The sequence below is a fragment of the Tachysurus vachellii genome, chromosome 12 (assembly GCF_030014155.1).
Source record: "Tachysurus vachellii isolate PV-2020 chromosome 12, HZAU_Pvac_v1, whole genome shotgun sequence".
Lineage (NCBI taxonomy): Eukaryota > Metazoa > Chordata > Actinopteri > Siluriformes > Bagridae > Tachysurus > Tachysurus vachellii.
In genome coordinates, this window is record NC_083471.1 from 1,049,788 (window position 1) to 1,111,529 (window position 61,742).

General features: G+C 39.9%; 10 protein-coding genes across 14 annotated transcripts in view; 1 reads left to right on the forward strand and 9 right to left on the reverse strand.

Annotated features, from left to right (window-relative positions):
* Positions 1-5,905: 5,905 nt before the first annotated feature.
* Positions 5,906-8,323, reverse strand: taar1b (trace amine associated receptor 1b). Its single transcript, XM_060883390.1, has 3 exons — positions 8,069-8,323; positions 7,782-7,987; positions 5,906-7,696 (listed from the first exon to the last, which is right to left on the reverse strand). Coding segments are annotated over exons 2-3 (1,047 nt in total). The 5' UTR covers positions 7,784-7,987; positions 8,069-8,323; the 3' UTR covers positions 5,906-6,651.
* Positions 8,324-10,683: 2,360 nt separating this feature from the next.
* Positions 10,684-11,274, forward strand: LOC132855122 (trace amine-associated receptor 8b-like). The gene is made up of 2 exons (XM_060883867.1): positions 10,684-11,008; positions 11,138-11,274. Coding segments are annotated over exons 1-2 (300 nt in total). The 5' UTR covers positions 10,684-10,709; the 3' UTR covers positions 11,139-11,274.
* Positions 11,275-13,292: 2,018 nt separating this feature from the next.
* Positions 13,293-14,324, reverse strand: LOC132854850 (trace amine-associated receptor 1-like). The gene has a single exon (XM_060883492.1). The coding sequence runs from the start codon at positions 14,322-14,324 to the stop codon at positions 13,293-13,295; it is 1,032 nt and encodes a 343-aa protein (XP_060739475.1).
* A 5,728-nt stretch (positions 14,325-20,052) lies between these two features.
* Positions 20,053-21,069, reverse strand: LOC132854961 (trace amine-associated receptor 1-like). Its single transcript, XM_060883645.1, has 2 exons — positions 20,751-21,069; positions 20,053-20,678 (listed from the first exon to the last, which is right to left on the reverse strand). The coding sequence occupies exons 1-2, from the start codon at positions 21,067-21,069 to the stop codon at positions 20,053-20,055; spliced, it is 945 nt and encodes a 314-aa protein (XP_060739628.1).
* Positions 21,070-27,353: 6,284 nt separating this feature from the next.
* On the reverse strand, positions 27,354-28,385 carry LOC132854858 (trace amine-associated receptor 1-like). Its single transcript, XM_060883501.1, has one exon. The coding sequence runs from the start codon at positions 28,383-28,385 to the stop codon at positions 27,354-27,356; it is 1,032 nt and encodes a 343-aa protein (XP_060739484.1).
* A 7,159-nt stretch (positions 28,386-35,544) lies between these two features.
* LOC132854881 (trace amine-associated receptor 1-like) lies at positions 35,545-36,576 on the reverse strand. Its single transcript, XM_060883529.1, has one exon. The coding sequence runs from the start codon at positions 36,574-36,576 to the stop codon at positions 35,545-35,547; it is 1,032 nt and encodes a 343-aa protein (XP_060739512.1).
* A 1,378-nt stretch (positions 36,577-37,954) lies between these two features.
* On the reverse strand, positions 37,955-39,199 carry LOC132854815 (trace amine-associated receptor 1-like). The gene has a single exon (XM_060883437.1). It carries the CDS (start codon positions 39,131-39,133, stop codon positions 38,102-38,104), a length of 1,032 nt encoding a protein of 343 aa, XP_060739420.1. The 5' UTR covers positions 39,134-39,199; the 3' UTR covers positions 37,955-38,101.
* Positions 39,200-41,564: 2,365 nt separating this feature from the next.
* On the reverse strand, positions 41,565-42,937 carry LOC132854912 (trace amine-associated receptor 1-like). The gene is made up of 2 exons (XM_060883578.1): positions 42,719-42,937; positions 41,565-42,604 (listed from the first exon to the last, which is right to left on the reverse strand). The coding sequence occupies exon 2, from the start codon at positions 42,582-42,584 to the stop codon at positions 41,565-41,567; it is 1,020 nt and encodes a 339-aa protein (XP_060739561.1). The 5' UTR covers positions 42,585-42,604; positions 42,719-42,937.
* A 5,683-nt stretch (positions 42,938-48,620) lies between these two features.
* Positions 48,621-59,614, reverse strand: themis (thymocyte selection associated). Its single transcript, XM_060883577.1, has 6 exons — positions 59,521-59,614; positions 58,213-58,350; positions 56,643-57,110; positions 54,359-55,398; positions 49,714-49,816; positions 48,621-49,186 (listed from the first exon to the last, which is right to left on the reverse strand). Exons 1-6 carry the CDS (start codon positions 59,612-59,614, stop codon positions 49,017-49,019), a joined length of 2,013 nt encoding a protein of 670 aa, XP_060739560.1. The 3' UTR covers positions 48,621-49,016.
* Positions 59,615-61,286: 1,672 nt separating this feature from the next.
* ptprk (protein tyrosine phosphatase receptor type K) overlaps positions 61,287-61,742 on the reverse strand; it is a 105,684-nt gene continuing 105,228 nt past the window's right edge. For all 5 annotated transcript variants that reach the window (XM_060884367.1, XM_060884368.1, XM_060884370.1 and 2 more), the window contains one exon: positions 61,287-61,742. This exon is cut by the window's right edge and continues 1,342 nt beyond it. The gene's annotated coding sequence lies outside the window, so the exon portion shown is untranslated.

The window sequence follows — 61,742 nt, forward strand, 5'->3', positions numbered from 1 at the left end:
ATTTGTAAGGTTAGGGTTAGGGTTTTGTTTGTAGGGTTAGGGTTAGGGTTATGTTTGTAGGGTTAGGGTTAGGGTTATGTTTGTAGGGTTAGGGTTAGGGTTTTGTTTGTAGGGTTAGGGTTTTGTTTGTAGGGTTAGGGTTTTATTTGTAGGGTTAGGGTTTTATTTGATTTTTTTTTTTTTTGTATTTTATGTTTTATTTTTATTTTAAATAACATTCTCTTGCTCTAGGACATTCAGGCACTTGTTGCATGAGTGAAGCTCTGTGATGGTTTGGCAGATCCATGGGTCTGAGCAGTCTGCTAGGATCAATAATCACGAGTCCACAGGCTGAATCTGGCCTACAATCAAATATCAACAAAGAAATAATAATAGTATTGTATGAAATCTGGTTAACTGTATTACATCATGACAGACACAGCAATAAGGTCATGTTTGTTGTCGGAGACACCTAAGAGCCCAGTTACCACCTCTCACATTTAATGATGGGAATCTCTCACAGGTATCTGACTAATCAAAGGTGTTAAAGACCAAACATCTTAATGACTTCACACTCACATCTAATTCAGATTCTGTGTACATTATTACACCATCCTGTTTATCCTTCATTGCTCCCTAATGATTCAATTAGTGTATTATTGCATTTGATCCAGATTGTTGTGTCATCATTTAAGATGTATTTTTTGTTTTTAAATATTCTATAATAAAGAAAGTACATTTTTGGAACTTTGTTGATGTAAAAAAAAATCCTGAACCCAGTTAACGTTATTATTTAAGTATAAATGTTTCAGTAATACTGAGTTAAGCTATCAGTGTGTATAATTGTGTTTTATTCATTTTTACAGTATATTATTCTAGTATACAGTTTCATTGTGAGCTCAGACCAACACACGGAAATGAAACTTCTGAATTCCCGTCTAATTCTTTGTGTCCATGCAAATATAACATGAATAGCCTTTATAACTTACAGGCTTAATGAGCTCACTATGAGTTGAGGAATTTACTTTGACGTTTTGATTGAGCTCTGCTGTCTTGTGTAATCTGTTGAAAACATACAAACTCGAATATGCTTTAGGAGCATCATAAACCTTTGATGAATATAGTTTGAAATCTGCTAAACCTGTATTGCACCATGATGACAAAACATTATGTTTGTCATCTGAGATAATGCCTAAGAGCCCAGTTACCACCTCTCACATTTAATGATGGGAATCTCTCACAGGTATCTGACTAATCAAAGGTGTTAAAGACCAAACATCTTAATGACTTCACACTCTCATCTAATTCTGGTCTTGTGAAAGCCCATATTAATTTGTTTATGTACAATATTTCATCATCCTGTTGATCCTTCATGTTACACTAATGATAAGTCCATTAGGTTCACTTTTCAGAGAGCTGAATAAATAAAACAATAATCAAAATTTATCAGAATATTGTATTTGCTCCAATCATTATTTGTCAAATATTGTCTTATTTGTCAAATGTGTGAGTACTGTATCTTACAGTAAATAAGGTCTTCTTCAACGATCGATCTTTAATAGTAGGCCATGAAGTTAGCAGAGGGGATTTATGGGGTCTTGCTCAAGTTTAAGAACGTGATGGTCCAGCGGTCCAGGCGCTGGGTTCCTAATCAGAAGGTTGGGGTTCAAGGCCACAATCTGCTGAGACATCTACGTTGGGTCCTTGAGCAAGGCCCTTAACCTCACCTGACCCCAGGCTCATAATAGCCTGGGATATGTGAAAACCCAGGGGCAGTGGTGGTTTGGAGCAGTGGTGGCTCAACTGGTTAAGGTGCTGGGTTGTTGATCGAAGGATTGGGGTTCAAGGCCCAGCACAGCCAAGCTGCCACTGTTGGGCCCTTGATCAACCCTCCCTGCTCCAGGGGCACTGTACAGTATCATAGCTGCCCCTGAACTCTGACCCCAACCTCATCAGTTGGGGTATGTGAAGAAAAGAATTCCACTGTGCTATAATGTATTCTATGTTCTTCTTCTTCTTCTTCTTCATGTGATGTTTGACATTGTATTAGGAAATATAACTATTACTTTCTGATAATTAAGAGATAAAAATTAGTAGGGTTTAATTTTGTTTATTTAGGTATATAAGACTTTATAGTCTACTTTGCTTGTGTTTGTGGACACACATGCTGAAGCCTTTACCAGAAATTCAAATGATGTTTTAATTTGCTCTAAAATAATATTGTCGATATTTTTCACAAGTTCCTGTTCTGGGCAAACTGTAACAAACATTAACTCTGGCACTTATCCAGTGTTTGTAGAACCACAATAACTCACATATCTTTCATTTTATTTCATCTATTCTAACCTCCATGAGTGGTGTTTCAACATCTGGATAACGTATACCAGTATGTTATTACCCTATAACTGACTGATGGTGGGTCAGATCTGATTGCTTTGCTCGATCATGAACTATGATGACGGACTGTTGATATCTGAACTATAATCATGGTCTTATAGGATCTGGAAAAATGTAATTTTGATCCTCAAGTAGCAGCATGTGATGATGGGGCTGTTTGTCCAATCTGCCTTTAGACAGAGGGAATGATGTAAATTACCCTGTGACTTTCCACCATATTACAGTAAATGAACAGCTAGCAGACTGATCACCACATTAATATAAGACCTGCACTGTTTATAACACGTATCACTCAGACAGTTGGCCTTCACTGAATTCTGACGGGTCAGGCAAATGTTTCAGACAGGTGATTATGACCTCACTCCCATCATCTGGTTATATAGAACCAGATGTACTGTATATCAACCAGTTATCTATCAATCACTACAGTCTATCTAGGAATAAACAGATGATATGACCTCACTCCCATCATCTGGTTACAGGCATATACAAGGCAAATTTCTCACCAAAGCATCGAGCCTTCAAACTCTCCTTGTTTAAGTGATTTACAACAAGAATAAGATCTGTATAGAATTCTCTTTTAGTTCATTAACTAGTCTGACAGGACTTCCCATGCTAGGGCCTTTTTTACAAATAGGGACATTAGAGAAACTCACATATTCTTTATCATTGTTTCATTCATTTTTCCAATTAACATTTGTGTTACTGTGAGTCATAAAGGTGCCAAATCCTTCTATATGTGACCCATTTGAGTGCCATTAATGTCAAATCTAAATGGGATAGAATGTAGAAATTTCTAGACTGGAAGGGAAATTTAGGGCTAGATAGACTGTAGTGTATGATATATAACTGGTTGATATCATCACACTCTGGCTCCATATGCAGTCAAAACTGTTGATGTCTCTGATTTGAATTTTTGGTATGTTTTGCATAGATGAGCCGTTGTATAGGTGACCACATGCATGGATGCTGCAGCTATGGAAGCTGAATTGTTCAAATCTTTGCCTTCATACCTTTTGTAAGGCACATCATATAGTTGGTACTTACATTTGAAAGTAGTTCGTAATCTAGAGTCCATAATAAGAAAGTCAGTTATTTTTAATACTTACAGTATAACTGATGGCTTTTGAAAAGCACATACACTATTTTGCCATCACACAGATATATGGGCCTTCATCTAACTGATACCACAAAGTTAGAAGACCAATTGTATAGTATTTGCTCCTCCATACAAAGCATTATAGTTTTGCTACTTGGGAACTCAGTGGCCTAGACCAAAGATGTTCCAGCATGACACAGTGTCCCAAACATAATGCAGACATGGTGTCATCAGGTTGGAGTGGAGGATCTCCAAAGTCCTGCACAGAGCCTTGACCTCAACCTCACTAAACACTTTTAGTGAAAGTGAAAGTGACGTGACATACGGCTAAGTACAGTGACCCATACTCAGAATTCGTTCTCTGCATTTAGCCCATCCAAAGTGCACACACACAGCAGTGAACACACACACGCCGTGAACACACGCCCAGAGCAGTGGGCAGCCATTTATGCTACGGCGCCCGGGGAGCAGTTGGGGGGGTTTGGTGCCTTGCTCAAGGGCACCTCAGTCATGGCCGGCCAGAGACTCGAACCCTCAGACAAACTCTCTAACCATTAGGCCACGACTTCCCCACAGGTTTATCCCTTTAGGATAAACTTGAACACCAGCATCAGAGCCTGACCTCACGAATGCACATGTGACTGAATAAACACTGCATCTCTACATTCACAATCCAGAAACTAGTGCAAATCCTTCACAAATAAGCAGAGCTTATTAAAACTAAATACATTTGGAATAATGTATAGTATCACACAAACTGTATAGATTTGTAGATATTTGGATATATAGTGAATGTCATATGAAATTCTGATGTTAGGGTCCTAATATTTCAAATCGTCTATCTTTCATTTTAGTCTTTAATTTTTAAATAATTGTTTTCATTGTTTTATTTCATCTTTAGTCCAAATAAGATTATATCATAACTTACTTTAATATTTAACTTGCAAAAGACTGTCGTTTTCCAATTAATTTATATCTGTTATAAAATAAACTAACATTTAAACATTCACTACAGATTTATAAGATAGATAGATAGAAATGTACAATCAAACCTCACCATTCTTAAGTTACTGAGGCTAGTTATATATATTCTATTGTTAGAACATTAAAAAATGTGGTTTAATAAATATATTAAAAGGGGGGAAGTTGTGGCCTAATGGTTAGAGAGTTTGACTCCTAACCCTAAGGTTGTGGGTTCGAGTCTCGGGCCGGCAATACCACGACTGAGGTGCCCTTGACCAAGGCACCGAACCCCCAACTGCTCCCAGGCACCGCAGCATAAATGGCTGCCCACTGCTCCGGGTGTTTGTTCACAGTGTGTGTGTGTGTTCACTGCTGTGTGTGTGCACTTTGGATGGGTTAAATGCAGAGAACAAATTCTGAGTATGGGTACTTAGCCGTATGTAAAGGAAAAAAAAGAAAAATGGTAAAATATAGTGTGTTTGCACCTGACCTCTAGTGTAGATGTGCATTTAGTAATTTTGCTTTCAGTTCATTTTGTTTTTGAGTCTGATGTCAACAAATATCAGAACTCAGTTTCAGTCACCAGACACTCACCTAACTATTCCAAGTAGTGCACTTACTGTTTATTACCACTAGAGGTCTCTCTCTCTCTCTCTCTCTCTCTCTCTCTCTCTCTCTCTCTCTGACATGCAGAATAGTTAATATTTATGTTACTTGTTTTGTTTGTTTGTTAGTTAAGATTGCTGATTTGACAGATTACTGCAGAAAATGACACTGTAGTAAGAGCAATGTGACTGTGAGTGACTGGTCATGTGTATGTAATGTTTCTTATTATGGGATTAATATAAGTCAAATATTAATCAATTCAATATTCTTTTAGCTTCTTTTACTCATTTTTCAAGCTTCACAATTTGTTCTTCTGTTAGCAGATAATTTAGCATCTTTCTAGAAATTAATGTCTGTGAACTGGAGAACATGCAGATAGAGCAACATCTTCAAGTTTACAAGTTTTGCAGTATTATTAAGGCAGTAATTGAAATGTAAACATTTTTAAAAGGATTATGTACTTATATAATTGCCCTTATTAATCATTTTATTTATTATTTAATTTATTTATTCATTTTCTGTACCAACAGAGGGCAATAAAACCACATGGTGCACTTACATATCACCACCACCAGAGGTCAGCACTATCACACAGTTTAATTTATGACATTCAGCAGTACAGCAAACATGAACACATGATGCTATTTTTCTTTCTCTTGGAGGTTTTTTTGGAGGTTTTTTATGGTTTATAGTAATTTATTAGTCCAATAATCAATCCACTATAAGAATAAGAATCACTCAGTAAGATCTCTCATGATTAGTTTTCCAGAGTCTGTAGGTCAGACTAATACATAGTAATAAATAATAAGTGAACATATCACAGAATCTATATTTAAAATATATATTCGGTCTTTAGCCTGTAGTAATGTCTAGTTTGGGTTAAGCTAACTAACCAACAGCATGTAGGCCATGTAGTTATCTGTCTGAAGACAACTAATAAAAGTGTATGTTGATGAAACATGGTTGATTTACTGTACATGTTTGTTTACTCATGAACTGAAGCCTTTATTTATAGTGCTGTACAGCACATGGAAAAGTATACACTGAATATTATACAAGACACAGTGGTCAAAAACATTTGGGAATTTAAAGGTAAGAGAATATTAATAATAAAATTATACAAACACACAAAAAAAGAGAAACTCAACTAATCAGTAACAGAGATCTCAGTTAAGAAGGATGATGACAGTGTATGTGGCACCTTTGTTCCATTCAGTCTCAGTTTAAGTTGTTTACAGAAGCAACTACATTCAACATACGACCATGTAACAGTGGTGATATGGTTTAGATGTAAAAACAGATATGTGTATGGTTCAGAAGCTGTAGCTGAACACCAGTCTTTTGGAGATACAGATGTTTCTCTCAGTGGCTTGATGCTTCGTTTACAGACACGTTGTTATATCGTCTTTATTTGCCACCATAAAGGCCTCGCCCACCGGCACTGACACTTCTGCTTCCTCGGTTCCTGTTGAGCAAGTTAATGAAAAACAGAACCAATTTTTCAGTCTGGGAACCAGTTTCTGTTTCTGGCATTAAGGCATCAGGACCACATCAGAAGAAAATCACCCACAGAAAATGTTTTTTTCCTCCCAGATGTCAGGTTTTATTCATGAGTACAGTTGAAATCTGCAGCTGTTCCTGTGAAAAACCTCTCCGCTGATAATGATCCTCAAAGCCTTTCTAAACCAAGGGTACAAAAACGCATAAATGAAGGGATTCAGTGCAGAGTTCAAATATCCAAACCAGACCAAGGCATCAATTAGCAATGGTGATATTGTGTAATTAACAAAAGGGTCAATGATGTTGCAGAGGAAAAATGGAGTCCAGCAGAGGAGGAAAACTCCAACCACAATGGCAAGAGTCATTGTGCTTTTCCTTGTTCGGGACCTGAATGCTCCAGGTTTGGGGCTGTGCATCCTGAGCTGACTGGCCAAAATGTTGATGGATCTCGCTTGGCTTCTGGCAACGATGTAAATCCTGGAATAGATGGCGAACATAATTAAGCCAGGGATGAAAAATGAGACCATAGAAGTGACCACGGCTGAGCCATGGCTAAAAAAGACATGACAACCTCCCACACAGCGCACATGAGACTCGTAGAAATCTTCATTGCCTTTGAGGTTGAGTTCTCCGAACACTAAGGCATAGGCAAACGATGCAGAAATAAACCAGCTAGCTGAGACCAGAAACAGCACGGTGGCAGAACGAAAGCGTGAACGATATGTCAAAGGGCTGCAAACAGCACAAAAACGCTCTGCTGACACACAAGTGAGATGAAAAATAGACGCTGTGCTCAACATGATGTCCATTCCTGTGTGCACCTTACACATAAAGTCCGAGAGATACCAACATCCGTACACAGAGCGCATGGAGCTTAACGGCATCACAAAAATACCCAACAAGAAGTCACACATGGCCAGAGACAGGATTAAATGGTTGGTTGGTGTGTGGAGCTGCTTGAAGTGTGCTATAGAAATTATAACCAAAATATTTCCCATCACAGTCATCAGGATGGTGATTGTCATCCCGAGGAACATGGAGATCTGGACGTTCAAAGGTCGTGAAATCCTCCAGCAAGATCCGTTAATGGACTCATAGCAAACAAGCGCATTCTGGTTGAAGTCGCTGATGTTTAGATCGTCCATCGTGGTCCTTTGTGTGGGAGAAAAATAAACCACCATTTACAAAAATATGATGTCATTAAGGTCAAATACAAGAATTTCTTTTTTAAACTTACATTCACAAAGTGAGGATATGTAGATGTTATGTTGTATTTTCATCCGAGTCAGACAAGGTATCGTAGTCCATCGTGCCAAACTGTATCTGAGAAAGAGAAATTCAGTGGAAAAGCCGTGTCTCTGTCCGTGATAGACTTGTAATGTTTAATGATTTTCCTTCAGCTTGTATTTGGCTCGGTCCAACGAGTACATTCTTCTCTTTCTGCTGTTAAAATAATTACAAACCATTTAGAAAGTTATAATAAAGTTATAAAGTACAAAATATGTATTAAAGTCAGAAACTCACTTGGCCAGAAGATCGGAACTGAACCACTTCCTTTTTTACTGTTAGCAAAACGATAAATTTCTTCTGGGAACAAACACAGCGGACATTTGAATCCTTTTACAGTATGGAAATAAACCATGGAATGTCTTCTCCCATGGGCTTGTTTTTTTTTTGTGTGTGTGAGAAATCGGTCCTTTCAAGAAGTCGAGCATTCACAAGATCTTCTGCAGAAGAAAAAAAACTCAGTGGTCCTTTAATACCTCGTGTTGTTTTAAAACTTCCACACAGAGCAAACATCTCTGTGAAACCTAGATACGTGCCCAGATACGCAGCTTCCTTATACAGACTCACAATTATGACCTGTGCAAACAGACTCCAACACACACACACACACACACACACAATGAGAAACAGATGTTTAATATTGACACTTGGAAAGGAACAGATATTAACACAAAGACCTGGATTAAACCAATCGTTCTCTACATGAGCAATCACATTAACTCTGATTGTAGGACTTGTGTGTGCACAAGTTTTGACACTTCTAAGTTTAATATCATGTCACGGTTCTATTTATCTCATGATACAAAGCTTTGGAATAAATCTTATGAAGACCGTAAGAGAGACACGTAAACATGCTCATGGAACAAAGCTCTTGGTTCATTTTTTCCTCCTATTTCTAATTCAGATTATTCAGGCACTCGGTTGCTACCTGCTGTATTTGATAACACCTGATTGTTTTGGCCATTTGTTCCAATGGCAGTGTGTTGTGTCATTGTTTGCACTTCCCTCAAATGGACTGTTGTACTGTGAATGACGAGCGCACGAAGACCATTTACTCAGTAGGGCCTTTGAACGAATTGGCTGAGATTTAATTACTGTAACCTTAATTAAATTAAAAGGTTATTCAGTGCCATAACATGCTAATTAGCTTTAAAATAGTTAGCTAGATAGCACAGATATGCCATCTCTGAATTCATTAGCATATTATATTAATATTTATAGATTCATTATTAGAGGTTTATGAGTCCAGGAGAAAATCTGCCTACTGTACAATCTGGATAAAAAGCTGCTAAACTAACACTTTAAATTTGTTTATAACTTTATCCATAAAAATAAAATTCACTTCCAAAAAAAAAACCCAAAACAAAACGTATGATAAGATACAAAGCTTTCAAGTAGAGCTTTTAGTATTTCCTAAAACTCGTCACCATTTAATTATGTATTTTTATACTGGGATTTTAGGATATTGAGGTTTTATCCCTTCAAAGGTGAAAGCAGAAACAACAAGCTTTCAATACTTTGTGTTCAGTGGCACATAAATAACTCAAAATAATGAAACAAACCATTAACCTTTAGCCGAACAGAGATATCGAAAGGTCACAGCAGTGGAACATTAACACTACAGACCGCATCAGGCCACGTATGACACGATCGCATCTGTCTGATGTAAAGGAGAAACCTTCATGAGTCGTCTGCGTCTGTGATGCACGATAAGCAATAAGCCAATCGAGTGCGATTCCAGCCACACGAGGGGGAAATAGTGTGTTTGATTGGTTTATAATCAGCGGTGCTTCATTTCTCCTACCTCTCGTACTTCCTAAATAAATATATGAATAAATACAAGTTGTTAGAGTTTAAACAGAACACAGACACTCAGCCATTCAGAGGTAAAACTTTTAAAGTTCTCCCAGATATTATTATTATTATTATTATTATTATTATTATTGATATTATTATTATTATTATTATTATATAAATAAAATGTATGTAATTTATATGCAGCTAAAGATTTATGTATTCTATGTTCTGTAATCTGTTCATCTTCTAACAGACTGTCGACGTGGTGGTAGTGCTGATAAACTGCATCTCTTGCTCTCTTTTATCTATCTATCTATCTATCTATCTATCTATCTATCTATCTATCTATCTATCTAAGTTTTAGGCCCATTTAATAAAACTGCAAAGCAAAGATACTTCCAAATAGTGAAGTGAAAGCCAACATTTCTCTGTACAACAATGGGCTATAAAGAGCAGTAAACAGTAATAAACCATGTTGACCTTTATATCTGTAGCAGCTCGCTCAGGGTCATTACTGTGAAACTCTTCAGACATCCTGAGCATTGGAGAACCTGAAACTGTTCGTCTCGGCCCTTTGGGTCTTGCTAATTTTATCAGAAAACAAAAACATCTCTTTTATTAGCTTTTAAATGTATACAGAAGTTTGGCTGTAATATTTACATCTCATTGGAAAATGAAATGTTTCCTTCTTTGACATAAAGTTTTCTTTTGTCTAAATGAATGTCCTGAACGTGACACCATAATGATTTGTTTGTGAACATGTTGAACCAGACAAGGACTTTTACCTTTATTGTAATATAACGCATTTTTCAGTCAAAGCTAAATTGTGAATGTCACACAGTTTAGTATGAAGAAATGTTCTGAGACATCATGGTGTGTGTGTGATATCAATGTGTGTGTGTATTTATACATCTAACATTTTGCCCCTTGAATCCTTAATGCTGTTTCCTTCTGTCTGTGGATGTCATGTCACACAGTACACAAGGTTTATCTTTATCAAGCGTAGACAGTGTAAGTAACTCCCTCAATCTCATGTGTTCTGTATTTTTAGACGTTCCGTTTCTGAAACACTTCCCTAAAGATGAACACGAGTCTGTCTGGAATGCGTGAGTCCACTGCTCTGTGTTATGATTCTCTGAACAACTCGTGTCTTCGGACCATATACCCTCTCGCCCTGCGCCTTTCGCTCTACTTCCTCTTCACCACCATCTTCATCCTCACTGTGAGCGGAAACCTGTTAGTCGTCCTTGTCATCTACATCTCTCAGAATCTCCTTCCAACTGCCACCAATCATCTTATCCTGTCTCTGTCTTTGGCTGGGTTTCTGATCGGAGGGTTCGTGATGCCACACAGCATGATGCGTTCCGTCGAATCCTGCTGGTACTTTGGTCTAATTTTCTGTGAATTTCACACCACTGTTGATGTTGTGCTGTGTAACACCACCGTGTGGCATCTTACCTTCATCTCTATTGATCGGTACTTGGCTATATTTTATCCTCTGCACTACAGAATCCTGATGACCAACAAAACCGGTGCAGCCATGATCATTTCCAGTTGGGGCCTGGCGTTAGTGTTTGGCTTCGCTATTGTCATTTCAAATCCACAAGTCAAGATCAGGGGTGATTTTTACAAATCCTGTGTGGGGGGGTGTTTTTCTTTGCATGCCAGAGAAATCGGGCTGGAATATTCTATTATCTTCTACTTTATCCCTGTATGTATCATAATCAGTGTCTACAGCAGGATATTTTTTGTGGCACAAAGACACGCTAAAGTGATTCATGGCTACAGTAAAGGCCCAAATCTTTCTGCCCCACTGACAACTAAAGATCTCAAAGCAACCAAAATCCTTGCTATAGTCGTTGGAACCTTCCTTTTTTGCTGGACGCCTTTTTTTGTATGTAATATTATTGACCCACTAATAGGCCATTCGATCAATACCCTTTTGTATGAATCTCTTATGTGGGTTGCGTATTTAAACGCAATGCTTAATCCTTTAATCTACGTATTTTTTTATAGCTGTTTCAGGAAAACCGCAAAGGTCCTTCTGAGCAAACTGCTCATGCAGATGTAGCTCAAGCTTAAAAGACGTAGCAGTAAATATCTCTCTATAAATCTACTGTATATGTAAGTAGAATATTAGATTTCAGAAAACTGAGATTATTTAAATGCATTCTTGTACATTTTAATAAATGTCTTGTTTGACACTTATTGTCCTGATGAAATCACTGCATTATGAATAAATTTAAGAAGCTGTTAACTGACAAGTAAAAATCGTCTGTCAGGCAGAGAATTGTCTTGCCACTGTTGTCTCTGGTTTGCTCAATGGGGTTAATTGTAAATATAATTATATGATAATATAATGAAAACATAAAAGCACCAGAAAAAATACTGACAGTTTTAGGGTTTAATTATGAGCTTGTAGTCAAATTTGGATGGGAATGTCAAGATGTTGTCCGGTGTTTAACAAAAAGACAGTCAACATCATTTACATACACTGTCCTGTGGTTAGTATTTACCCATGAAACACTGTCTCTATTTTTAAGCCCTGGTCACAGTTTAACTTGCATCTGAACCAACTCTGTGGTGACTGAATATGTACACAGTACTGAGGCTTTAGTAAATTGAATTATCTTTTCAGATTAAATATTTGTGTGTTGCATTAAGAAAACCCAAAATATCAGTCATATGTCTCTGGGGTTACTGGGTGTGGGAAAGGAAGATGGCTTGTAGTTTAGAGGATCGTCCGGTACTGCCATGGCTCGCTGAGTGAGCAGATCCTTTTCATTTTAAGCAAACCAGCATTGGGAAAACAGGATAGACAGAAAAGATGGAAACTAAACACAGTGCTAAAGCAGTGTTATTGAATAGGATTACAATTATAGGATTAATTTAAATTAAAATAGGATTAAATTGCTGTGAATCAGGTGGAGGTATGGTGGATAATATGTGTGTATGAATATTAGTCTTGCCAATTATTTCTCTAAAATACTTAATAAAAAATGTATTGGGCATGAACCTGCAATCAGATTCATCACAGACCAGTGTAGGTGTTTCTCTTAATATGTGCAACGATATATCAGATAAACATATCCATGCTTGTCCGTATTTTTTACTTATTAAATTGAAATCAGTTTTTGACACACTGAATTTTAAGAACACTGGAGAACCTTGATGTATAAAAATACTCAATTACCATGTATTTGTTGTGAAGATATTTTACAGTGTCCCACACATCATAAACCAAATTAAAAAAACACTGAAAATCCTCATTTGTGAATTGAATATATATATATATATATATATATATATATATATATATATATATATATATATATATATACATATACAGAGAGAGAGAGAGAGAGAGACGTTATGATGACTTAGAGACTTGTTGAATATTTCTAGTCTAACATAAGTCCATAATGAGAGCTGAAACAAAGAGGTTTTATTGGGTTTATTTCTTAATGTACACTTTGATATCTTCTTAAATATGATTAACACATTAATATAATCCCTTTAATAATTTGCTCAGATTTTGAACAGAACCAAAAACAATTATTGCTTGTTGATCACCAGAAGCAAACAGTAATTATAAATGAAGAGAAGGAGAGAGTTTTCCCCATTTTCACTGCTCAGAGTTTGTAGGTTCAGCTTGAAAAATCCATTAAAAAAGTCTGGTGTGTGAGGAATTGGCTCGAAATATTCCCCCAAATAGAATGACTCTAAAAGCTTGTCTGAACCAGCTGTAGAAAAATGCATACACTATCGGATTACATGTAGAATTAAAATATCCAACCCAAAGAAATAAATCAAACAGAATCGGAGGAACTGAATATCCTATAAATGGATCTATGCAGTTACAGATAAAAAACGGCACCCAGGATGTCAGAAAAACTCCCACAATTATAGCTAACGTTTTCGTGGCCTTCCTTTCCGACTTGCTCACTGTGGCTTTTTCTTTGACTGTCTTCATCTGTGCATTTGTGGAACGAATTGCACGAGCTTGTCTTTGTGCTGTGTGGAAGATTTTCACGTACACACAAAGCATGATTACTGCAGGGATGTAAAAGCAGAGCAAAGGAAACACTATGGCTGCTGCTTTGGCTTGAAACACCATACATGCACCTTCACACACAAAGTTACTGTAATAAAACTCTTCATTTCCAAGAATATTGAGCTCCAGAAATATCATTCCAAACCCAAGTACAGCAGAAATGCTCCAACACACAACAATCATGAATCTAATGGTAGTAGGAGTCATTTTACTGTAGTAGAGAAGCGGATGACATACAGCATAATATCTATCTAAAGAAATAATACACAGGTTTAAAATGGACGCAGTGCACACGGTGACGTCCAAACTGCTGTGTATTTTACAAAAGGTGCTTCCTAAATACCAGCAAGTTTCCACCGAGCGTATCATGCTAGGAGGCATCACTATTCCTCCTACAAGCAGGTCAGCAACAGCCAGAGAGAGAATGAGGTAATTAGTTGATGTGCGCAGCTGCCTGAAATGTACCACAGTTATAATCACAAGCAGGTTTCCAATCACAGTGATAAGAGAAGACGTGCTAAAGAGGATGTAGAGCAAAACCCGAACTTCCAGACGATAATCAATCTTCAAACACGAGGTATTGAGGGAACTGAAACAAAGTGAAGGCTCCTCTGGAATCTGCAGATCAATGAGATTGTCCATCTGCTGCACTCACAGTGCCTTCCAGATCTGGAGAAAATTAATATAATGAACAAGTTATTGCATTGCAACATCATTAATGTAACATCATAAGCAGTATTATGTCTAAATCTAATAGTCTTATATTAAAATTTAATAATGTAAATGATTGTATTCATAACAACTCATTATACCTTGCTCTGTACCATGTCAAGGTAAGATAACCAGATAGAAGAGTGTCTAAATTTATAGTCTGTCAATAGGAATAGCAAATAGTCTAATTAATCCCTGGCGGAGCATGTGGGGGGGGGGAGCAAACCACCCAGTTTACAGAGGATAATCTAGGGAAGGTTCATTGAGGTTTATTTCATTATTGAGACGTCTGATTATTTGGGACGAGACAATCTGTTACACAGTCTGGCTTTGAGGGCCCAAAAGTTTTGATACCTTTTTCCAGATGGCAGCAGGGTGAAGAGATTGTGTGAGGTGTGTGTGGGGTTGTTCATAATGCATTTGGCTTTGCAGATGCAACCTGTGATGTAAATGTCTGTGATAGAGGAATAAAGACTCTAATTGCCTTCTCTGCTGTCCACAATACTGCAGGATTTTGGGGTCCAAGATGGTGCAATTCCTAAACCAGGCATTGATGCAGTTGCTCAGGATGCTCTCGCCAGTCTCTCTGTAGAATGTATTAAGGATGAGGTTGGGAAATGGGCTTTTCTCAGCCTTCTCATAAAGTAGAGACACTTCTAGACATTCTTGGTGATGATAATGGTGCTGGTATTAAGGGACCATTAAGGGACCATCTGCCATATGAACACCAAGGAATTTGGTACTCTTGAAGCTTATTATAGTGCATCCGTCAATGTTCAGTGAAGAATGGGCCCTCCATGCTCTACTGAACTCAACAACAATCTTTTTTCTTTTATCCCCATTCAGAGAGATGTGGTTGGCTCTATACTAGACTGTTAGCTGTTGTACTTTCTTGCAGATGAAACCCACCACAGCCTTGTCATGGGCAAACCTGATCATGTGGATTGAGTTGTGCACTGCTGCACAGTTGTGATTCAGCAGAGTGTACCTGGTCAGGGGGTGGTGATGGGGGTGCTGGTTAGGGGTGGGAGTGGGAGATCAGGGTAGGTCCAGTGGTGGAGTGGTTGTAGGTGTTCAGTGTTCAGACTGGTGATGTTGGATATGCTGGTTCCCTATCTTTATTAACTGAGGAATACCACTTAGGAAGTCCAGGATACAGTTGCAGAGGGAGGTGTTCAGGCCCAGCAGACTCACCTTTTCAGTCAGGTGATTAGGAATGATCATGTTGAATGCTGAACTGAAATCCATGATCAGCGTTTATATTCCGCAGGTGGGTAAGGCCCAGATGGAGTGTGATGGCAATGGTAATATCTGTAGAGTGGTTTGGATGATACCTGGTTCACTAGGTTACATATCTAAGATACCAGCCAGCACACCAGCATCCCAGGCTGGTCGGCCAGCACACCAGCACCTAATGCTGGACCAGCATACCACCATCCCAGGTTGGTTGGCCAGCACACCAGCAACCAGCACCTTATGCTGGACAGCACACCAGCATCCCAGGCTGGTCGGCCAGCACACCAGCATCCCAGGCTATTCGGCCAGCACACCAGCACCTAATGCTGGACCAGCATACCACCATCCCAGGCTGGTCGGCCAGCACACCAGCAACCAGCACCTAATGCTGGACCAGCACACCAGCATCCCAGGCTGGTCGGCCAGCATACCATCATCCCAGGCTGGTCGGCCAGCACACCAGCATCCCAGGCTGGTCGGCCAGCACACCAGCATCCCAGGCTGGTCGGCCAGCACACTGGCAACCAGCACCTAATGCTGGACCAGCATACCACCATCCCAAGCTGGTCCCAGCATGCAAAACATACCGTCACTGTCGGGCGGAATCCTCGTATCTCCAAAACATTATTTTTCAGGAAATCAAAAAAACGCTGTACCTGTCCTCAGACGAGCACCAGAACTAGCGGGGGTCAAGATTTTTTTTCTTTGAGCTAGTGTTTTGAAGACATTTACCTCAAAACACGTGTGGATTCGTTGCGAGAAATATGCCGCAAAGCTCTCCCGCGGAGTGAGGAAGAGGTGGACAGTTGAAGTGTCCAATGGAGTTATGAGATTTGCGCTCAAGCTATTTTCAAGACTTTAGATTAGTTAAAAACTTGTAAAAATAACAGACCCATGTGGGGTCTGACCAATAGCATCAATATGTGAAAAAATATGAAATTGACCAAATTTGGACATACGAGGTTTCCGCCCCGACATCGACGATACCTTATGCTGGTGACCAGCAATGCTGTTTTTTTTTTAGCAGGGACCTCTTACCCTCAGAGATGGTGGGACCAGTGGAGCAGTGCTGTAGAGCTGAGGGTGCAGAGCGCAGTGTGCGAAGTGATGAGGGCTTCGAGGTAAGAGGGATCTGGTCCATTTTTGGCTTTGTATGGTACAGGAGCCAGTGGATAGCCCAGCAGTGGGGTGGTATGCTAGAACTGAGCCTCATTATATGCCTCTTGAAGCACTTCATGATGATGTTTGTAAGTGTGACAGGACAATCTTAATTGAGGCTGGACATTGAAGGCTTCTATGGCATGGGGACAACAGTAGTGGTCTTGAAGCACCTAGAAACAACAGCGCTGCTCAGAGAAATGTTATGTCACTAAAGACATCCACCAGTTGGTTTCCACATCTTCTGTCCATTCTGGCAGGAATGTTGTCTGGTCCAGCAGCCTTACATGGATTAACTCTGCATAGTCTTTCTCACATCAGACATGCTAAGACAAAGCACCTGATCATTGGTAGAAATGGTGGCCTTCCTCCCCACCACGTCATTCTGGACCTCAAACCACACAGAATTAGTTCAATACATCTGGAAGGAAGGTATCACTGTGACAGACAGGTGAAGTTGTCCTGCAGTTTGTGATCTCCTGTATGTCCTGCCACATCCACTGGGTGTCGCTGCTATTGTGGAAGTAGCTATGGATTCTCCTGGCACATCTTCTCTCAAGTGCACCCTTTGCTTTCTCTGATGGCTAGGTCTGTTTGGCCCTCACTGTTCTTAAAGCCTAACCTAACCCTAACCCTAACTTTGTCACCTGCTCTGAAGGCAGAGTCTCTCATCTTCAGCAGCACATAGACCTTTGTAGTCATGCACGGTTTCTGATTGAAGTGTGTGGTACAGTAATGGTCTTGGAAGCAATAACATGATCAATGCACTTAATGATGTGTCTGGACACCACTCCAGTGTTTTCCTCCAAACATGTGGACTTGCCAATTGTTGCAGCTTCGCTGAACCTTCAGTAGCTGTAGTTCATATAGGAGTACAGCTACTGAAGGTTCAGCGAAGCTGCAACAATTGCCAATCCAAGACCATTACCACATGCTCCAATCAGAAACCGTGCATGACTATCTTTAGCTAGAGAGTCTTTGCTTTGTGCTTTATAGTAACAAGCACAAAGCAAAGACTCTCTAGCTAAAGATATTCATTCATTCATTCATTTTCTACTGCTTATCTGACTTCTCGGGTCATGGGGAGCCTGTGCGTATCTCAGGCGTCATCAGGCATCAAGGCAGGATACACCCTGGACGGAGTGCCAACCCATCACAGGGCACACACACTCTCTCATTCACTCACACACTCACACACTACGGCCAATTTTACAGAGATGCGAATCAACCTACCATGCATGTCTTTGGACCGGGGGAGGAAACCGCAAACTCCACACACCCTGGAGGTGTGAGGTGAACGTGCTAACCACTAATCCACCGTGCCCCCCAGCTAAAGATATGTGCTAATTTATTTAAATGTGATTATGATTAAAGATTCTGTTGTCATGTGGTGAAAAATGAGTGACTTAAACCATGCAACAGGCAAAGATGGTGCACATGTAATATTGAAAATAGTGGAAATTGAACACAGCATTATACAGAAAACCATTTTTTCTTGCTTATGACACTTCTGGTTTGCTAAGACAGATCTAAATTTGGACTCAGCAGATTATCCTCATCTCTTAGATAATCTTAAAATCAGATGAAAAAGGCTACAATGGTGTCAAAAAGTGTTGGCCCCCTTCCTGATTTTTATTTCTTTTTTTTTCACTCTTTAATGTTTCAGATCATCAGATCATAAATATTAGTAAAAGATAACACAAGTAAACACAACATGCAGTTTTTAAATGAAGGTATTTATTATTAAGGGAAAACTGAATCCAAACCAACATGGCCCTGTGTGAAAAAGTGCTTGCCCCTCTTTTTAAAACATAACTTAACTGACTTACTTATCCTCAAAAGCTACACCATGCTGAGATCCAAAGAAATTCAGGAACAAATAAGAAAAAACGTAATTAAGAGCTATCAGTTTGGAAAAGGTTATAAAGCACTTTATATACACTATTTGGCGTAGAGCAAAGGCTTCTAATAATATCTCTGACTGGCAATCGGATAGGGCTATACGAAATAAATGTACCCAGTCCATTAGACAGGCAAAATCAAGTTATTTCAAGCATCATTTGACTGTTAATGGTTCTGATCATGGTTCAGTTTGGCTTCAGATCCGGTCATAGTTGTATCACTGCTACACTTAAGGTTTTCAATGACATCATATGTGTGATTGACAACAAGGAGTACTGTGTAGCTGCATTTGTTGATATGGCAAAGGCTTTTGACTCTGTGGACCATGAAATATTGCTGGATAGGCTAAAAGATATTGGGTTCTCTGAGAGCTGTCTGGCTTGGTTAAAGAGTTACTGCTCTGGTCGTTCACAATCAGTAAGGGTGGAGGGTCAGATACCCTGCCACTATTTTAAGGGGTCCCACAAGGAAGCATTTTGGGCCCTACACTTTTTAATATTTATATTAATGATATTCCTCTTGCTGCAGGTGATTCTTACATACATTTATGACGCTATCTGATGACACTATCATTTATACATTCAACAGTTCCTCGACCATTGCACTGTCTTTGCTGCAGGCCAGTTTTACTCGTATCCAACATGCTTTTTCTAATCTTCATTTGGTTTTAAATACAACTAAAACAAAATGCATGATTTGACAGAAATCTACCACTTGTTGCACATCTGCCTAAAATTTTATCTTTGTATGGTTCTGAACTCTATGTTGAATGTTGAAACCTTGGTATCTGGCTTGATAGCAAGTTGTCATTTGAAACTCACATAAATATACTGGTTGGAAAGGTTAAATCTCGTATTGGTTTTCTTTATCGGAATAAATCTTCTTTTACCCATTCTTCTAAAGTTTTTGGTTAAAACGACAGTACTTCCAATTTTGGATTATGCTGATGTAGTTTATAGGTCTGCTTCAAAAACTCTCCTTCATAAACTGGATGTTATCTATCACGCTGCAATCCGCTTTGTGACTGGAGCTTCATTTAACACTCACCATTGCCTCCTGTATTCTTTATTGAATTGGTCTTCTCTTCATTCTCGTAGACAAACTCATTGGTTTCTGTTTCATTTATAAAACTCTGGATATAAAACTTATTGGTAAAACTCCCTCATATTTACAGTCATTTGTTTGATGATCTGAAACATTAAAGTGTGACAAACATGCATAAAAATGACAAACCAGGAAGGGGGCCAACACTTTTTACACCACTGTCTATATAACATTTATTATTTGAAGTGCAGTTTGTGTATAGTTAGAAGTGTGAAGGTATTAATCAAGAATAGAGGGAATTGAGGCAGCAGCTATTATATTACACACCATCATCCAGAAATATTTTACCAGATAGAATGACTCTAAAAGCTTGTCTGAACCAGCTGTAGAAAAATGCATACACTATCGGATTACATGTTGAATTCAAATATGCCACCCAGATTAATACATCAAACACAATCGGAGGAACTGAATTTTCTATAAGTAGACCTATGGAGTTACAGATAAAGAACGGCGCCCAGGATGTCAGAAAAACTCCCACAATTATAGCTAAAGTTTTCGTGGCCTTCTTTTCTGACTTGCTCATGGTGTCTTTTTCTTTGACCGTCTTCATCTGTACATTTGTGGATTGAATTGCACGAGCTTGTCTTTGTGCTGTGTGGAAGATTTTCACGTACACACAAAGCATGATTACTGCAGGGATGTAAAAGCAGAGAAAAGGAAACACTATGGCTGTAGCTTTAGCTTGAAACACCATACATGCACCTTCACACACAAAGTTACTGTAATAAAACTCTTCAGTTCCAAGAATATTGATCTCCAGAAATACCATTCCAAACCCAATAGAAAAAGAAATGTTCCAACACACAACAATCATGAATCTAATGGTAGTAGGAGTCATTTTACTGTAGTAGAGAAGCGGATGACATACAGCATAATATCTATCTAAAGAAATAATACACAGGTTTAAAATGGATGCAGTGCACACGGTGACGTCCATACTGCTGTGTATTTTACAAAAGGTGCTTCCTAAATACCAGCAAGTTTCCACCGAGCGTATCATGCTAGGAGGCATCACTATTCCTCCTACAAGCAGGTCAGCAACAGCCAGAGAGAGAATGAGGTAATTAGTTGATGTGCGCAGCTGCCTGAAATGTACCACAGTTATAATCACAAGCAGGTTTCCAATCACAGTGATAAGAGAAGACGTGCTAAAGAAGATGTAGAGCAAAACCCGAACTTCCAGACGATAATCAATCTTCAAACATGAGGTATTGAGGGAACTGAAACAAAGTGAAGGCTCCTCTGGAATCTGCAGATCAATGAGATTGTCCATCTGCTGCACTCACAGTGCCTTCCAGATCTGGAGAAAATTAATATAATGAACAAGTTATTGCATTACAACATGTTTAATATAACATCATAAGCAGTATTATGTAAAAATCTAATAGTATTACATTAAAATTTAATAATGTAATTGATTGTATTTATAACAACTCATTATACCTTGCTCTGGACCATGTCAAGGTAAGATAACCAGATAGAAGAGTGTCTAAATTTATAGTCTGTCAATAGCAATAGCAAATAGTCTAATTAATCCCTGACGGAGCATGATGGGGGAAAAACAAACCACCCAGTTTACAGAGGATAATCTAGGGAAGGTTCCTTGAGGTTTATTTCATTATTGATAGGTCTGTTGATTTGGGACAAGAGACAATCTGTTACACAATCTGGCTGTGAGGGTTCAAATGCTTTGATACCTTTTTCCAGACGGCAGCAGGGTGAAGAGATTGTGTGAGGTGTGTGTGGGGTTGTTCATAATGAAGTTGGCTTTGCAGATGCAACCTGTGATGTAAATATATGTGATAGAGAGAAGAAAGACTCTAATTGCCTTCTCTGCTGTCCACAATACTGCAGGATTTTGGGGTCCAAGATGGTGCAATTCCTAAACCAGTCATTGATGCAGTTGCTCAGGATGCTCTTGCCAGTCTCTCTGTAGAATGTATTAAGGATGAGGTTGGGAAATGGGCTTTTCTCAGCCTTCACATAAAGTAGAGACACTTCTAGACATTCTTGGTGATGATAATGGTTCTGGTGTTAATGGACCAGGTGAGGTTCTCTGCCATATGAACACCAAGGAATTTGGTACTCTTGATGCTCTTTGTAGGGCATCCGTCAATGTTCAGTGAAGAATGGGCCCTCCATGCTCTACTGAACTCAACAACAATCTTTTTTCTTTTATCCCCATTCAGAGAGATGTGGTTGGCTCTATACTAGACTGTTAGCTGTTGTACTTTCTTGCAGATGAAACCCACCACAGCCTTGTCATGGGCAAACCTGATCATGTGGATTGAGTTGTGCACTGCCTCACAGTTGTGATTCAGCAGAGTGGATCTGTTCGGGGGTAGTGATGGGGGTGCTGGTTGGGGTGGGAGTGGGCGATGGGGGTAAGTCCAGTGGTTTAGGGATTGTGGGTGTTCAGTGTTCAGACTGGTGATGTTGAATATGCTGTTTCCATATCTGGATTAACTGAGGAATATCACTTAGGAAGTGCAGGACACAGTTGCAGAGGGAGGTGTTCAGGCCCAGCAGACTCACCTTTTCAGTCAGGTGATAATGAATTATCATGTTGAATGCTGAACTGAAATCCATGATCAGCATTTATACATGTCATTTTTCCACAGGTGGGTAAGGCCCAGATGGAGTGTGATGGCAATGGTAATATCTGTAGAGTGGTTGGGACGATACATGAACTGCAGAGGTCCAGTGAGGGTGTCTGCAGGGTTTTGATGTGCCTTATTTACATTTACATTTACAGCATGTGACAGACTCTCTTATCCAGAGCAACATACAAAAGTGCTTTTAAGTCTCTATCATTGAGTACATTAATGCTGGTTCACTACCCTGCTGAAAAATCCAGCATATACCAGCATGAATTCCATGCTGGTTCAGGCTGGTTTTTACTGGTTCATGCTGGTATAGAGCTGGTATAATGCTGGTCAGTGCTGGTACTGTATAGTGCTGGTATAGATGGGTGGCCAGCATAGTCATGGTGTTATCAAGCAAAACAGGGCTGGTGTAGCTGGTTAACCAGTATGATCTTGCTGGAATGAGCTTTATGGGAACAACCTTTATTTTTGCTTGTGTATGTTTCTATGTAACACATTAATATAAGATTAAAACACAATATATTGGAATATATTTAATTATAAGTGTGTTATCACATATCAAGTGTGTTATAAATTATACAGAATGATGGGTTTTGATATAATCCATTTGTCTCAATTAAGAAGTAGTTAAGTTGTTTTCTTTGTTTTTTTAGTAAAGCGGTAATGTGAAGAGATATTACCCAGCATCAGCGTTGCTATGCAACCTTTAAAGCAACTATGTTCACGAAGGTAAATGTAGTTCCTGCAGTTTCCAAAAATAAATCTCGAAATGTTATATATACCTTACAGTGTTTATCGAAATTAGTATAAGTGCACGTGTTCCAGATCATCTTGTTTTTGCCACCGTAATTAGCATTTTGTTTTGGGGTAAATAAAAAGCTTCCGCTTCTACACGACGAATCTGCTGATCACTGGGAATCAGAATGTTGGCATACATGAGATACCTGGATGACGGCTGTACGGCAGTTGTTTCAACTAGCGATATTAAGGACATTAACTACGACATGTTTGACCAAACTCAGGTTTATTGGGTACGATGGAAGCAAGACTTCTTCAGGGCACAAATACTGATGCTTAAAGGTATGTAACTTAAGCAGTAGCTGTTTTATCGTAACTCGTTCACTGCACAATATAAACAAATGAGTGATATATAGTTTTGTTTCTTATTTTGTTTCTATAATTTTTCAGAGAATAAAGAAGATATAGAGCAGGAGTTGTCTAAAGGCAAACGACTCCGGGTAGCACCTCTTAAAAACACATGGTCATCTCCACCACATACTACTTGGTCTTTATTTAACTATGAATATGCACTAAGAAATGTGATATGTAACAAATGGGTTTTGTTGTGGTCTTGCTGGGATTATACTAGCATCCAAAAGACAACATATGTTGACCAGCACACCAGCATCCCAGGCTGGTCGGCCAGCACACCAGCATCCCAGGCTGGTCGGCCAGCACACCAGCATCCCATGCTGTTCGGCCAGCACACCAGCAACCAGCACCTAATGCTGGACCAGCATACCACCATCCCAAGTTAGTCGGCCAGCACACCAGCATCCCAGGCTGGTCGGCCAGCACACCAGCATCCCAGGCTGGTCAGCCAGCACACCAGCATCCCAGGCTGGTCAGCCAGCACACCAGCAACCAGCACCTAATGCTGGACCAGCATACCACCATCCCAAGCTGGTCGGCCAGCACACCAGCATCCCAGGCTGGCAGGTCAGCACACCAGCATCCCAGGCTGGTCGGCCAGCACACCAGCATCATAGGCTGGTCAGCCAGCACACCAGCAACCTGCACCTAATGCTGGACCAGCATACCACCATCCCAAGCTGGTCGGCCAGCACACCAGCATCCCAGGCTGGTCGGCCAGCACACCAGCAACCAGCACCTAATGCTGGACCAGCATACCACCATCCTAAGCTGGTCCCAGCATGCAAAACATACCTTATGCTGGACCAGCAATGCTGGTTTTTTTTAGCAGGGTAGGTTACAGACCTAAGATACCATGAGACTAAAACACTGTTCAAAGTTTTTTTTTTAAATACACACATACAACAAGCAGGGGATAAAGTGCTAGTTGAAGTGTTTCATAAACAAGTAGGTCTTCAAACATCGTTCGACAATAGCCAGTGACTCAGCTACCCAGACCTCTAGGGGAAGTTCATCCCACCACCACGGTGCCAGAACAAAAAAGAGTCTTGTAGAAGACTTACCTCTTACCCTCAGAGATGGTGGGACCAGTGTAGCAGTGCTGTAGAGCTGAGGGTGCAGAGTGCAGTGAGGGCTTTGAGGTAAGATGGAGCTGGTCCATTTTTGGCTTTGTAGGTAAGCATCAGTGTTTTAAATCTGATTTGTCAGGAATGTTGTCTGGTCCAGCAGCCTTACATGGATTAACTCTGCATAGTCTTTCTCACATCAGACATGCTAAGACAAAGCACCTGATCATTGGTAGAAATGGTGGTCTTCGTCCCCACCACACCATTCTGGACCTCAACCACACAGAATTAGTTCAACACATCTGGAAGGTAGGTATCACTGTGACAGACAGGGGAAGTTGTCCTGGAGTTTGTGATCTCCTGGATGTCCTGCCACATCCACTGGGTGTCGCTGCTATTGTGGAAGTAGCTATGGATTCTCTGGGCACATCTTCTCTCATGTGCACCCTTTGCTTTCTCTGATGGCTAGGTCTGTTTGGCCCTCACTGTTCTTAAAACCTAACTTAACCCTAACCCTAAACCTAACCTTGTCACCTGCTCTGAAGGCAGAGTCTCTCATCTTCAGCAGCACACAGACCTTTGCAGTTATGCCCGGTTTCTATTTGGAGTGTGTGGTAATGGTCTTGGAAGCAATAACATGATCAATGCACTTAATGATGTGTCTGGACACCACTCCAGTGTTTTCCTCCAAACTTGTGGACTTGCCAATGGTTGCAGCTTCGCTGAACCTTCAGTAGCTGTACTCCTATATGAACTTGTGTGTAACAGGTTCTTAACTTAATGCTTGTTTGGATTCTGGCTTATTTGTACTACACTGAGGTTACACTTTTCAATTGCTAAAGATATGTGCTAATTCATTCATTCATTCATTCATTCATTTTCTACCGCTTATCCGAACTACCTCGGGTCACGGGGAGCCTGTGCCTATCTCAGGTGTCATCGGGCATCAAGGCAGGATACACCCTGGACGGAGTGCCAACCTATCGCAGGGCACACACACTCTAATTCACTCACACACTCACACACTACAGACAATTTTCCAGAGATGCCAATCAACCTACCATGCATGTCTTTGGACCGGGGGAGGAAACCAGGAGTACCCGGAGGAAACCCCCGAGGCACGGGGAGAACATGCAAACTCAACACACACAAGGCGGAGGTGGGAATCGAACCCCCAACCCTGGAGGTGTGAGGCAAACGTGCTAACAACTAAGCCACCGTGCCCCCCTATGTGCTAATTTATTTAAATGTAATTATGATTAAAGATTTTGTTGTCATGGGGTGAAAAAAGAGTGACTTAAACCCTGCAACAGGCAAAGATGGTGCACATGTTGTAATATTGAAAATAGTGGAATTTGAACCACTGCATTATACAGAAAATCCTTTTTTCTTGCTTATGTCACTTCTGGTTTGCTAAGACAGATCTAAATTTGGGCTCAGCAGATTATCCTCATCTCTTAGATAATCTTAAAATCTTGCTCAGAGAATCATAAATTCAGCTGAAAAAGGCTACAATGGTGTGAAAAAGTGTTGGCCCCCTTCCTAATTTTTTATTTTATTTTTTTTATTTGTCACACTTTAATGTTTCAGATCAAACAAATTTAAACAAATTTATGTCAACAATAACACAAGTAAAATCAACAAGCAGTTGTTAAATGAAGGTTTTTATTATTAAGGGAAAACTAAATACAAACCTACATCTCGTATTGGTTTTCTTTACCGGAATAAATCTTCTTTTACCCATTCTTCTAAACAGCTTTTGGTTAAAAACGACAGTACTTCCAATTTTGGATTATGGTGATATAGTTTATAGGTTCTCTTCAAAAACTCTCCTTCATAAACTGGATGTTATCACCCTGCAATCCGCTTTGTGACTGGAGTTTCATTTAACACTCACCATTGCCTCCTGTATTTTTTATTGAATTGGTCTTCTCTTCATTCTCGTAGACAAACTCATTGGTTTCTGTTTCATTTTTAAAACTCTGGATATAAAACTTAAAACTTAAACTTGGTAAAACTCCCTCGTATTTACAGTCCCTTTTTAATGTTAATAATACAAGTCATAATCTGTGCTCTAGCCGATTTTTTTAAATTTCTGCACTCCTAAAGTCCGTACTTCCTTTGATCGCTGCTCTTTTCAGTTCTCTGCTGCATATGATTGGAATCACCTGCAGCGGACTCTTAAGCTTAGTATCGCTCTCTTCCTTTAAAAATTCAATTCAGTCACTAACTCAAGATCACTGTACTTGTTTTTAGTTATTTGTTTGTTTTTATATGTCATTGTTTATAGTTGTGTTTTTGTGTATTGTATTAGTTTTTTATGTTGCCTCTTGGCCATCATTGTAAATGAGAACTGGTTCTCAATTGACTCATCTGGTTAAATAAAGAAAGAAACACAGGGCCATGTACTGTAGGTTTGGATTTTGTTTTCCCTTCATAATAAAAACTGCATGTTGTGTTTTAATTGTGTTATCTTTAACTAATATTTAAAGTTGTTTGATCTGAAACATTAACGTATGACAAACATGCATAAAAATGACAAACCAGGAAGGGGGCCAACACTTTTTACACCACTGTCTATATAACATTTATTATTTGAAGTGCAGTTTGTGTATAGTTAGAAGTGTGAAGGTATTAATCAAGAATAGAGGGAATTGAGGCAGCAGATATTACCCACCAGTGCTTTTTAAACAGCTTTATGCCAAGAACATATTTTATTTTCGAACGATCAATTAAAACAGTCTGATGTGTGAAGAATCATCTAGAAATATTTCACCAGATAGAATGACTCTAAAAGCTTGTCTGAACCAGCTGTAGAAAAATGCATACACTATCGGATTACATGTTGAATTCAAATATGCCACCCAGATTAATAAATCAAACACAATCGGAGGAACCGAATGTCCTATAAATGGATCTATGGAGATACAGAGAAAAAACGGCACCCAGGATGTCAGAAAAACTCCCACAATTATAGCTAACGTTTTCGTGGCCTTCCTTTCGGACTTACTCATGGTAGCTTTTTCTTTGGCCGTCTTCATCTGCGCATTTGTGGATCGAATTGCACGAGCTTGTCTTTGTGCTGTGTGGAAGATTTTCACGTACACACAAAGCATGATTACTGCAGGGATGTAAAAGCAGAGCATAGGAAACACCACAGCTCCCACTTTGGCTTGAAACACCATACATGCACCTTCACAAACAAAGTTACTGTAATAAAACTCTTCATTTCCAAGAATATTGAGCTCCAGAAATATCATTCCAAACCCAACAAAGACAGAAATGCTCCAACACACAACAATCATGAATCTAATGGTAGTAGGAGTCATTTTACTGTAGTAGAGAAGCGGATGACATACAGCATAATATCTATCTAAAGAAATAATACACAGGTTTAAGATGGACGCAGTGCACACGGTGACGTCCAAACTGCTGTGTATTTTACAAAAGGTGCTTCCTAAATACCAGCAAGTTTCCACCGAGCGTATCATGCTAGGAGGCATCACTATTCCTCCTACAAGCAGGTCAGCAACAGCCAGAGAGAGAATGAGGTAATTAGTTGATGTGCGCAGCTGCCTGAAATGTACCACAGTTATAATCACAAGCAGGTTTCCGATCACAGTGATAAGAGAAGACGTGCTAAAGAGGATGTAGAGCAAAAGTCGAACTTCCAGATGATAATCAATCTTCAAACACGAGGTATTGAGGGAACTGAAACAAAGTGAAGGCTCCTCTGGAATCTGCAGATCAATGAGATTGTCCATCTGCTGCACTCACAGTGCCTTCCAGATCTGGAGAAAATTAATATAATGACCAAGTTATTGCATTACAACATCATTAATATAACATCATAAGCAGTATTATGTAAAAATCTAATAGTATTACATTAAAATTTAATAATGTAAATGATTGTATTCATAACAACTCATTATACCTTGCTCTGTACCATGTCAAGGTAAGAAACCATATAGAAGAGTGTCTAAATTTATAGTCTGTCAATAGCAAATAGTCTAATTAATCCCTGACGGAGCATGATGGGGGTGGGGGGTGGGGGTGGGGGAGGACAAACCACCCAGTTTACAGAGGATAATCTAGGGAAGGTTCCTTGAGGTTTATTTCATTATTTATAGGTCTGTTGATTTGGGACAAGAGACAATCTGTTACACAATCTGGCTGTGAGGGTTCAAATTCTTTGATACCTTTTTCCAGACGGCAGCAGGGTGAAGAGATTGTGTGAGGTGTGTATGGGGTTGTTCATAATGCAGTTGGCTTTGCAGATGCAACCTGTGATGTAAATATCTGTGATAGAGAGAAGAAAGACTCTAATTACCTTCTCTGCTGCCCACAATACTGCAGGATTTTGGGGTCCAAGATGGTGCAATTCCCAAACCAGTCATTGATGCAGTTGCTCAGGATGCTCTCACCAGTCTCTCTGTAGAATGTATTAAGGATGAGGTTGGGAAATGGGCTTTTCTCAGCCTTCAAATAAAGTAGAGACACTTCTAGACATTCTTGGTGATGATAATGGTGCTGGTGTTAAGGGACCAGGTGAGGTTCTCTGCCATATGAACACCAAGGAATTTGGTACTCTTGATGCTCTTTGTAGTGCATCCGTCAATGTGCAGTGAAGAATGGGCCCTCCATGCTCTACTGAACTCAACAACAATCGTTTTTCTTTTATCCCCATTCAGAGAGATGTGGTTGGCTCTATACTAGACTGTTAGCTGTTGTACTTTCTTGCAGATGAAACCCACCACAGCCTTGTCATGGGCAAACCTGATCATGTGGATTGAGTTGTGCACTGCCGCACAGTTGTGATTCAGCAGAGTGTACCTGGTCTGGGGTGGGGATGGGGTGATGGTTGGGGGTGTGAGTGGGCGATGGGGGTAGGTCCAGTGGTGGAGTGGTTGTAGGTGTTCAGAGTTCAGACTGGTGATGTTGGATATGCTGGTTCCCTATCTGGATTAACTGAGGAATATCACTTAGGAAGTTCAGGACACAGTTGCAGAGGGAGGTGTTCAGGCCCAGCAGACTCACCTTTTCAGTCAGGTGATAAGGAATGATCATGTTGAATGCTGAACTGAAGTCCATGATCAGCGTTTATACATGTCATTTTTTCTGCAGGTGGGTAAGGCCCAGATGGAGTGTGATGGCAATGGTAATATCTGTAGAGTGGTTGGGACGATACATGAACTGCAGAGGGTCCAGTGAGGGTGTCAGCAGGGTTTTGATGTGCCTTATTTACATTTACATTTACAGCATGTGACAGACTCTCTTATACAGACAAGCAACATACAAAAGCAACATACAAAAATGTATAGCAACAAAAATGTATAGCAACATACAAAAGTGCTTTTAAGTCTCTATCATTGAGTAAATTAATGCTGGTTCACTAGGTTACAGATCTAAGATACCATAAGACTAAAACACTGTTCAAATTTTATTTATTTATTGATTTATTTATTTTTAAATACACACATACAACAAGCAGGGGATAAAGTGCTACCCTTCGGTTTCATGAAAAAGTAGGTCTTCAACCGTCATTTGAAGATAGCCAGTGACTCAGCTGCTGGGACCCCTAGGGGATGGTACCAGAACAGAAAAGTCAAGTCAAGTCAAGTCAAGAAGCTTTTATTGTCATTTCAACCGTATATAGCTGTTGCAGTACATAGCGAAATGAGACAACGTTTCTCCAGGATCATGGTGCTACATAAAACAAAGACAGAGCTAAGGACTTGTAAGTTGTCTTGTCTTCTAACTTGTCTTAGCCACATAAAGTGCAATTGTGCAACCTGGTGCAAACAGTGCAGGACAAGACAAACAAGACAGTGCAGGACAAAAGACAGTGCAGACAAAAAGTTACAAGACATACAAAAAGTACAAAAAAATACAATACACAAAAGACAATAAACAGTAAACAGAAACAGCGCCGACCGACCAGTGTAAATACTGTATGTGAATACTGAATGTTTAAACAATATTTCGTGCAGTAACATTAGAATGAACACAGTTTCTTAGCAGCAGGTCCTTGGGATAATATATAGAATTGTGCAAAAAGCAGCAAATGAATTATTGTCTAGTATGTGCAAAACGGCTAAAATGTTGGACAGTTTGTGCAAAACAGCAAAAAAGGTGTGCAGAACAGCATGTAAACAGTTTGATGGATTGTAATCAGAATGTAAACAGTTTGATGTGTCAGTGTGTGTGTTTTGTGTGGGTCTGTGCAGTCCATACAGATGATGTGTGTGTATGTTGTGCTCAGTACAGTTCAGTTCAGTTATTGAGAAGTCTGATGGCTTGTGGGAAGAAACTATTACACAGTCTGGTCGTGAGGGTCCGAATGCTTGTACCTTTTCCCAGATGGCAGGAGGGTGAAGAGTGTGTGTGAGGGGTGTGTGGGGTCATCCACAATGTTGGCTTTGCGGATGCAGCGTGTAGTGTAAGTGTCCATGATAGAGGGAAGAGAGACCCCAATTATCTTCTCCGCTGTTGTCACTATCCACTGCAGGGTTTTGCGATCGGAGATCTTACAGTTTCCAAACCTGACAGTGATGCAGCTGCTCAGGATGCTTTCAATGGTCCCTCTGTAGAACATGGTCAGGATGGGGGGAGGGAGATGTGCCTTTCTCAGCCTTCGGAGGAAATAGAGACGCTGCTGGGCTTTCTTGGTGATGGCGCTGGTGTTGAGTGACCAGGTGAGGTTCTCCGCTAGATGAACACCAAGAAATTTGGTGCTCTTGACGATCTCTACAGATGATCCGTTGATGTTCAGCAGAGAGTGGTCGCTCTGTGCTCTCCCGAAGTCCACAACCATCTCTTTAGTTTTATCCACATTCAGAGAAAGGTTGTTGGCTCTACACCAGGCAGTTAGTTGTTGCACCTCCTCCCTGTATGCTGACTCGTCGTTCTTGTTGATGAGACCCACCACGGTCCTGTCATCGGCGAACTTGATAATGTGATTCAATCTGTGCATTGCTGCACAGTCATGAGTCAGCAAGGTGAACAGCAGTGTACTGAGCACGCAGCCTTGAGGAGCTCAGGTGTTCAGTGTGGTGGTGCTGGAGATGCTGTTCCCGATCCGGACTGACTGAGGTCTCCCAGTCAGGAAGTCCAGGATCCAGTTGCAGAGGGAGGTGTTTAGTCCCAGCAGGCTCAGTTTCCCAATGAGGTGCTGAGGGATAATTGTATTGAATGCTGAACTAAAGTCTATGAACAGCATTCGTACATAAGTGTCTTTATTGTCCAGGTGGGTGAGGGCTAAGTGGAGGGCTGTTGCAATGGCATCGTCTGTGGAGCGGTTTGGATGATACACGAACTGTAGGGGGTCCAGTGAGGGTGGCAGCTGGGTCTTGATGTGCCTCATGATGAGCTTCTCGAAGCATTTCATAACTATGGGTGTGAGTGCAACAGGACGATAGTCATTGAGGCAGGACACTGTAGACTTCTTTGGACAGGAACAATGGTGGTAGTTTTGAGGCACATAGGAACAACGGCACTGCTCAGGGAAATGTTGAAGATGTCAGTGAAGACATCTGCTAGCTGTTCTGCACATTCCCTGAGCACCCTGCCAGGAATCTTATCTGGTCCAGCAGCCTTCCGTGGGTTAACTCTGCATAGAGTTCTCCTGACGTCGGCCGTGGATAGACAGAGTATCTGGTCGTCGGGGGGAGGGATGGTCTTCCTTGCCGCTACGTTGTTCTGCGCCTCAAACCAAGTGTAGAAGTCATTCAGCGCATCTGGGAGGGAGGCGTCGCTATCACAAGCAGGTGAAGCTGTCTTGTAGTTCATGATCGCCTGTATGCCCTGCCACATGCGCCGGGTGTCTCCGCTGTCCTGGAAGTGGCTGTGGATTGTCTGGGCATGTGCGCGCTTTACCTCTTTGATGGCTCGGGACAGTTTGGCCCTTGCTGTTCTTAGGGCCACCCTGTCCCCTTTTCTGAAGGCTAGGTCTCTAGTCCTCAGCAGCATACACACGTTAGAAGTCATCCACAGCTTCTGGTTGGAGCGTGTAGTAATGGTCTTGGAGACGGTCACGTCATCAATGCACTTGCCGATTTAGCTGGTCACTGTTGACGTGTACTCCTCCAAGTTGACGGAGTCGCTGTTGGTTGCAGCCTCCCTGAAGATGTTCCAGTCAGTACACTCAAAGCAGTCCTGAAGAGCAGAGGTGGCTCCTGCTGGCCAGGTTTTCACCTGCTTCAGAACCGGTTTTGAGCATCTGATGAGTGGTCTGTATGCTGGAATTAGCATAACAGTGATGTGGTCTGAGTAGCCAAGGTGGGGGCAGGGCTGCGCATGGTACACGCCGGGAATGTTTTTGTAAACAAGATCCAGCATGTTTTCACCTCTCATAGCGAAGTCCACATGCTGATGGAATTTAGGGAGCACTGACTTGATATTTGCATGATTGAAATCTCCGGCGGGGGCACGATGGCTTAGTGGTTAGCACATTCGCCTCACACCTCCAGGGTTGGGGGTTTGATTCCCGCCTCCGCCTTGTGTGTGTGGAGTTTGCATGTTCCCCCCCGTGCCTCGGGGGTTTCCTCCGGGTACTCCGGTTTCCTCCCCCGGTCCAAAGACATGCATGGTAGGTTGATTGGCATCTCTGGAAAATTGTCCGTAGTGTGTGATTGCGTGAGTGAATGAGAGTGTGTGTGTGCCCTGTGATGGGTTGGCACTCCGTCCAGGGTGTATCCTGCCTTGATGCCCAATGACGCCTGAGATAGGCACAGGTAGTTTGGATAAGCGGTAGAAGATGAATGAATGAATGAATGAATGAATGAAATCTCCGGCGATGATAAACAGTCTGTCGGGGTGAACATTCTGTAAGTCGCTAATAGCTCCATATAGCTCACTTAGCACCTCTTTAGCATTAGCGCTAGGAGGAATGTATACTCCGAAAATGTAAACAGTAATAAATTCTCGTGGTAAATAAAATGGTCTGCATCTAACAGTCACAAACTTCACTGACGATGAGCAGTAAGTAGAAACAAGCACAGAGTTCCTACACCATTCCGTGTTGATATAAGCACACACCACCACCGCGAGTCTTACTGCACAGAGCTGCATTTCTATCGGATCTAAATGAAGTTAGCCCTTCCAGCTGAATGGCTGCGTCCGGAACGAGCCACATCTCCACGAAAACAAACATGCAGCAGTTTCTAATCTCTCTCCGTGTAGAGCGCTCGAGTCGAATGTAGTCCAGTTTATTGTCCAGGGAGCAAACATTGGCTAGTAGAATGGACGGGAGAGCCGGCCGGCTAGGGTTTGTTTTTAGCCTAGCACGGACACCCGCCCACTTACCGCGCTTCCGCTTCCTCGCACACTGGCCCGCTTTCGACTGTCCCCTCTCCTGGTCTCCGGTATCAGGCGCCACCGAGGACTGGAGGCCTGGTCTCCGCAGCAAGCCGAAGTCACGAAGCCTGTCCAGTACATCATCGTGCAGTCTTGTAGGAGACTTACCTCTTACCCTGAGAGATGGTGGAAGCAGTGGAGCAGTGCTGTAGAGTTGAGGGTGCAAGGTGCAGTGCAAGAAGTGATAAGGGCTTTGAGGGCCCTTTGGCTTTGGCTTTTTGGGCTTTTTGGCTTTGTAGGTAAGCATCAGTGTTTTGTATCTGATCTGGCAGGAATGTTGTCTGGTCCAGCAGCCTTACATGGATTAACTCTGCATCATCTTTCTCACATCAGACATGCTAAGACAAAGCACCTGATAATTGGTAGAAATGGTGGTCTTCCTCCCCACCACCTCATTCTGGACCTCAAACCACACAGAATTAGTTCAACATATCTAGAAGGAAGGTATCACTGTGACATACAGGTGAAGTTGTCCTGGAGTCTGTGATCTGCGGGATGTCCTGCCACATCCACTGGGTGTCGCTGATATTGTGGAAGTAGCTATGGATTCTCTGGGCACATCTTCTCTCATGTGCACCCTTTGCTTTCTCTGACCTAACCTAACCCTAACTCTAACCCTAATCCTAACCTTGTCACCTGCTCTGAAGGCAGAGTCTCTTCTATTCAGCAGCACACAGACCTTTGCAGTTATGCCCGGTTTCTGATTGGAGTGTGTGGTAATGGTCTTGGAAGCAATCACATGATCAATGCACTTAATGATGTGTCTGGACACCACTCCAGTGTTTTCCTCAAACTTGTGGACTTGCCAGTGGTTGCAGCTTCGCTGAACCTTCAGTAGCTGTACTCTTATATGAACTTGTCTGTAACAGGTTCTTGGCCTAATGCTTGTTTGGATCCTGGCTTATTTGTACTACAGTGAGGTTACACTTTTCAGTTGTTGCTATAAAGCACAAAGCAAATGATCCAAAACACACCAGCAAGTCCACCTCTGAATGGCTAAAGAAAAACAAATGAAGACTTTGGAGTGGCAGAGTCAAAGTCCTGACCTGAATCCTATTGAGATGCTGTGGCAGAACCTTAAAAAGGCAGTTCATGCTAAAAAACCCTCCAATGTGGCTGAATTACAACAATTCTGCAAAGATGAATGGACCAAAATTCCTCCCCAGCTCTGTAACAGACTCACTGCAAGTTATCACAAATGTTTCATTGCAGTTCTTGCTGCTAAGGGTTGGCCCTACCAGTTATTAGGTTTAGGGCGTGAACTTGTGTTATCTTTGACTAATATTTAAATTTGTTTGATGATCTGAAACATTTAAATTGTGACAAACATGCAAAAAAATTACAAATCAGAAAGGGGGCCAACACTTTTTACACCACTGTCTATATAACATTTATTATTTGAAGTGCATTTTGTGTATAGTTAGAAGGATGAAGGTATTAATCAAGAATAAAGGGAATTGAGGCAGCAGATATTATATTACACACCAGTGCTTTTTAAACAGTTTTATTTTACCTGTAAAAATGATACATGCATTGAGCCAAGAACATATTTTATTTTCAAACGATCAATTAAAACAGTCTGGTGTGTGCAGAATCATCCAGAAATATTTCACCAGATAGAATGACTCTAAAAGCTTGTCTGAACCAGCTGTAGAAAAATGCATACACTATCGGATTACATGTTGAATTCAAATATGCCACCCAGATTAATAAATCAAACACAATTGGAGGAACTGAATATCCTATAAATGGATCTATGGAGTTACAGATAAAAAACGGCACCCAGGATGTCAGAAAAACTCCCACAATTATAGCTAACGTTTTCGTGGCCTTCCTTTCCGACTTACTCATGCCGGCTTTTTCCTCGACCGTCTTCATCTGTGCATTTGTGGATCGAATTGCACGAGCTTGTCTTTGTGCTGTGTGGAAGATTTTCACGTACACACAAAGCATGATTACTGCAGGGATGTAAAAGCAGAGCAAAGGAAACACCACAGCTCCCACTTTGGCTTGAAACACCATACATGCACCTTCACAAACAAAGTTACTGTAATAAAACTCTTCATTTCCAAGAATATTGAGCTCCAGAAATATCATTCCAAACCCAACAAAGACAGAAATGCTCCAACACACAACAATCATGAATCTAATGGTAGTAGGAGTCATTTTACTGTAGTAGAGAAGCGGATGACATACAGCATAATATCTATCTAAAGAAATAATACACAGGTTTAAGATGGACGCAGTGCACACGGTGACGTCCAAACTGCTGTGTATTTTACAAAAGGTGCTTCCTAAATACCAGCAAGTTTCCACCGAGCGTATCATGCTAGGAGGCATCACTATTCCTCCTACAAGCAGGTCAGCAACAGCCAGAGAGAGAATGAGGTAATTAGTTGATGTGCGCAGCTGCCTGAAATGTACCACAGTTATAATCACAAGCAGGTTTCCGATCACAGTGATAAGAGAAGACGTGCTAAAGAGGATGTAGAGCAAAACCCGAACTTCCAGATGATAATCAATCTTCAAACACGAGGTATTGAGGGAACTGAAACAAAGTGAAGGCTCCTCTGGAATCTGCAGATTAATGAGATTGTCCATCTGCTGCACTCACAGTGCCTTCCAGATCTGGAGAATATTAATATAAATCAGTCTTTGGCATTAGAAGCTCATTATTAAGAAATATTATATCTGTAATAAACAAATGACCTTGACTAATATACTATTTATAAGAATTCTAATGTTCATCATACCTTTTTCTGTACCATGTCAAGGAAAGATAACCAGAGAGAAGAACATGTACATTTATAGTCTGTCTTAGCCAATAGCAGTCCATCGGTTTAATCCCTGATGGCGCATGAGAGGAGACATACCAAAGAGTCCAATATCCAGAGAATAATCTAAAGTTTAATGAGGTTTATTCCATTAAAAAACATGCAACATGGATGTATTCTGATTGTAATCTAGGCCATAACATTTGAACACAATGGGTTTGTAATTCAAATGAGCTCCAAAAGGGGCTTACTGTACTTGCAGACTATCCTAATTGCAGATATTTTTACACAGAAGCGGTGCAACATAGTGAGCAGAAGAAGGACACAAATGCAGAACCTCAGAATTTGCTTTATTAAGTCAAATCCAGAAAACAGTGTTATTGTTCACAGTGGTGGTCAAAACACAGGCAGACTCCAGAATATTTACAAATCTCAAAGAACTAACAGACAAAGATCTAGGAAAAAGGAATCAGAGTGAAACACTGAAACCTAGGCTTGGACAAGTAAACAGTGATATGGCCCAATGAGATAAAGAACAGCAGAACATAAATAAACTAACAAATCAGGTTAAAGCATGGACAATGTGAATACGATCATAATCAACACAATGTGGGAGAACAATGAGGACATTTATGGGGTCATTAGCCCCAGGGTAGAATATCCAGGAGCACTAGATACTGCCATTAGCTATAAAGAAGTAAAGCCTGATAAAATAATCCTCAGTGTCTTTCTCTTGACAGACCTACGATCAGTCAGGTTATGTAATATCTCTGTAACAGAAGTTTAGTTTAATGTAAATCTTGGTGTTTGATCTATTTGTACTATAGTGAGAATACATTTTTCAATACTTATTATAAAACACTTCTATACGTCTCTATTATTAAGGGTGTGGGCTAAAAGAAAAAGGTGCAGAACACAACAATGATGTCCACATCTGTTTAATAAATAATTTGTATGGCAGGTCATAAACAGTGTCATTTATAAACACAGTATGTTAGTGCTTACGGAGCAAAGTCTCCATGGAAATTTCTTATTCGGGTACCAGAAGGACAAGTTCACCCCCAGCCACATGGTGTACAGCCCTAGACTACATCAGCCCTAAGCTGAAATGCACACACACATTTTTATGTATGTTATATATATATATATATATATATATATATATATATATATATATATATATATATATATATATATATGAGCGATGATCACTGTAAATAACATTAATAGAAACGAAGCTCCAAAGACATGTGCGCACACAAGTGATTGTAAAAATAGAGGGTGGGAACAGAACAGCTGAAATAAATGTTTAATAGAATTAAACCAGGCCATAAACAGTTAGAAAAGAGCCATTAAAAAAGTCTGGTGTGTGAGGAATTGGCTCGAAATATTCCCCCAGATAGAATGACTCTAAAAGCTTGTCTGAACCAGCTGTAGAAAAATGCATACACTATCGGATTACATGTAGAATTAAAATATCCAACCCAAAGAAATAAATCAAACAGAATCGGAGGAACCAAATATCCTATAAATGGATCTATGCAGTTACAGATAAAAAACGGCACCCAGGATGTCAGAAAAACTCCCACAATTATAGCTAACGTTTTCGTGGCCTTCCTTTCCGACTTACTCATGCCGGCTTTTTCCTCGACCGTCTTCATCTGTGCATTTGTGGATCGAATTGCACGAGCTTGTCTTTGTGCTGTGTGGAAGATTTTCACGTACACACAAAGCATGATTACTGCAGGGATGTAAAAGCAGAGCATAGAAAACACCACGGCTCCCACTTTGGCTTGAAACACCATACATGCACCTTCACACACAAAGTTACTGTAATAAAACTCTTCATTTCCAAGAATATTGAGCTCCAGAAATATCATTCCAAACCCAACAGAGAAAGAAATGCTCCAACACACAACAATCATGAATCTAATGGTAGTAGGAGTCATTTTACTGTAGTAGAGAAGCGGATGACATACAGCATAATATCTATCTAAAGAAATAATACACAGGTTTAAAATGGACGCAGTGCACACGGTGACGTCCAAACTGCTGTGTATTTTACAAAAGGTGCTTCCTAAATACCAGCAAGTTTCCACCGAGCGTATCATGCTAGGAGGCATCACTATTCCTCCTACAAGCAGGTCAGCAACAGCCAGAGAGAGAATGAGGTAATTAGTTGATGTGCGCAGCTGCCTGAAATGTACCACAGTTATAATCACAAGCAGGTTTCCGATCACAGTGATAAGAGAAGACGTGCTAAAGAGGATGTAGAGCAAAAGTCGAACTTCCAGACGATAATCAATCTTCAAACACGAGGTATTGAGGGAACTGAAACAAAGTGAAGGCTCCTCTGGAATCTGCAGATCAATGAGATTGTCCATCTGCTGCACTCACAGTGCCTTCCAGATCTGAGAAGGTAAAGTTCAGACTATCGCATTAACATGTGATTAGACTAATGTAAAATAATCTAATGATCTTGACTGGTCTGGTGCATAAATAGTGCAGAGTACGTCAGAGCTTTACAATTTATAAAGTTCTTAACATTTGTATTAATAATAATCCATCATACCTTCCTCTGGACCACGTAGGTGATGTTAACCCAAGAGAAGAACATCTAAATTTATAGTCTGTCTTGGCCAATAGCAATCTGTAACATTAATTCCTGGTGGAGAATGACGGGCAAATAAACAACCACCCTAACGACAGGAAACCAGGATGATGTATAACACTAATCTGAAATAATTGGAAATAATCTGATAAATGTGCAATAAAACTTCAATGCTTTTAGTGACTTTCATGACACTCATTAACATGGAGAACCAAGAAGAACCATGACAGAGAACCTGGTGCCTGGTGACTTTACAGGAAGCTTGTGGTGTTTCATACACAGTCAATGCCTTTCGTCATCAGAAGCACTGCACAAATTCACCCACTGTTTGCTCTCTGTTGTAATTTCCATGAGTTTCTTTCATAATTGGAGCATGAGAGTAGCTGTGATGACCTTCTGTGTGCAGTGTGCACAGTTTGGGCCAAAACCATATGGAAGAGGGATTAAAATCCCAGACTTTCCTTAGGGTTAATGTGGAGCATTTTCAGATCCCTGCGTTCTCTTAGCAACAGGGGAAATGAGGGCATGTTGCCCAGTGTACATGGGATTTAAGGGGCATTAACTAATATGACAATATGCTCATTAATAGCACAAGACTGAATTCAGACAATGCCTCAGTCTCTGAAGGTCAGAACTCTTGAGAGTAAATCAGCCATGCATTCTGGGTGGAAGGGACAGAATTTTCTCTCCTGGTAATAAGTGTACGGCTGATGAACTGATGATCTGTGAGCTGATGTATGCAACGGAGGGCAGAGGAGGCAGAAACTGGTGGGATTTTGGGGGGAAATTCAAGCCAAAACATTTATTTTTAATTTTAACATCATGATGTAGAAAAAAAATGCATCATGTTACCACAGTGAATATTTTAGATTTCAGGGGGGCACGGTGGCTTAGTGGTTAGCACGTTTGCCTCACACCTCCAGGATCGGGGTTCGATTCCCGCCTCCACCTTGTGTGTGTGGAGTTTGCATGTTCTCTCTGTGCCTCGGGGGTTTCCTCCGGGTACTCCAGTTTCCTCCCCCGGTCCAAAGACATGCATGGTAGGTTGATTGGCATCTCTGGAAAATTGTCCATAGTGTGTGATTGTGTGAATGAATGAGAGTGTGTGTGTGTGTGTGCCCTGTGATGGCTTGGCACTCCGTCCAGGGTGTATCCTGCCTTGATGCCCAATGACACCTGAGATAGGCACAGGCTCCCTGTGAATGTTGATTGAATGAATGAATGTTTCAGATTTCCCTAACCCTAGGTTTTTTTGGTAGAACTCAGTGACTCCTTCCTCTTGTACTGATATATTTAGGAAAAATTTGTCAAATACAAACTCTTGAGCTCATCTAAAAATCAAATATACAACGGGAAAAATCTTTTGCATAATAGAATTGAAAAATTTGTTGTATTCATTGAAATGTAGTTTAAAATAATTATTGTTTCTAAAGTGTATTCATCCATTCATTCATCTTCTACCGCTTAACAGAACTACCTCGGGTCACGGGGAGCCTGTGCCTATCTCAGGCGTCATCGGCCATCAAGTTTCTAAGGTGTAATATTTCTGAATTAAAAAGCATAGCCACGTTATCTCAGAAAAAAAAAAACGTTTGTTTCACCCATGAGGCCTGTTGCTGGGGTGTTTGGTAAAAGACCTGAAGGAAAACTTACTGTATTAACCTACATAATTAAACTGAGCTACCTTTGTGGTTAATGACATGTTGGAGAATATGAACCTTGTGTTTATATAGTAGGCAGCATTTTATGGCATTAAATTGATCTAATTTTTGTGTCCAACATTATAACTGTTATTAAATTGTATTTAAAAAAAATTAGTCTATTTTTTTCTACACATTCAAACACCTACAAATTATCAGCTAAATTTAAATGTACAATTTTGCACTTAATTTCATGTAGCTTGAGAAAAGTCGATTATTATTGTAACTGTTACACATTTTTGTGGCGCAGTTTAGACACGAATGTAAATCTAATGCACTCGGGTAGCTGACGTATAAAATTTACACAACCATAAAAATATAGTGTAAAAAAATGCATTAAAATAATCAGGAGTTGTTAATTGTAGATGAACCACGTTTTTAGTTATGAACAAATTCGAAAGTATTTATATGAATAAATTCTGACATATATAATAAATTACTCCAGAACAAACTAGAACAATATAATAATATTTTTTACACCAGGACACCGTTTAAATTTTTTACTCAATGTGAAAAAAGATTCATTCTTGAAGATCCTGACTGAAATATTTTCCCAGACAACAAACTCCGCAGTGCTTTTCTAAACCACTTGTAGAAAAAAGCGTACACGATGGGGTTAAAGGTTGAATTTAAATATCCGATCCACACCAACATGTCAAACAACACAGGAGGAATCAAATAACCAATAAGAGGATCAATGATATTACAGATAAAAAATGGCGTCCAAAGTGAAAGAAACACACCCATAATCACCGCCAGGGTCTTTGTTGCCTTTTTCTCCTCTTTGCTTATCATCGATTTAGCTTTATTTTTCGAGTCCTGAATGGATTTGGCTTGTTTTTGTGCAACACGGAATATTTTTGTATAAATGCTCAGCATGATGATACCTGGGAAATAAAAGGAGAGCAAAGAGGAAGCGGTGCTGGAGGCAGAACTTTGGAACAACACACAACCACCTTCACAGGCAATGTTTGCATCATAAAAGTCTTCGATACCCAGGATGTTGAGACCAAAAAATATTATCCCGAACCCGACTGCGAACGAAACACTCCAACAAATAGAAATCATAACCAACGTGACAAAAGGTGTCATTATGGTCTGATACAATAAAGGATGACACACAGCATAATAGCGATCGACGGATATGAAACACAGGTTTAAAATGGATGCAGTGCACAACGTGATATCAACACTGCTGTGAATTTTACAGAATAAAGTCCCCAAATACCAGCAGGTTTCTACAGACCGAATCATACTCGGAGGCATCACAAATCCTCCTAACAACAAATCAGTTACAGCCAGAGACAAGACAAGGTAATTTGTCGGCATGTGAAGCTGCTTAAAGTGAATGATACTGAGGATGACAAAAAAGTTCCCAAATACTGTCAAAATCACCACCAAGCTGAAAAACATGTAGAGCGGCACCCTGAGGACGAGCGGGTACGAGGACTTCGGACAGGAACTGTTTAAATATTCGTAGCAAAGAGGAATGACTTTCAGGCTCGAGTTCATTTCAAAATACATCTGCTGAGATGTTCTGCTTCCTGCAAATAAATAAAGAACATGATATTGTTTCGAATAAAGTTCAACTTTAAAGCATTTTCTCTACGATATCATTCAGAACACACTCAACATATTTCTATCTGTATGTCACTCACCATAAATCCTTCCTCAAGTAAACTGACCATGTACTACGTCCTGTTTATAACTGCACACAAACACTGTTCTGATCTTTGTACCAAGACAAAGTCATGTTCCAGTCCCAGTGGTCAGTGAAAACCCAGACCAGGCCCATATTCCCAGTCTAATTAGAGGTGTGAAGGGAGGAAATCAGGCCACTGTAGGGAACTGGACAGTGTCGTTGTCTCAGGAGGAACGTATCTGTTTTTTCTGTAATAACAAAAGCACATGTTGGATGAAAAGATGGCATTATGATGAATATTATATTCTACTCTGTGGTAAGTTGTTTAAATGCCAAAATATAAAGTTCACCTAGATAAAGGTACAGAGCTGTGCATGTCTTTGTCTTTGCACTTGTATTACTCTATTTACAATACACTGAAATTTAGCCAGGGGGGCACGGTGTCTTAGTGGTTAGCACGTTCGACTCACACCTCCAGGGTCGGGGTTCGATTCCCGCCTCCGCCTTGTGTGTGTGGAGTTTGCATTTTCTCCCCGTGCCTCGGGGGTTTCCTCCGGGTACTCCGGTTTCCTCCCCCGGTCCAAAGACATGCATGGTAGGTTGATTGGCATCTCTGGAAAATTGTCCGTAGTGTGTGATTGTGTGAGTGAATGAGAGTGTGTGTGTGTGCCCTGCGATTGGTTGGCACTCCGTCCAGGGTGTATCCTGCCTTGATGCCCAATGACACCTGAGATAGGCACAGGCTCCCCGTGACCAGAGAGTAGTTCGGATAAGCGGTAGAAGATGAGTGAGAGAGCTGAGAGAGTGTTCACAACTTGTTTTGCTTTTTTAAATCATCTAACTCGTATTTTCTCAGTTTACTGTCACTATATGATACAAACATACACAACTCGTTGGTTTGAACTTAGAGTGAATTCTCATACGTGTGTGTATATATATATATATATATATATATATAGTTTTAGAGTTTTGCTCTAAACCAGCCAGAGTGACATTTATCACACATTAATGAGATAATAAAGTGAAGCAGAAACCAACACACGGTGATGTGAGTCATTAACGTGGTTAGATTTGTGTTTCTTTTCACACCTCTGAGCACAGGGACTTGTTACGTCCTCATGTCTCACCGTGTTAATGTCTGAGTTAGAAAACATCTACAAGTGAGAAATGAAAATACTTTATATGTCAGAAGGCCCTGTGTGTGTTCTAGAGCAGAGATGAGGAGAAAGAAGGAGAAAGAAAAAAGATGAAGAATGGAAAGCTTGTTGAAATAGAAATATCATGCAGCACATTTTCCTTTTATTTATTTATTTATTCTAAATAAATCTGAAATGAACGTCATTTAAAAAGGTTTCAATAAGTCATCAGTGTGTCTTTGTCCTTCACACACAGACAGATGGTGTGTGTCTGCTGTGCCTCAGACTTTATAATCAAGCTGTTTTATTTACACACATTAACACACACATCATCACTCAGGTCATTAGAACTATAACACACACGTAAGGTCCGTGTCCGAAAATAACCCCGTTACAGCCTTCTGATTGGCTGAGAGCAGAACAGACAGGAACCTAAAGAGTGCAGCGAGTGTCAGGTGTTAATCAGAGTCCACAATAATTAACACCGTGTGTGAAGTTCAGCATCAAAACCACAGACAATTTATAGTCAGGAATTAACAAATATCTCTAAAATAAACATAATGGAGTTAAACTCTGGTTCTATTTTCTTTCATTTGATCTGTTTAGTTTGTTCCTTTTTATTCTCTCATGTTTGATCTGTTCTTTATTTGTCAGTTATTTTTATCTGCTGTCTGTTTTGTTCACACTGATTTGGTGAATTTGGTTATTTCTGTTCTCTTGTTTGGTCTCTTCCTCTTTGATCTGTTTTCTTTAATATGTTTTGTTCTGATTTATTTGTTCTGGTCTGTTCTTCTTCTCTTCTTCTGGTTGTTCTTATTTTCTTCTTCTGGTTGTTCTTCTTCTCTTCTTCTCTTCTCTTCTTCTGGTTATTGTTCTTCTCTTCTCTTCTTCTGGTTGTTCTTCTTCTCTTCTTCTCTTCTCTTCTTCTGGTTGTTCTTCTTTTCTTCTTCTGGTTGTTCTTCTTCTCTTCTCTTCTTCTGGTTATTGTTCTTCTCTTCTCTTCTTCTGGTTGATCTTCTTCTCTTCTCTTCTTCTGGTTGTTCTTCCTCTCTTCTCTTCTTCTGGTTGTTCTTCTTCTCTTCTTCTGGTTGTTCTTCTTCTCTTCTCTTCTTCTGGTTGTTCTTCTCTTCTTCTGGTTGTTCTTCTTCTCTTCTCTTCTTCTGGTTGTTCTTCTTCTCTTCTCTTCTTCTGGTTGTTCTTCTTCTCTTCTTCTGGTTGTTCTTCCTCTCTTTTCTTCTTCTGCTTGTTCTTCCTCTCTTTTCTTCTTCTGGTTGTTCTTCTTCTCTTCTCTTGGGTTCGATTGGTTTTCTTTCATCTGTGTTTAGAGATAATTTCTGTCTTTGGAAAGCTTTCTGTCCATTAAAATATAATCAGCTGATGGAGATAATGTTTATCAGCGAACCTGAAGGAGCTGCCTGTGTGAGTGAAGCGTGTGGAAGGACGACAGGAAAAAGGTTTTGAGCGCCACCTTGTGGCTAATTTATACAAGTGAAAGCCGAAATAGTTTTTTCCCCTCTATTATTTTATCATTAATAATAATAATAATAATAATAATAATAATAATAATAATAATAATAATAATTAGGAGAAAAATAAAATCATAATTTATTTCAAAATGACGATTGTTAACTTTCAAACATCGTACAATGAAATACATAACTCACAATTTGTCTCAGTTTTCTACACAAATTCTAAATTCTAACTAAAATCTAATCATGAAAATAAAGGTATTGACATCACAGCTGTGCTCCAAAATCATCACTGTACACGTTAATATTTTAATACAGAGATAAAACAAAAAAGCAATAATTTTAGAGCTCTCAGTAGAATCTTGTTTTTATTGGCATAGTGTAAATTTGCATAATATGCTAATTCAAAGTGATCGTTAAATAATCTAGCCATGGGGGTCACAGTCCAGTGACTTCTGTGCCGGTCCCAAGCCCGGATAAATAGAGAGGGTTGCGTCAGGAAGGGCATCCGGCATAAAACATTGCCAAATCTAAACATGCGAATTGTCAGTAAGAATTTCATACCGGATCGGTCGAGGCCCGGGTTAACAACGACCGCCATCGGCGCCGTTGACCTACAGGGCGCCGGTGGAAATTGGGCTACTGTTGGTCGAAGGAGTAGAGGAGGGAGGAGAGTGCACAGACAGAGAGAGAAGAGGAAAGGTAAGAGTGTAGGACTGAGAATAGGGACTCTGAATGTTGGTACTATGACAGGGAAAGGTAGAGAGCTGGCTGATATGATGGAGAGAAGGAAGGTGGATATACTGTGTGTACAGGAGACCAAGTGGAAGGGTAGCAAGGCTCGTAGTATAGGAGCAGGATTCAAGCTGTTTTATTATGGTGTGGATAGTAAGAGAAATGGGGTAGGTGTGGTCCTGAAGGAGGAGTTTGTGAGGAATGTTCTGGAGGTGAAGAGAGTGTCAGACAGGGTGATGAGTCTGAAGTTAGAGATTGAAGGGGTGATGTTGAATGTTGTTAGTGGTTATGCCCCACAGGTAGGTTGTGAGTTAGAGGAGAAAGAGAGATTCTGGTGTGAATTCGATGAGGTGATTGAGAGTATTCCCACGGGTGAGAGAGTGGTGATAGGAGCGGATTTTAATGGACATGTTGGTGAGGGGAACACAGGTGATGAGGAGGTGATGGGCAAGTTTGGAGTTAAGGAAAGGAACCTTGAAGGACAGATGGTAGTAGACTTTGCTAAGAGGATGGACATGGCTGTGGTTAACACTTATTTTCAGAAGAGGGAGGAACATAGAGTGACTTACAAGAGTGGAGGTAGGAGAACACAGGTAGACTACATCCTTTGTAGAAGAGGCAATCTGAAAGAGATTAGTGACTGTAAAGTGGTAGTGGGAGAGAGTGTAGCCAGACAGCATAGGATGGTGGTGTGTAGGATGACTCTGATGGTCTGTAAGAGGAAGAGGTCAAAGATAGAGAAGAAAACTAAGTGGTGGAAGCTGAGAAAGGAGGAATGTTGTGAGGAATTTAGACAGAAGTTGAGGCAGGCTCTGGGTGGTCAGGTAGTGCTGCCAGATGACTGGGAAACTACAGCAGAAGTGATCAGGGAGACAGGGAGAAAGGTGCTGGGTGTGTCATCTGGAAGGAGGAAAGAAGATAAAGAGACTTGGTGGTGGAATGAGGAAGTTCAGGATAGTATCCAGAGGAAGAGATTAGCCAAGAAGAAGTGGGATATGGACAGGACTGAAGAGAATAGACAGGAATACAAGGAGTTACAGCGCAGAGTGAAGAGGGAGGTGTCTAAGGCCAAGCAGAAGGCATATGATGAGTTGTACACTAGGTTAGACACTAGAGAAGGAGAGAAGGACTTGTACAGGTTAGCTAGACAGAGGGATCGAGATGGGAAGGATGTGCAGCAAGTTAGAATTATTAAGGATAGAGATGGAAGGGTGCTCACAAGTGAGGAGAGTGTACAGAGGAGATGGAAGGAATACTTTGAGGAGCTGATGAATGAGGAAAATCAGAGGGAAAAAAGAGTAGAAGGGGTGAACTCTGTGGAACAGGAAGTAGATAAGATTAGAAAGGATGAAGTCAGGAAGGCTTTGAAGAGGATGAAAAGTGGAAAGGCAGTTGGTCCTGACGACATCCCGGTAGAGGTCTGGAAGTGTCTAGGAGAGGCAGCAGTGGAATTTTTAACTAGTTTGTTCAACAGGGTTTTAGAAAGTGAGAGGATGCCTGAGGAATGGAGAAGGAGTGTGTTAGTGCCGATCTTTAAGAATAAGGGTGACGTGCAGAGTTGCAGCAACTATAGGGGGATAAAGTTGATGAGCCATACAATGAAGTTGTGGGAAAGAGTAGTGGAAGCTAGGTTAAGGAAGGTGGTGAAAATTTGTGAGCAGCAGTATGGCTTCATGCCCAGAAAGAGCACAACAGATGCAATTTTTGCTCTGAGAATGTTGATGGAGAAGTATAGGGATGGTCAGAGGGAGTTGCACTGTGTGTTTGTAGACTTAGAGAAAGCGTATGACAGGGTGCCAAGAGAAGAGCTGTGGTACTGTATGAGGAAGTCAGGAGTAGCAGAGAAGTATGTCAGAGTGGTGCAGGACATGTATGAGAGGAGCAGGACAGTGGTGAGGTGTGCTGTAGGTCAGACAGAGGAGTTTACAGTGGAGGTGGGACTGCATCAGGGATCGGCTCTGAGCCCCTTCCTGTTTGCTATAGTGATGGACCAGTTGTCAGAGGAGGTCAGACAGGAGTCTCCTTGGACGATGATGTTTGCAGATGACATTGTGATCTGTAGTGAGAGCAGGGAGCAGGTGGAGGAAAACCTGGAGAGGTGGAGGTTTGCACTGGAGAGAAGAGGAATGAAAGTCAGTCGTAGTAAGACTGAGTACATGTGTGTGAATGAACGGGAGGGAAGTGGAACAGTAAGGTTACAGGGTGAAGAGGTGAAGAAGGTACAGGAGTTTAAGTACTTGGGGTCAACAGTCCAGAGTAATGGAGAGAGTGGGAAAGAAGTAAAGAAGCGAGTGCAGGCAGGTTGGAGTGGGTGGAGAAAGGTGTCAGGAGTTCTGTGTGATAGGAAAGTGTCAGCAAGAATCAAGGGGAAGGTGTACAGGACAGTGGTGAGACCGGCCATGCTGTATGGTTTAGAGACAGTGTCACTGAAGAAGAGACAGGAGTCGGAGCTAGAGGTAGCCGAACTGAAGATGTTGAGGTTCTCTTTGGGTGTGACAAGATTGGACAGGATTAGGAACGAGTACATCAGAGGGACAGCCCATGTTGGACGTTTGGGAGACAAAGTTAGGGAGGCAAGATTAAGATGGTTTGGACATGTTCAGAGGAGGGAGAGTGAGTATATTGGTAGGAGAATGTTGGACATGGAGCTGCCAGGCAGGAGGCAAAGAGGAAGGCCAAAGAGGAGGTATATGGATGTAATGAATGAGGATTTGAAGCTAGTGGGTGCAAGTGTTGAGGATGCAGAAGATAGGGATAGGTGGAGAGAGATGATTCGCTGTGGCGACCCCTGAAGGGAAAAGCCGAAAGAAGAAGAAGAAAGTGATCGTTAAATGACTGCTGACATCATCCACTTAAAAAGCTTTCACTGTTTCCTTCTGGGTTTTGAGATGAGACTCAGTGCATCTCTCTCTCTGTAACAGCAGGAATCTTTAACTAAATGTCCATATAGTGTCATTACAGGACAGATACACAGCTATATTGTGTTACTTGGTTTATCTTTAGCAGAAATGCTAATGGACTGTTCACTGAACTGCTTCCTGATTTTCTCCAGTTCATCTTCATCGATGTATTCATAATCATGAGCGTCATCATCCTTTGCTTGGTTTACACACACATCCTCCAAACTGTGGCCTCTGCTGACAGCTACACACACACACACACACATTTCACTATCCTTCTGTCGGACCTTCCATTGACATTTTGTATACCTCAGCTAATTAATGCTATACTAAACTAAACTTAAACTTGACTTTAAGCCTTAATAACCAAACAAAAATAATTCTTTTTAAAAAAAAAAATTGTAATTTTAAAATTTTAAAAAATTTTTTATCCTCGTGGAAATTTGGTCCAAACCATAAAACATACAAAACTACTGAAACAATATACACACAAAATACATGCTAGGTCCAAAAAGCAAAACTAACTGAATCTACTGGGGCTTCATTTTAGGTTTGTGTGTTAATATGACAATCATTACACACAAAGCACACCAGTGCTAATGAAGCTTTATTCTTCATCATCATGATCATCATCAATTTTTTTAATTACTAAACATTTAAACATTCTCTGAAATATTCATCTATATAATATATATATATATATGAATTACGCGAATAATTAGCACAAAGTCTTCGGTTATCTGACCAGGTGTGTGTCAGTGATGTTCCTACCTGTCTGTGCAGTCATTCTGGGTAATGTAGCAGGAATGATGGTGTTTTTCTCCATTTCCGCTGTATTGCAGTCTGTGGGACCTTCTCGACTCTTCACCGTGAGCTGACGATAGAAAACACACAGGAGGTCAAACTCAGGCTGAACATCTAAAGAACAATGGACCTTTAACATCGGTACTATTAAAATATACACTTACAGTTTTCTTTCTGAAACATTACATGTGGAAATCAAACATAAACCTTTTTTTTTCAGAACATTATGGTGAGATAGATCATTGTGTTTCAAGCAGAGCCAGAAACCATGTGAGAAACTGGTTGCTATAAGATTCCATCACATGTTAGAAAAATTAGCCTTGTAGCTTCAGTGCAAAACAATTAAAAATATTTATTTATTCAGCTTAACTGAAGCACTGAAAGTCTTACATATTAATCTGAACACTAAATGATTATTATTATTATTATTATTATTATTATTATTATTATTATTATTATTATTATTAGCAGTATTAGCATACAGTAGATTTTTAAAGCACATTTCCATCTTCTTTGCTCAAACAAACGTGACGATAAAATAGTTTTATTTTAGGCAGGACAGAAAAGCATGAAGTCTCACATCCAGAGATGATAAAACAGAGAGGATAACAGAGTGAACCTGTAAGTTATTACACTGTAGTGCAGATCCAGGAGGCGCCACTAGATGGCAGGCAAAGCTAATTTAATAAAGCTTTAATGAAAGCTCGACTTAAAGGTTTAGGCGGGAATCAGGCAGAAAATCCACTTTTATTAGGGATTAGAAAAATAAGGAAGGAGATAAATAGATATTTGTGTTGTTTATCCTGATAACAGCCAGAAGATGGGAGCACAAAATCATGACCAAAAACACTGGAGGAGTTTAAACTTGAGCCCAAAAAGTCTAGAAAAGGAAAACTGTCGTTAAATATGTTGTTGATTTTTGGCTTTGGGGGTTTTTTTCTGTCTTTAATGTCAGAGAATCTCTGAATAAATAATTCTAACCAACTACAACGGTAGCCATGACCAGCTGATGACGTCACATTTAAACATGTGAACATTTGAACATTTAAATAAACATCTTCAACATGTCGAGTTCAATTAGATCACGTGGTTTAAACGTCACTAATTGGGTCCAACTTCCGTAGTTTGGTTTTGTTTACAGGATTGTTTATGTCGAAAAACTAGTTATAAAGAGCTCAGGGAGAAACATCAGGAGACATGAAATAATTCAGCTGTGTGTGTGTGTGTGTGTGTGTGTGTGTGTGTGTGTGTGTGTGTGTATGTGTGTGTATGTATGTGTGAGTGTGTTGTGTGTTTGTGTATATGTATGTATGTATGTATGTATGTATGTATATGTGTATGTATGTGTGTATATGTGTGTGTATGTATGTATGTGTGTGTGTATGTATGTGTGTGAGTGTGTTTGTGTATATGTATGTATGTATGTATGTATATGTGTATGTGTGAGTATGTGTGTGTGTGTCTGTGTGTGTCTTTTTGTATGTGTGTGTGTGTGAGTGTGTTTGTGTGTGTGTGTGTATGTGTGTGAGTGTGTTTGTGTATATGTATGTATGTATATGTGTATGTGTGAGTATGTGTGTGTGTGTCTTTTTGTGTGTGTGTATGTATGTGTGTGAGTGTGTTTGTGTGTGTGTGTATGTGTGTGAGTGTGTTTGTGTATATGTATGTATGTATGTATGTATGTATGTCTGTGTATGTGTGTATATATGTGTGAGCATATGTGTGCATGTGTGTGTGTGTGTGTGTGTGTGTGTGTGTGTGTGTGTATGTCTGTGTATGTGTGTATATATGTGTGAGTATATGTGTGCATGTGTGTGTGTATGTATGTCTGTGTATGTGTGTATATATGTGTGAGTATATGTGTGCATGTGTGTGTGTGTATGTATGTGTGTTGATTGCTTTGTGCTTTGCTGTAACACAGTTGTGTTAATCTCCTGCAGTAGTGCAGCTCTTCACCATTTTACTGACTGTTTATGAAACTTTAAATCCTCTAGTTAGAAATGAAGCGTCTGTAGAGACTAAATGTCATAAAAGCAGGAAATAAGTTCATCTCCTGAGGTAATGCAACGTCACAGACCCAAGTAACACAACAGTGTTTTATACAAATAAATAACACCACCAACAAACAATAAGAATTTGTTGCCTGTCGTTCATCAAAAATCTTATTGTTTATGTTTCATAAAAAATCATTCTAAAAAGTAAAATGATGTTTTTTTTTTAGCTGTTTTACCTTTATTTCTTTTTAAAAAAGGTGTTTCACTTTGTAGGTTTTATTTTAATGTTATTATTCAACTCCAAATTTACAACTATTTATAATATTACTTAATATCACTATTATTAATATTTTATTTATAATGTAATATTAAACATCGTTTCATTAGTCAGCCACCTCATTAACAGAACATTTACATCACCAGATTAACAGATGTGTTTTTCACTGATTGACTCATTCTTATGTGCTGAATTTTGATTTGTTTCAAAACCATTAAAGAGATTTGGAAAAAACACAGTAAGCTAGTTAAAAAAAAAAAAAAAAAGTAGGCCAAATGACAAGCAGTTTTGTTTTTCCTCTCTCTGGTCTGTTTGGAATACAACAGTAAGTCATCTGTACCAGTGTAATGTCTGAAAGTCTAACAGATTTTGTCTGTGAATGAGTCACACATTCTGCCTGATTTTGTTTGTTTTTTTGTGTATTAAGTGGCTTTTGAATGTCTGGTCACGGCATCAACAATAACGTTAATGTACACACGTGGACAAAATTGTTGGTACCCTTCGGTCAATGAAAGAAAAACTCACAATGGTCACAGAAAAAACTTTAATCTGACAAAAGTAATAATAAATAAAAATTCTATGAATGTTAACCAATGAAAGTCAGGCATTGCTTTTCAACCACGCTTCAACGGAATTATTTAAAAAAATAAACTCATGGAACAGGCCTAGACAAAAATGATGGTACCGCTAGAAAAGACTGAAAATAATGTGACCAAAGGGATGTGTTAGTACAAGGTGTGTCCTCTAATTAGCATCACAGGCGTCTACAATCTTATAATCAGTCAGTGGGCCTATATATAGGGCTCCAGGTAGTCACTGTTTTGTCTGGTGACATGGTGTGTACCACACTCAACATGGACCAGAGGAAGCGAAGGAAAGAGTTGTCTCAGGAAATTAGAAAGAAAATTATAGACAAGCATGATAAAGGTAAAGGCTATAAGTATACATATATATTATTGTACATAATATACATATTATTCAGAAATTTAAGATCCATGGGACTGTAGCCAACCTCCCTGGACGTGGCCGCAGGAGGAAAATTGATGACAAATCAAAGAGGCGGATAATCCGAATGGTAACAAAAGAGCACAGAAAGACTTCTAAAGAGATCCAAGGTGAACTTCATGCTCAAGGAACATCAGTGTCAGATCGCACCATCCATCGTCGTTTGAGCCAAAGTGGACTACATGGGAGACGACCAAGGAGGACACCAAATCATAAAAAAGCTAGACTAGTATATGCCAAACTGCATGTTGACAAGCCACTAAGCTTCTGGGAGAATGTCCTATGGACAGATGAGACACATCAGCTCACCAAGGCACATCAGCTCTATGTTCACAGACGGAAAAATGAAGCATATCAAGAAAAGAACACTGTCCCTACTGTGAAACATGGAGGAGGCTCTGTTATGTTCTGGGGCTGCTTTTCTGCATCTGGCACAGGGTGTTTTGAATCTGTGCAGGGTACAATGAAATCTGAAGACTATCAAGGGATTCTAGAGAGAAATGTGCTGGCCAGTGTCAGAAAACTTGGTCTCAGTCGCAGGTCATGGGTCTTGCAACAGGACAATGACCCAAAACACAGCTAAAAACACCCAAGAATGGCTAAGAGGAAAACATTGGACTATCCTAAAATGGCCTTCTATGAGCCCTGACCTCAATCCTGAAAAATGAGCTGAAAAATGCCGTCTGGAAAAGACACCCTTCAAACCGGACACAACTGGAGCAGTTTGCTCATGAGGAGTGGGCCAAAATACCTGCTGAGAGGTGCAGAAGTCTCACTGACAGTTACAGGAATCATCTGATTGCAGTGATTGCCTCAAAAGGTTGTGCAACAAAATATTAAGTTAGGGGTACCATCATTTTTGTCTAGGCCTGTTCCATGAGTTTATTTTTTTAAATAATTCCGTTGAAGCGTGGTTGAAAAGCAATGCCTGACTTTCATTGGTTAACATTCATAGAATTTTTATTTATTATTACTTTTGTCAGATTAAAGTTTTTTTCTGTGACCATTGTGAGTTTTTCTTTCATTGACCGAAGGGTACCAACAATTTTGTCCACGTGTGTACATGAACACATCTGTGAGATATTGACTGGTATGTTGGCACCAAACTAGTGGGCGGACAAAGTACCGTAAGTGCCACATTATCTATTAGCTCAGATACTCTATTAAGCTAATACAGAAATAACAACAGACATGTCAGTCTGCTGGAGGAACCTAATAGTGTCTAATAGGGTGGAAAATGTCATGTTGGTGGTATGACGTTTTAAGATTAGCATCTTTATTCTGTCTTCTTGGTGTCTCATGCACTATGAGGTTATGCAGCATCAGTATTAATTACCTTTGGGGAGCAGGTGGAGGTTTTTTCTGATTTTGTTTGCTGTGTCCTGATTGGTCGCTCTGGAGGCCGTTTGGGTGTTTTCGGAGGGCGCGGTGGGGGTGTTACCGTGGCTACAGCATACCTCCTCATGGTGTAGTAACTTTTCTCAGAAATCATTTCAACAAACGAGGTCACACCAGATGGCGGTTCGCCGCCATTCCACGTTTTATCCATGTGAAGGGTCATGTGAGTGCGATTCACTGAAATCTCCCACCAGCTCGAGAGGTCAGTGGAAGAGACGAGCAGATAAGGGTCAATAATTTCCTCCTCAATCCGTAGACCTGGAGCTCCTGCCAAAATGTCCTCCTTTAAAGAAAGGTCACGAACGGAAACCTTGACGTTAAATGGCAAAGGGAACCAATGGCAGATCTCTGAAATGGAATACTGTCGTTTATCATGGATGACTTCCATAAATCCACCATCTATAAACATTGGTAGACGCACAACCTCCTGGGACTTCCCCTTAATCTTCAAACACTTCAGAAATTCTGTCGTATCTCTGTTTTCAATATGATTAGGTTCTTTTTTCTTTACTTGAAACTCATCCCCCACAAGAACAGATGCCAGACCATCATAAACAGAATCAAAAGCCCTCGTTGCCACAACATGCATGTTTTCAGTGTTGCTTTGAGCTCGCTTTAGGTCGTACGACGTCGGAAATTCACGAGGTCGCCGCTTTAATCGTCCGTTATAGCTTGAAGGAATCAGGAAATGTTTCGGTGATTCTTGCCGGATTTCTGTGGCAAGGATTCTCTTGGCTTTGTAAGCACAGTGTACGATGATTTGTTTGCAATTGGACAGGAATGCCATCTCTTCTGGCATGTTTACTTCAATTGTAGGGCTTTCAATCACTTCAGCCACAAACGGAAAGATCTCACAAGGTTTTTGGAAAACGTCCTGAAGGGAAAGTGGCTGGATGAAAGCGCTTGTGTCAATCTGATCCGTCACTTCCATGACTTCCACGTCCAGGTTGGATGGAATGACGACTTTGTCCTTCCCCACTGTGGAGGAAAAGATAACAAGTGACAGTAGGTGTAGAGAATGTACATTGAGCAATATTTAAAACTGATTTTATGAATTATTTTAAAATAAAACCTAAAGAGTGGTGATGAGTCTCTGTTTCTATAGTAATGTGTGAAAGGTTTCACTTAGGATTCAATTAGATTAGATTTAGATGAATGCTGCTTTGTCTCATTGATTGTATTACTTGATCCCACTGTGTCTTATTATACTAAAGATCCTCATATTCTTCTAGGTTCTTGATGTTTTAGGTGTTTACAGCTGTGTCCTGGCTTAAATCTGATCTGACTGATCTGTCAGTCTGTAAACGTGATAAAGTGTAAAGTTAAGAAGAAGAAGTAGCTTGTGGTGATCCATAAGGGTAATAATTTTAGGACCTCTATTGTTTCCTTGTAGGTGCTGCCAAAGGGTTGAGCCAAGACACTCAACTGTGTATATTACACAGATTATGGGACAATTCAAGTTTAAATAATGTATAAAGAGCATTGATGCTTAGAAACTGAGGGACCTTTGCTTTAACTTGGGACATAAGAAGCGATGTCTTACTTTCTTTGGCCTTTGCAGATTCTGCCACACTGTACATCATTCAGCTAAAAATTCAGATCCATTTAAAAGAAATCTAGGACTAACATTAGTAGGCTAAATACTATAGAATAATTAGAATTCATGAATAGGTTTAGATTTGAGGTTTTTTTTTGTAAAGCCCTGCTCTAAAATCTCCCACTGCTGATAAAATATGCATCTGTACATTTCTGCTGTAGATGATTTCACCTGGTTGCCTCTTCACTTCCCTATCCTATACTCAGTGTAGTTTTTAGCACAGTCAGGACTGTTCGCTTGTATATTTTCAATCATGGAGCTGGAGCAACAATGGAGCTGGAGCATAACATCAGAATCCCACCATCTAGAGTTAACCAGAAAACACCAGACTTCTTATCTCTAGCTGAAGGGGTTGGTGCTCCTTGCCACCATTACCTCTGGTTTGCTCATTAAGCATCTGTCGTTTCTCCCAACACACCTCATTTGAGTTACCAGCTACTGGTCCTTCCTTCCTGAGCTGATGAGGATGTGTTGGTTCTTCAAGACCAGCTTTGGGAAACCTCTACTCTAGAAAACGTTTGTAGTTGAAAGTGCTATGCTAATAAAATATGAGCAGTAGTGTCGTTTATACCTGAGCGGTTCTAAGCTACTACACAATGTTCACATGAGAACCTTTAATGCTTACCCGATGTGACGGCTTGTAACTCGTACACAGGAGATAACGTCAACTCTCCACAGACGTTTTCCAACAAATTTGAGAACAGCAAGTCCTTCACAGGTAAATCTTTTACTATAGTCACGATTCGCTGCCTTCCATTAGGGATTTTCCACTTGGCGAGCTCTTGGAGCGTGTAAAACTGATCATCTTCACATTCTGTGAAATTCCCTTTCTGCGAGAAGCCGAGCGTGAAGCAGAACTTCGGCTCACGATGGAGAACCTCGCATACAATTCGGTCTTCACCACCGTTCAGGTCACGGAGGACGGAGGTAATTCGGAAGCTCTCTCTCTTCTTCAGCGAGCCTTGTGGAAGAGTGATTTTACCCGAGGACACGAACACGGGCTGGCCGAGGACATGATCTCCGATCTTCAGCGAGTGCACGATCTCCTGGATGCTCAGATAAGGCTCGGAGTCTGCTACGATCCTGAAGAGACCTTTTACAGAAATTATACATTTTAAGATGGATGTAGAAACAAAATCTGAAGATCTTTCATCTAAACAGGGTATTTATTTTGGAGTTTTAAAAAACATGGTTAATAATAATAGTAATAGTAAAAATAATGAGCTTAACGTTTTCCATTCCAAGCTCGACTGCTGTTATTCATCATGCCAGTCTTTAGATAAATGAACATTACATTTATAAGTTTTATTTTGCTTCAGCTTGCACCTGTTTTGAAAGCAGTGTTAAATCCAGACTAGTTGCTAGTATGAACAATGTGCAAGCAAACATTCCCAGATGAATTCAAATAAACTGTGGAGTTTATTGCTAGCTGTAGTGAATTGGATCAACACTGACCTAGAGACCTAGCGCAGCTACAGTTCTTGCTTATTCTTATTTTACTCATTACAATATACACTTTAAAGTTTAGCATCAAGGTAATTAAACATTTTCTTAATAAATTCAGCCTCACAAACTGCAACATTTTACTGTTTGTTTGCTAATATTGTGTTGAGTGATGCAGCTCAGTGTAGCTAACGCTAGCTAGCTTTAACCTGGTATTAATAAGAATATAATAATGTGTAGTTGAGTTTATTCACAGAACCTGTTAAGGGTTATTTTCTGATCGAAACATTTATTTGAATATTTAAACAGTTTTTATCAGTAATATATAAATATTGTGATTAACATTAATTCAGTATTAATCACTAAATCAGTCACTAAATCACTAAATCTTAATAAGTTCATGTTAATAATTTTAATTAATATGTAAATAAAGTTTAATTTTACGTATTAGAAGTCGTTTAAAAAGATTTTTTAAAGTTAAGAGTCGTGTTTTTTCACACTCTAAACTCAGGTTCAAAATAATGCCAGAAAATCTTTGTAGAACTGAAGAAAAAGTTCAGGATTTCAGGTGATTTGTTTATGAGTAGCAACAAAATCAGTCAGAAACGGATGAAGTGCAAAGACATGAAGAACGAGTGGAAAAAAAGAGTTTGTAAAAAAAAAATTGTAAAAAGCACCATATAAATAAAATTGAATTGAATTGAATTAAATAACATTTACTTGCCTTCACTCCCACACACACACACACACACCTGGATAATCTAACGGCAGGATGATCTCCGTCCCGTCTGAAGTCTGTGCGATGAACCTGGTGATGGTGATGTCGATGATCTTCACCAGTTCTCCAGTGGAGAGAGAACATGCTCTCCCGAAGAGCTCGTAAACTGAACCTGAACCACAAGCAGCAAGACGACGGCTCTCGTTACTGTTAATCCTAAAGTACGGCCTTCGGTTTAACGGGTTCAACAGCAGAGCTTTTGTTCTCATCATCATGTTGTAATCTGGCTGACTTTCTTTTTTTTAATTAAAATAATCTGCATTCAGTGTATTTCATATTTTCAGTGTTTTATAAATAAGTCAATACGGTGATAAAATTATAGCGATTATCTCTTTAAGAAAAAACCCAATGTCCATTAACTTTAAAGACATTTAAACATGTTAAACATTAATGTTAAACAACATTTACCAAGTAAAAAAAAACATATAGAAGTTTTAAACTAATAAATTTGTTTTGTTGCCAAACTGTAGATTTAAGTCTGTATAGTGGGTGCCAATATTTATACACACTCTGTAGGAACTTGCTTTTGGTTGTTTATTTTTTTGAAAAAACTCACTGAAGAAATTATATTTATTTACAGAAATGTTAATTGACTTGGTTGCTTTATAAAAATAATTATAAAAAATAAAAATGCTGAAGATGGAATTTAGCGTTTAAAGCGAGTTAAATGTAGCTTAAAGTTTCTACGCAATATGTTCCAGTGGACTTGCTATAATAATAATAATAATAATAATAATAATAATAATAATAATAAATAAATAAATAAATAAATAAATAAATATAAATTACACCTTCTTCTGCGTATATTTACTTATTATTAGCTGGATACGTTTACAGTGTATTATTGATCTGAGGGGATTAAGAACAAAGCAAGAACAAAAAAAAACATTTCTTATTATTTACTTGTGAAAAGACAATTAATGAATTAAAGCAGAGAAAATAAACAATTAATTATTCTCAACAGCAAATCATTTGTTTGTCAACATTAAACATAAAATAAGAAAAAATGTGTTTTATTCGTTATTCATTTTGTTCAACACTTCGGTGGCTTTGAGGTTTTATAAATAAATAAATGTTACTGAATATTGAATTTATGTTTAATTCAGGAGACAAATACAGATAAGCGAGAAAAGTGAGCCACAAATCTGAAATAGAGAGAAACAGGAAACAACTGTGTATTTTTTTTTTTGTGTGTGTATTTTTCTTTGTTAAAATTCGTTGTTCCTTCATTACGATTTAAACGCTGCTACTGTCAGTGTACAGAGTGTTCTGGTGTTTGTACCTGGACAGTAAATCCCAGACTGAATCTGCAGAATCCTGGGCAGCGTTTCAGGGTCCAGAGAGCGAGTGAACTCCGACAGTGTCATCGCCATCATCTGTAGCTTTTACAAACCTCTCAGAGCCCAGTTTTATACCAGTAAAGCATCCATTGAGGATCTCAGTAATTAAAAGGGGTCAATAAGGTCAGCGCGATGGTGAAGGAGTGACCTTTGACCCCTTTTTGGCCGAGGCAGAGTCGAGCGATTGAGCGAGAACAATTGTGAGCGAGTGAATATCGCTCTCTGAGGACAGGAACAGGAAGTGAGTGTGGATGTCGAAGCTCAAAGGAACGCGACGCTCTGCAGAGCTGCAGCAGTGAAACCACACGCAAACTTTAATCTCTCGCTGCTTTCTTAAGAGGAAAAGTGCTGAGGGAGGAAAGGGTGATGACACGGGGGGGGGGGGGGGGGGTGTGTGTGAAAGACCTACTTTAAGGAAGAAAAAAAACATCTCAAGCTAATAATGTTTATGGAGCCAATATTAAGTCACTTAAATATATATTATTATTATATTAACTGGTAAAAATTGTTTACATGTTAAATGCTTCAGTATAATTTAAATAATGTAGTTTTCAGTTTTAACAGTTTTTTTTATATAAATATCTTTCAGTATTTTATAATGAAATAAAAACTCAAGGCTAGAAATCAGTTATATGAAAGAATATAAAAATAATTCTTAAAGTTTCTTTTTGTCTGATAAACGTAGAATATCTTCCATACACACACAATATTGAGTAAACGTATTGAACAACAGATTTAATTTAATATAATTATTAATTTATTCTCATTAGCGTACGATTAGGAACAAAGAAAAAGTTTGTCTTCATTATTGATGTTTGTTCGTTTATTATGGAATTAAGTTATGTTTAAAGTTTAATCTGTAAAAGTCAGTTTTAAAGCAGAACAAAAACACAGGCTACGATACAGAACTAGAGATTTATGTAATGATAGAAATTGACGCTGGACTGATTTCTGTTGTCCATGTTGCTGTATTTCTGATCAGTGACTGTAGGAGCTTTAGATCACGTTCCTCGTCTCTAAAACACTTTCTTTTTTTTTGCATTATGGTTTATTTCATTGTTTTGTGATGAAAAGACAAAACAAGCCACTGAATTAGACTGAGATCTGGGAGTTTGGAGAACTTGATCCTGCTGAGAACTTCCAGATCCTGCTGTAGGAGGACACTGAACTCGGTCTGCAGCAGTGTTTGAGTAAATGTTGGTAACATCCACATGAGCTCTGATCCACACGATCATCACAGTGTCTCAAACATCTCGTCGTCTTCTTAAACTGCATCCAGGTGCCATCACTTCGTCAGGTAACGATGACGCACGTGATCCATCAGACCAGACCTCCTTCTTCCACTGCTCCATGGTTCAGTTCTGATGCTCACGTGTCAGCTGTAGGAGCTTTGGGTGGTGTCCAGGAGTCAGTGTGGTCACTCTGACCCTCTGCAGCTCCATACACACCAGGCTGTGATGTGCTATCAGAAACACTTCTTCAGCTGCTTTCACCTTCTCCTCACTTACATCAGTGAGCCTTCAGCTCCATGACCCTTAAGCTCTTCTGGTAGGTTCTCACCTTCTGCACTGCAGGAACACCACACAAACCAGTTGTCTAGACATCAGTGTCATCGTGACCCGGCTGTTTGCTCACCAGTTTACTGAGATGTGAAGATAATATTGTGATGGATTTCACCTGAAAGTTTGGATATAAAAAAAGCAGAAACTTTTTGCACATGATCTTTTTTTATTAAAAGGATTTTCACTAGTTTCATTACAGCCATTAAGCCAATAACTACAGACAGAATAAAGATGGCGGTGACTGATGATGGGGTGATTTTGTGTTGTTTTGTTTTTTCTTTTCATGTTCACTCGCCATGTAAAAGTCCAACATGACGACCTCTGGTTGTGATTTCCTTCCTTTACACAAGCTGGAGTTAAACACTGGATCTTTTGCTCTAAACACTCGGACTTTAGTGTTGAGTTCTCCGTAAAAGTCTTTAAAATAAACGAAGCTCTTTTCTCTGAGATTCTCACAACATCACTGTAGTGAAAGATTCAGTCCACAATCAAACAAATATGTCCACACACACACAGACACACACACACACAGACACACACACACACAGACACACACACACACACACACACACAGACAGACACACACAGACAGACACACACAC

What these genes read in the sequence shown, in the direction of transcription:
- LOC132854912 (XM_060883578.1), bottom strand. Translation starts at nt 42,584, where the DNA reads ATGTATTTTGAAATGAACTCGAGCCTGAAAGTCATTCCTCTTTGCTAC.
- LOC132854815 (XM_060883437.1), bottom strand. Translation starts at nt 39,133, where the DNA reads ATGGACAATCTCATTGATCTGCAGATTCCAGAGGAGCCTTCACTTTGT.
- LOC132854961 (XM_060883645.1), bottom strand. Translation starts at nt 21,069, where the DNA reads ATGGACAATCTCATTGATCTGCAGATTCCAGAGGAGCCTTCACTTTGT. An exon ending in GTATTTAGGAAGCACCTTTT is followed by an intron (nt 20,679 to 20,750) that starts GTAAAATACACA and finishes TTATTTCTTTAG; the next exon opens with ATAGATATTATGCTGTATGT.
- LOC132854858 (XM_060883501.1), bottom strand. Translation starts at nt 28,385, where the DNA reads ATGGACAATCTCATTGATCTGCAGATTCCAGAGGAGCCTTCACTTTGT.
- LOC132854850 (XM_060883492.1), bottom strand. Translation starts at nt 14,324, where the DNA reads ATGGACAATCTCATTGATCTGCAGATTCCAGAGGAGCCTTCACTTTGT.
- LOC132855122 (XM_060883867.1), top strand. Translation starts at nt 10,710, where the DNA reads ATGAACACGAGTCTGTCTGGAATGCGTGAGTCCACTGCTCTGTGTTAT.
- themis (XM_060883577.1), bottom strand. Translation starts at nt 59,614, where the DNA reads ATGATGGCGATGACACTGTCGGAGTTCACTCGCTCTCTGGACCCTGAA. An exon ending in GTCTGGGATTTACTGTCCAG is followed by an intron (nt 58,351 to 59,520) that starts GTACAAACACCA and finishes CTTGTGGTTCAG; the next exon opens with GTTCAGTTTACGAGCTCTTC. An exon ending in CCTCCACCTGCTCCCCAAAG is followed by an intron (nt 49,817 to 54,358) that starts GTAATTAATACT and finishes TTCTATCGTCAG; the next exon opens with CTCACGGTGAAGAGTCGAGA.
- LOC132854881 (XM_060883529.1), bottom strand. Translation starts at nt 36,576, where the DNA reads ATGGACAATCTCATTAATCTGCAGATTCCAGAGGAGCCTTCACTTTGT.